Genomic DNA, 72,089 nt, shown 5'->3' on the forward strand with positions numbered 1-72,089 from the left:
ATAATATATATATATATATATAATTTTTACAGTCCATAATATATAATTGGTGACTTACCAATTAAGTGAACGTACCACTCGATGCCTTTTTTATTCTCTTTTCGAATATAATAATCGCTTCTAACGGAAATTCTAATTTAAGCACTTTTTGACCTAAACCAACCTAACCTAACCCAAATTAACCTTATTATAAATAATTTAGGCACTGATGAAACATAGTATTATTTTGTTTAAAACGACCAAGAAAACAGAGCTGAGAAAATATTGTATTATTTTGTCGAAAACGGCCGATAACTCATACTTTAATTGAAAATTCGTCATTATTAATAGCTCAAAAAGTGCAAGCTCAAAAATTTGCATAGCTCAAAAATTGGTACAAGCGATTATGATATTCTTAAAGAATATAAAAAGAGGCATAGAGTGATATTTTCACTTTATTGGTAGGTTAATTATATGAACTGCGAAAAATTTACCATACGCCGTTTTGACAGTATGATTAATTTTACGCGAGTAATGTAAAAATACAAAGAAATTATCAAAAGGCTTAAGAGATAGGAAGAAAGTTAATACATCAATTGATGCCTTGTTTAATGCTCTTTCCAAATTTTATAATCATTTCTGCGGCAAATTTCATTTTGAGCCCTTAAAAGGGTTAAAAAAGCTCAAAATAGTCCATAGTCACCAGAAAATAAAAATGTGCTTCTAATAAAACTGTCTAGTGAGAAAATTTATATTTGCAGCTGATTCAGGAATGGTCACTATTATTTTCATAGCCTTAACAGTAAAATATTATTCGGAAACAAATTTGCAAAATGAAGTCAGTTTTGATGTAACGGCACTTGCGACGCTCTTTGTAAAAGTTTTTGCAATGTTTTGTCAAAATAACATTTTAACGTTAGGTCCCTTTCTTATTAACGTTTATCAACATTTCTTACCCCCCCACCCCCCAAAAAGTGACTGTTGTCCCCAAATGTAATTGTAGTCAATACAAAATTAACAGGGTAAAATTCTAGACGAGGGGCTATTCGCTCTCTTTGAATTTAGTGGAGGCAGGGGAAGCAAACATGCAATAATGCATTCGAAATGAAAATTCCAACGATTTGACCACGATATTCATCTTAAACTTTAGGCACATTTTTCCAAGTTTTTTGAAACTTCATAAAATCAAGATCTAGTCAAGTTATAGACTTAAATGACTATGCTTGGTTCTAATTTTTGCTCTTTAGTTTTACATCCTGAAATGTAAAAGTGAACACTTTTCACTTTTGCGTTCTGTGTTTCACTTTTGTTGGCTGCTAGTGTTCTCCACTTCAAGATGCATAGCAGCCCCCGGTAAACGTATCACAGTTCATATTATTGACTTACCAATAAGCTGAACATTCCACTCGATGCCTTTTCTTACGCTCTTTACGAATATAGTAATCGTTTCTATCGCAAATTCAAATTTAAGCACTTCTTGAGCTCTTAAAAATGACAAATTTTTAACTAAAGTATGAGTTATCTGTCGTTTTCGAGAAAATAATACTACGATTTCTCAGCGCCATTTTCTCGGTTTCGATAAAATAATACCAAATGTTCTCAGTGCCAAAATTATTTACAGTTAGGTTAGGTTGGGTTAGGTTAGATCAAAAAGTGCTTAAATTTGAATTTGCGATAGAAGCGATTGTTACATTCATAAAGAGCATAAAAAAGGGCATCGAATGGTAAGTTCACTTTCTTGGTAAGTCAATAATATGAACTGTGATACGTTTACCCCAGCCTCCCTGCAGAGCATATATTCCTCTTGGCCTAGGGGATTAACGGAAAAAAGTTTCGAGCTAATTCGACCCCTATATCAAACATGCTTCTTTTTTCCACTAGAAAACCTATTTTTTTAACTGTGGACACTTCACACCAATTGTGATCTTTTTCTGACGAGTTCAGGAACCAATATCATCCAGGAAGGCACATTCATAGGTCCCTTCGAATATTTTGAGGAAAACAGCTATACGGGATCATGATGGGATATCTTGGGTAGCAAAAAGAGCAAGGGAGGGGGATTGTCACCATCAAATAACTTTCAACCCAAAAAGGAAACTAACTTTCAAACCTAATCGAAAGACTCCCAAGTTTCTAAATGGCTAGGACCCGCTGGAAATCGGAACTTCTTGAGAGGGTGTAAAGAGGGGGGCTTTGAATAGATTGGTATGCAAGAAGAGTGTGCATAGCTGTGTTTGCCTCAAGTATCTTGGTGCTGCAGTGAGTTATAAGCAGTTATTAGTAGTAGTTGTTTCTGCATATTATAAAAGTAAAAATTATGCTGTTTTGGATGTTTTCTTTTAATTTTGTGCATAGCCTAGCACTATAAACAGTTGGTCCCTGTTGAGGGGATTGGATGCAAATGTCACAATTGCCACAGTACCTTCCAAAAAAAGGTGGAATGGGGGATTCAACAATTGTACCCCTCTTTTGTTATTCAAGTGTTTCCTTCTGAGATGGAATGCTCATGCAGGATCATCAAAGTGATAATGGGAACAAAACTTGTATTTTTTGAATTTTTCCATGATTCTTCGTTAAAAAAAGCTAAATTTTCAATTCCTTTATCATTTCAGTTGTTGGCAAATTTCGCTCCTTCGTCGCTGTGTGGTATTGGCAACAATGGGCATCAGTGGGCTCTTTTCTTTTGTTGAGCGACGATTCATGATCAACCACAAATTACAATATTCTATATTGGTTGTTGATGGGCTTAATTTGGCATACAGTATTTATAAAGACAGTCCTGGAATGGGCCAAGAATTTGGCGGAAACTACGATACACTCTACCACAAATATATGAATTTCAATGCAATGCTGGAACAGTGCAATATCACGCCAATTATATTCTTTGAGGGGGGAATTGAAGCTGATAGTGGAAGAAGGAGATTAAAGAGAAACAATCGTCTTTACAAACTATCTACCTGTAGTAATTACGACCCACTGAAAGAGGACAAGTTGCAGAAATCAAATTCGTTTCCACTTTTTGCGAAGGATGTTTTTATGAGGGCATGCAAAAAGTGTAATTTCAAAATAATTCAGAGTGATCACGAGTCTCATGAAGAAATGGCCGAGTTAGCAAAAAGATTAAATTGTCCTATTTTGAGCAATGATTCAATTTTTATTATTTTTGGTACAAATTTGATACCATTTAAATATTTGGAAAGCCCGGAAAAAGTTAAGCACTTTCGTGAATCTTCACTGAGGTGCAAAATGGTCTCAATTGACAGGTTTTTAGAAGATCTCTGTATAAAGCGATCCCAGTTGCCGTTTCTGGCAATTCTTCTTAAAGATGAATATATTGACAGTACAGCTTTTAAAAAGCTGTTCAATCAGGAACAACCTTTCAATTTCCAAAAAAAGCTGTATATTATTCGAAGGTGGCTTACACACCATCATAACAATACCGCAATTGAAAAAGTAAGCTTCAGAATCACTTTTTCTTACAGTTTTATGTTACCCTCTCTTGTACCTTCTTCTTATTCTTCCTCTCTCTCTCTCTCTAACTCCTCCTTTCTCTCTCACTCTCTTTATCTATTTCTGTCTATCTGCCTATCTCTCTCTCGCTTTCCTTCTGTTTGTTCCCTTCTAAGAATTGCCTTTTCTTGCAATAGAATATAAAACGTGCTGATTTAACTTCTTTGTTCTAAATAGTTTTTCAATCTTACTTTTTGCTAATAATTTTTATTTTTCATCATAAGTGAAATTGCCTGAAACTTGTCGCATTATCAGAAACGGTTAGGAGAAATCTTGGTAATATTAACTTGGTGGTAGGGGTACATTTAGCGGTTTCCGGGTTATAGGCAAAGCTTGAAACTGATCCTAAAAATGATCAATTTAAAAAACTGTTTCCACAAAAGAAGTTTTTAAAAGAAAAGTTTTTCAGCCCTATAGAACTCCAAGGATCATGCAGATTTCCAACCGATATATTTCAATAATTTACCCGTACCCATCAATCTAAAGTATTGTAGTAATAAAAATGGGTTCATTTAAAAATAGGTTTGATTTATGTATTGATGGTGATTTATGGCAGTTTTACGCTTGAAAAATTATTTGACTTTATTTCTATTCATCTTTGGTTTAATGTATCTCTTTACTTGCCTTTGAAAAACTTCTTTTGTGGAAAAATCTTTTTTTAAATTTAGAATTTTTAGAAATATATTAAATCTTTTTGTTTTCCTTATAAGAATCAAGATCTTGGATTACTATTTAAATGTTCTACGGAATCTTGCAACAATTTTTATAATAGTTGTACTATAATGCTTTGGATTGATGGGAGGGGAAAATATTTAAATATATCGGTCAAAAATCTGCATGAGCCTCGGGGCTCTATAGGTCAGGCAGAATTTTAACCCCCAGCATCTTACAGCCCTAAGTATAGACAAATGTTCAGCAACTATTCCCCTTCACATTCCCTGAACGTTTCAACTTAAGTTCCTTAACCTTCCATGAGATATTGCAGCGTGACAATGTTAACCTAATGCCCTTAGCTGTTCTTGAGATGTCGCTCATATCGCTTCTGGGCAAACTGGAGGCACACACTATCTTTAATTTAGTTGAAGTTCCCGAAACATACTCTGAAGATCCAACGTAAGACCCAGATTTTTCCCGGGATATGACAAAGACACTCTTTTACGTCAAATCGTTCCTAAGATATTGCTGATATGTTTTTTTGACAACCTATTTGCATGTAGTATATTTAATTTAGTTCAACTTCTCCTTCAGATTTTCCTGAAGTTGTCACGTTAATACCCTTAGCCTTAGTAGTAGTCGCAATAGAAGTATTAGTAGCAGTAGCAGTAACAATAGTAGTAGTTGTAGTAGCAGTAGCATGCACACATTGCAACTTTGTCAATTTATTACCCCACTCGTTATTCCCTGGAAGTTTCAACTCGATACCCTAAGCCATTCCTGAGATACCCCCTTTCGACAGCGTGCATACATATAGTGTGTTTTGATTTAGTTCAACACTCCCCTCAACATTCCCTTACAGCTTCATCTGAATCCCTTTGGCCTTTTTGGACACCAAGGGTCAAAAACGTCCCTCTTTCTCAAAATAAAATACTGCGTAAACAATGGTCAAATTTCGTAGCTTCTTGCCCTTTTCCCAAGGGCTGTGGGGAGAGACAGGCATGGTTGCTGGACATTTACACTACGCTAAACATAATGGCTATTTCAAAATTTCGTTCGGGTGTCTTTGAGGAAAAATGGACATAAGAGGGGGCTGACTACCTTCCAATCACTTTTGACACTTAAAAAGGGCGCTAGAAAAAAAGTAGAATTTTCAGTCGAAAGAGCTCCTTTCGAATTTTATAGGACAACTCTTTCAATGCGAATTGCCCTGGTGAAAAAATAATAATACACAGAGCCCACTTTGCAGCGATATTTACTTACGTAGCATTATTGCGCTGTCTATGATTTAAAGTCATTTAAAAAAAAAAAGGTGACAACGTGTTTCCAGAGTAAATTTCGTGTTTTTGTGTGCTATTAAATAAAAAAAAACAAGTTTTTTAACGGAAAGTAAGGAGCGACATTAAAACTTAAAACGAACAGCAATTACTTCGTATATAAAAGGGGGTGCTTCCTAATCAACGCTCCGCTCTTTACGCTAAAGTTTGACTCTTTCTCTTAACTCTACTTTTTTAAACAGTAAAAAACTTTAGCGTAAAGAGCGGCGCGTTGATGAGGAAGCAGCCCCTTTCATATGCGAAGTAATTTCTGTTCGTTTAAAGTTTTAATGTCGCTCCTTACTTTCCGTTAAAAAAACTTGTTTTTTTATATGTATGTTTTTATATATATGTTTTGACTTTGGCTCTCCGCAGAGGAATAATTAAAACGAAATTTGAATCTTTATTTTTTTTGGCTAAATTGCTTTCTCATAGTTTTGATCGAATGATTTTGAGAAAAAAAGGAGCGGGAGAGGAGGTCTAGTTGCCCACCGATTTTTTGGTTACTTAAAAAGGCAACTAGAACTTTTAATTTTTTACGAATGTTTTTATTAGTAAAAGATATACGTAACTTACAAATTAGCTTACGTGACGAGCTTCTGTATTCTCATGTTTTATTACGTATATGAGGGGGTTCATTCCCTCGTCAGTACCTCGCTCTTTTCACTAAAACTTAAATTTTGTCCCAATTTCTTAAGAATGACCCTTCAATCACAAAAGCCGTAGAATAAATTGTTGAAATTACTAAAAATACTTTAGCGTAAAGAGCGAGGTATTAAGAGGAGGTGAGCCCGTCATATGCGTAATAATTTCTGTTCGTTTTAAGTTTTAATGCTGCTCCTTACTTTCAGTTGAAAAAACTTGTTCATATTTATTTTTTCATTGTTTTTTTTTAAATAATGCTAGAAAATCCTACGCTCCCTTCATAGAAATTTTCTTCCCCCCTGATAAATTCCTCCAAGGAAACTTCCCCCAACATAACCCCCTCTTCTACCCCCCCCCCCCCAACCAAAAAATTCCCCTGAAAACGTCTGTACACTTCCAAATAACCACTACTATATGTAAGCACTGGTCAAAGTTTGTAACTTGTAGCCCCTCCCACGGGGACTGTGGGGGAGTAAGTCGTCCTCAAAGACATAGTTATAAGGTTTTTCGACTACGCTGAATAAAACCGCTGTCTCAGAATTTTGATCCGATGACTTTGGGAAAATAATTAGCGTGGGAGGGGTCCTAGGTGCCCTCCAATTTTTTCGGTCACTTAAAAAAGACACTAGAACTTTTCATTTCCGTTAGAATGAGACCTCTCGCGAGATTCTAGGACCACTGGGTCGATACGATCACCCCTGTGGAAAAAAACAACAACAACAAAAAAACAACAACAAAACAAACAAACAAATAAACACACATCCGGGATCTGCCTTCCGGCAAACAATACAAAATTCCACATTTTTGTAGATAGGAGCTTGAAACTTCTACAACAGGGTTCTCTGATACGCTGAACCCAATGGTTTAATTTTCGTTAAGACTATGACTTTTAGGGGTTGTTTCCCTATTTTCTAAAATAAGGCAAATTTTCTCAGGCTCGTAACTTTTGATGGGTGGCTAAACTTGATGAAATTTGTATATTTAGAATCAGCATTAAAATGTGATTCTTTTGATGTAGCTATTCGTATCGAATTTTTTAGGGTTTTGGTTACTATTGAGCCGGGTCGCTCCTTGCTACAGTTCGTTACCACGAACTGTTCGATAACTCTATTTGCACATGTACGGTTCTTACAGAAATCAATTGGTAAACACTGCTTTAAAAGCAAACATATTGTTTAGTTAAACTAAAAACACAGTTTGCCTTGATTCATGGTGGTGAGCAATAGGGGAGGGAGTAGTAAATAAAAGTCTGTTTCCGCTAATCTAACTAAAAAGTGTAAGTAAAATTTAGCCAAAAAACAATATACAGGACATTGATAGTAACAACTGTTAGTAAAACTTTCTCCCAATTCAAAACATCGTCGTAAAAAAAACGAATGCAACCAAATATTTGCCCCCCCCCCCAAAAAAAAGGGAAGCAAGTTGCACCCAAAATATTTGACGAGCAAAGATATAACTTGCCAATTTCTCTATTAAAAAAGAATAACTGTTGATGTGTTTTCCGTTCTACAAAGTTGAAATACATTTTTATATCTGTTTTGAAGTTTCAAAAGTCGTTTTAAACCTTTGTTTTTTTTCATTTATCAATAACGCTAATTGACTACAACGGACCTTGCGTCTACACTCTGCTCACTGATCGAGCCCTGTCCAACGTAACTACAGGCAATGATCGATCGACTGGTCTATTACAGTACTCGAAATCGTTCTTTATATTTAAAGGAATACTAATTTATACACTTCCAAGAATTGCTACTAACAAAGTTGTGTTAAATTAACAATTTGGTTTTTGAAAATGAACTGAAAATATTTAGTAACAATTGGGACAACAGAAAGAGACCTTAATTTTACGCCTGACTTTAACTGCAGTTGTACTAATTATTAAATTTAAATTTTAGATAATGTATTGTGTGAAACATGAAAAGATAGACCAAGCAAGGAGGTTACTTCCGTATCCATCAAAGACCACTATGGAACTTACTTATACACAAGTTATGGAAGAGCCCGAAAGAATTTTTTGCGAATCAAGCAATGCTCTTACACTCCCTAACAAAGGTGATATTTTCCCTCCATGGTTTGTCACTGCTCTTAGACAATATCAGTTTCCATCTTGGGTGTTAAGAAATTCCTTTCTTCCATGAGATTGTGTATTTCCCTCAAGTGGAGGCTGAAGATCAAACATACAGCCTCCTAGCAGCAATGGATATTGTCAAAGCTTTCGCAGCAGTTGTTTTGAGCAATGACTACCCAAAAATATCTTTAGAAAGCACTTTGTCGAAAGTTATTGATGTGATTTTAGAGATAAGAGTTGGATCTGAACTCAAAGAAATGACAATACCATTTTCTGAAAGCGATGTGGTTTCCTTACCAAATTTGAAAGACATGCCGGATTTACCAACAGGTATTAGAAAGCAATTTTTGCATCAAGTGTTGAAGTTGAATGATAATGACTTGGAAGTTGTTGCACAATTTCCTGATGAAGTTCAGATTTTTATGTGCTCTATCATCTATTGCTACTGTAGAGCAAATCAGGCAAGTTTCAAAATTCATGGATTGGTTCTCATGGTAGTTCTGCTTAAAATTATTGAGATATCATACACAAATACCGAAGATAATATTGAAAGGAACAGGGTGGCAATATTATCAGAAGAATCCATAGAAAATAATCCAAGAAGCAATATCAAGGATTTATGGAATAACATAGATATTGAAGACTGCATTTCAGCTTTCAAAATCCTTCCAGAACTTCACCGATTCCAGTTAGATATTGTCACTAAAGGTCAAGGAAAGGGTTACATTTTAAGTGAAAGCCAAAGCCCAAGTACCTACAATATAAAGATTGTTCACAACTACTCAGAATTCCAAATGGTACTTTTCTTTACGATGTACTTAAACCGATTGCTATTATGTCCTTATGAAGACACAAATTCGATTTTATATTTTAATAGCTCTTTACTGTATAGTTTAACCAGCCATATAATGGCAAATGAACGCTGGTTGGATGGCTTACTTGGCTGCAAATCTTTGCATAAACTTTTGCAAAAAGTTGATAACTTATTTTCTCTACTGAAGCAAGATAAGCATGGGAATCCCACGCCTCAACAAGTTAAAGAAGAAAGGGCATATCCAATCATTGATGATCCAGGTTCTGATGAAATTGACGTAATAACCGATACAATTGCATATATTTAAATAATAGTGATCATTTCTTATCTGATTTTAACCAAATAAATTACTGTAATCGAAGCATTTCTTACAGCCTAGACTAAGTGCCGATTCTTCGTATTGACCAACGATAATGACGAAATTTATTATTGTAATTAAAACTTTTCTTTATGTGTAAAATGAATTATTTTTTGTACCTATTGTTGTATAGGTAAAAAATACTCGTTGTTGGAAATTCGAATTTCGAGCCATTAAAATGGACGCAAATCTGATTTGTTGTTAGGTATGAATATTAAGCCAGTAAGAGGAAAGACAGATTTTTGAGTCGAAAAGCTTTTGCAAGTAAATTCTGTTTCAAGAAGTATAAAAAAAGACACAGGTAAGAAAATAACTATCACAACTTCTCGTTAATTCGGCCAGTAAACTAGGAATATATTAACTGAGTACTTCCAAATAAAATTAAGAAATTGAAGAAAAAAATTAAATCTTTTAAAAGCCCCACTCCCAAAAAACAATATGACAATAAAAATATAAATTAGTAATTGAGAAATATCCATGTTTAAACCTCGTTAAAAACCGTCTCCTGGTAGTCCCCCTCCCCGGGAAGATGTCTGCCAGTACTTTTTAATATAGTGTACGGTATGCTTTACAAACGAAACTCTTCAGAAGAAAAGAGGTCTTTACTGAAGGGAAAAATCATAAATATGATTTTAATTAATTCAGAAGGTATTAACTGAGTGTTTCCAAATAGAAACCGGCAGTTCCCGTCTTCCCTACGATATCAGCGCTACTTGCAAATTCGTTTGGGCTATTTCTCACCGTTTATCACCATCATCAATAACTAAAACTTTTTGAACTACATTCTATAAATTACAGCTACTTGTGACAAGAAATTGAGTTTTTAAGAGAAAGGCCTATTCTTGAAGTCAGATTTTAGTCAGATGAATTAGTGATGGAAAATATGTATCCAGTGATGAGGGTGAGAAGAGTGATTCAGTAGAATTAAATCTAAATAGTAGTCCCGAACTTGAGTTTCAATCAGTGGCAGTTCAGGCCTCTCTTGTGCCCGGGGAAAAACCTTGATTAGCGACTCCTCCATCTCCCCAAAATTTTCAAGCCAAATTTTAACAAAATTTTCACTTATTAAAAATAGTTGAATACAAATACATTAATATTAATTAGGAACTAAAAGCTTCAATTTTCAGCCAAATGAGCCCCCTCTGAAGGTTATGTGAAAAACTCCTTCCATAAGAACCTTATATACCCATGGGGCATAACTGACTACACCTGCCCCGGGCTCTGAGGGATTTGTCAAACCCGGAGATTTGTTATTTAATATTGTGGCTATTAAAAAAAAATTCTATATATAATTTTTATCGGATGTGTTTGGGGAAAAAGGGTAGGGGTGGGGTGCTAGTTGCCCTCTGATCCCTTTTCCAAGTTGGTAAAGCGATTGACTGATCATTGGTTGCGATCCAATAGTTCGACTATCACTGTTACCTCGTGTAGCAGTTAATGAAGTCAATGCGATCTGGCCAATACTGTCACTGTTACCTTGCCAAAATTTTCACTGTTACCTGGCCAATATTCTCACTGTTACCTGGCCAATACTCTCACTGTTACCTCGTGCAGCATTCGATGATGTCAATATGATCTGGCCAATACTCTTTGTTACCTCGTGTGGCAGCTGATGATTTCAACACGATCCGGCCAATAGTCTAACTGTTACCTGATCAATGCTCTAACTGCTACCTGGCCAAATACTCTCTGTTACCTCATTTAGCAGCTGATTATATCAATACGATCTGGCCAATTCTCTCACTGCTACCTGGCCAAAACTCTCACTGTTACTTTGTATAGCAGTTGATGATGTCAATACGATCTGGTCAATACTCTCAATGTTACCTGGACAATATTCCCACTGTTACCTAAAGTAGCAGTCGATGATGTCAACACGATCTGGCCAATACTCTCACTGTTACATCACCAATACTCCTAGTTTTACATGACCATTACTCTCACTGTTACCTCGTGTAGCAGTTGATGCTGTCAATACGATCTGGCCAATATTCTCATTGGCCACACGACCACGCCTTCGATAAAAACTTTATTAGCCCCCAGGTAATACTTTACAACACTTGCCCCCTGGTTTTGGGGGGTTGTGCAAGCCTAGAGGTATTTTTTTATATGAACTTTGGTCTATTTTAAACAAAATGTCTATCTAAAGATTTTTGTCACATGCATTTGGGGAAAAAGGACGTTAGGGTGGGAAGGTTAGTTGCCATCTGATTACTTTTGACTCACAAAAAGTAAACTGGAGCTTTCACTTTCTAATCACTTGAGTCCCTCCAAAGCTTTATACGAACATCTCTTCCATAAAACTTTATATGGCCCTGGGCATAAGTTACAGCCCTTTCCCCGGGCTGTGGGGTTGACCCCGAAGATTTTGTTAGCTGATCTTTGGAGTATTTTGAACAAAATGACAGTCGAAAATTTTGATGGGGTGGATTTGGGGAAAAGAGAGTGGGTGGGGGTGAGGGTAGATTTCCTCTGATCGCTCTTGACTCTTAAGAAAGGAACTAGAAGCTTCAATTTTCAGCCAAATGAGTTCCCTCTGAAGTTTATGCGAAAAACCCCTTCCATAAGAACCTTATATACCCATGGAGCATAACTTACAACACCTGCCTTGGGCTCTGAGGGTTTTGTCAAACCCGGAGTTCTAATATTGAAGCTATTTAAAAAAAAAATGGCTAACTAAAATTTTTATCGGATATGTTTGGGGGAAACGGGTAGGGGAGTGTGTTATTTGCCCTCTGATCCCTTCTGGCTCTTAAACAATGAACTAGAAATTTAAATTTCCAATCAAATGAGCCCAATATGAATTTGGATTCTGGATGGCTGTGTCGACTTCGGAGTTTTTATATCGGATCTTAGCACTATTTGTAACAAAATGGCTATCTCAAAATTTTTGTCAGATGTGTTTAGTGAAAAAAGGAAATGGTGGGCTAATTGCCCTCCGATCAATTTTGACTCTTAAAAAGAGCACTAAAACTTCCAATTTCCAATAGAGTGAGCCCCCTCCAATGTTTATACAACCACCCTTCCATATGAAGTGCCTCTGGGAAAAAATAATAATAATAAACATCGGAGCCTAATGGTCTTTATTATTTTTTAAGGGAGTTTGGGTATTGCCTCCTTCTCTCAATGTAAAAGTCAAAGCCTCCTGCGTCATTGGCGCTTTATTGAAAACTATATGTGTTTTGAACAGTTTTGGAAAGTATAAATAAAATCAAGCTGAATATTTGACATATAATAATATAATATGAAATAAACTTCGTTTTCTTAAAGAGTTAAAGAGACGGCGTCCCAAAGTCGAACCTTAAAACGTACAGGAATTAGGAGAGGCAGTTGGGGGGCTGCCGCCCCCCCCCCCCCAAACCCCCCACTTTTAAAGACTCTTTTGTACAGGTTTTTTATTGTGGGGGGACTTCATTGTTACTAATTACTAGTTTCGGTGCAATGGTTCTCCTGTCCTCTTGTGTTTAACATTTTTCGAAGGTATTCCATTATTCATTCATTTCAATTTTTTGTTAATTAAAAGAGGGCCTTTCCGAAGCCAAGAGCGGGGGGTCAGGGGGGCGGCAGCCCCCTACAACAAAAAACCTGTACAAAAGAGTCTTTAAAAGCAGGGGGTTTGGGGGGCGGCAGCCCCCCAACTGCCTCTCCTAATTCCTGTACGTTTTAAGGTTCGACTTTGGGACGCAGCCTCTTTAACTCTTTAAGAAAACGAAGTTTTTTTCATATTATTTCTGTACGTTTTTCTACAATCCATGGTGGATGTAATTTAATAATAATTTTCCATGTTTATTTTCTCGCTTTCTGTATCAATAAATTTAAACTGACAAAATTATCTAATTTTGATAATTTTAATAGTTTAGCAGCTTAATTAAAAATTTAGCAGCTAGTGGTTTTTACCCACCCGCCTCCGGCTTATGGGCCCAGCGCGCTTCCGCTGCGCCAAGCTGCTGTTATGCTTGTTATCAAACATGTTATTACAATAGAAAATTTCACCAACGGCTTCAATTAGGAAATCAATTTAAATGGTTCTTTTAACTTGCTTCCATCAAGCCTTACCCCCGCTTCAGTATAAATTCTTGTGAACATTCTAGTATGTAATTCTGATCACATGTTTCCATGTTTATTTTCTCCCTTTCTGTATCAATAAATTCAAACTGACAAAATTACCTAATTTTACAAATTTTAAACAGTTAGCAGCTAGCGGTTTCGATCCACCGACCTAGAGAGATAAGAGATAAGAGATAATATTTATTTCAACAAAGCGACTATCACAAGCCCAAAAGGGCCGAATTCGCACTTCAGCGTCAGTACAACATCATAAATTGCAATCAATAAAAAGTCAAACTATAAAAACTCGTAAAGTTAAAACAGGGAAAACAAATTTAAACAAAAATGTAGCTAGCAAGAATTACAAAGTTTGCAATTGCAAAATAAACACTCAAACTATAAGATAAGAGTGGAGTGAGAAAAAAAAAGGGGGGTATTAATTTAAAATTTCAACTATTGGAGGGATTAATGTTCTTAGATAAGATAAGATATTTAATTTCAAAAAATAACTATCACAAGCCCCGAGGGACGCATTCCGGAATTCGCATTCCAGAGTCATAAAACCATAAAAATAAAAACACATCATAAAAATAGCACAACAACTAAAAAACTGGTTAAACAATGTCAAAAACAACTAAATCAGAAAGGCAAAGCCATTCATTTGTCAAAAAAAAGAAAGCCATAGACCTCTGGGTTATGGGCCCAGCACGCTTCCGCTGCGCCAAGCCGCTGTTAGTGTAAGAATTTTTCAAACAAGTGATGTTATTACAAGAGAAAATTTTACCTTCAATGGGGAGATGGGCTTTTCTAAGCTAGAAAATCGGGTGGTTAAGATTTTCCGACGAAACTTTCCAGGGCACTTACTCGGAGAATTCCGCGTCGAATTAGTCTTCATACACCCAGATCCGATGTCGGCTGTGACCTGTAAGTGTCGAGAAAAAAAAAATGAACATTAAGTGGCTATGCGTTCAGCTCGATCGGACAACGTTAAAGGGGGGCTGGGGTTGACGGGTCGAAACTTTCGGCCATATTTTCCCCATGACGGAAAAGTCGGAGGGGGATGAAATTTGGCAGGTTTCTTAGTTGGAGCTCGGGCTACGAAATGCCCCCCCCCCCCCATCCCTCTGCGACCACTGGAACCGAAGATCGTTTAGCATTGTCGTGGTTCGCCTCTTTAAAGAGGCACGAGTATGCCTCCTTGATTAATTGTTGAAAGATCACCAGTTCCAGATTTTATTTCAATGTAATTTTTATTTTCCTTTGAAGTGCAGACACAATTGAAAAAACAAGTTTGTAATGGAACTCGTTTTCAGTGAAGTGCGAAAGACGCGGTAGGGTTTAGGCTTTTACAGTTAGGGAAGATGGCAGTATCCAAACTCGTGTTTGTAGTGGGATTATATTTGTCTTGAACAGCTTTTGAAAGAACTAATCAAATTAAACTGAATATTTGATCCGTAATGATTTTAATAGCTGGAAGCTCATCAGTTCAAAATTGAATTTTACTGTAATTCTTTTGTTTATTTTCAATGTTGTAATAAGTACAAAAGAAAATATTTATAATATAATTCGTTTTCATTAAAGCGCCAATGACGCAGTAGGCTTTAGGCTTTTACAGTGAGAGATTGAGGCAAAACCCGAACTCTTGTTTGTAGTGATTTTTGTTCGTTTCCAAGTTGATTTACATGTTCAAATTAAGCTTTAGTCGTTTTAAAATTTATTGATTCATTTATATTAATATTTGTTGTATGTTTATTTGCTGTGATTGTTTATTTAATTTCCGTTCGTTTTGGGTTTCATTTATGCTTTAATAGCAACATATTTGTGTTCGTTTTAAGCTTGATTTGCATATTCAAATTAAGCTTGACTCATTATAAGGCCTAGCCAAAGTCCAATAATTTAACTCCTTTGTCAATTCTTTTTCTTAGGCGGCAAGTCGGTCAAATACAAAGGTATCAGTTTTCTTCGTCACTCCAACTAAACAAACATAAGAGGGTCGAACTTCAGGGGTTTCTCACTCAAAATTACGCTGAGGTGCAGGTTATCCTTAGCAATTCTTCTTGTAATTATTTTACACAATATAATTTTTTATATGTATTTATTAACCGGCAGTTTGATGACTACATGCTACTTATTCTCTAGACTCTATTTAAACAGGTTACAACTAACTAATACTTGACTGAATCGCTCCTGAACAATCTGAGTGGTCTATCCCTTGGTGTAACTTATACATTCTCACACGCTCCGATTACAGCTGAATCTAGTCTTTTGAAGGGAATTTTTGACTGCGGAACACAAATATGTTAAGTATTTGAAGGGACTGCAGCCAGAAAGTATATATTATAGAAATAAGTTTCTGATTGTTGAATAGAAAATTTTTTGCTCTATTTTTTTTTATACCCAACAACAACAGTGCCAAGTATAGCAATCTAGAATGCAAACCTGAAACAGGTTTTATAATTATTTTGGAATTATAAAAAAAATTGTCAGCTTTAAGATTTGATTAGATCAAAATATTCACCTAATTTTTTTTTTAATTTCTATTGACATAAAAACCGCCAAAATCACTTATTCTGGAACGTCAGGTAAACTCCAAATGTTTAACATGGGAGGTATAGGAAGATTCCTTGAGAGTGCCTCCTGCCTTAAGATTTATTGTTTCATTTATATTAAAACCTGTTGTATGTTTTATTTCTATGATTGTTTACTTAATTTCTGGTCGTTTTGGGTTTCATTTATTCTTTAATAGTAATTTCTGGTCATTTTGAGTTTGAGTTACTGTAGATTTTTATTTCTTCTGATCATAAGTTCAATATTACCTTTACTTTTCTTTGAAAACCTTCTTTTTCGGATTTTCATTTTAGTTGATTTTTGTTCGTTTTTGATTGCCAAAGTTTCAAATTTTCCAAATTCCCTATTTCGAAATATTTTTTATTCGAAAATAAATCAAGCAGTTCGTGGTAACGAACTGTAGTAAAGAGCGACCCGGCTCAATAGTAACCGAAACTCTAAAAAACGGAATTTTGACACCAATAGTTGCATAAAAAATTGCAAAGTAATGCTGATTTTAAATTTATAAGTTTCATCAAGTTTAGCCTTACCCATCAAAAGTTAACGAGCCAGAGAAAATTTGCCTTATTTTAGAATATAGGAGAAAACACCCCCTAAACATCACAGAATCTTAACAAAAGTCACACCATCAGATTCAGCGTATCAGAGAACCCTACTTTAGAAGTTTCAAGCTCCTATCTACAAAAATGTGGAATTTTGTATTTTTTGCCAGAAGTCAGACCAAGGATGCGTGTTTTGTTGTTTTTTCCCCAGGGGTGATCGTATCGACCCAGTGGTCCTAGAATGTCGCAAGAGGGTTCATTCTAACTGAAACTCAAAGTTCTAGTGCCCTTTTTAAGTGACCAAAAAATTGGATGGCACCTAGGCCCCCTCCAGTGCACACTTTTTCCCCAAAGTCACCGGATCAAAATTGTGAGATATCCACTCTCTTTAGCTTAGTTGAAAACCTAATAACTATGTATTTGGGGACGAATTAATCCCCCAAACTTCCCGGGGGAGGGGCTGCAAGTTACAAACTTTTACCATGGTTCACATATAGTAATGGTTATTATGAAGCGTACAGACGTTTTCAGGGGGACTTTTCTACGTTGAGGTGAGGGTGGATTTAGGGAAGTTACATGAGAGGATCGTTCCATGGAGGAATTTATCACGAGGGAAGAGAATTTCCATGAAGTGGGCGCAGGATCTTCTAGCATTATTTTAAAAAATGAGAAAATAAAAAAAAATTCAACTGGAAGTAATGAGCAGCATTAAAAATTAAAACGAACATAACATATTACGTATATAAGGGGATTCGTCTCCTCCACAACACCTTGCTCTTTACGTTAAAGTATTTTTAGTAATTTCAACTATTTATTGAACGGCCTTTGTGATTCAGGGGTCATTCTTAAAGATTTGGGACACAATTCAAGATTTAGTGTAAAGAGCGAGGTATTGACGAGGGGGCGAACACCCTCATATACTTAATAAAAATACACAAATATAAATAATGACGAAGACCACACTGCCTTTCCATAATACAACTACAAAAGAGAGAATAATGAGGATTTTTTTCCCAAGACAGTGAACCAACAAAACCTATTTGAATATTTCGGCCCTATATAAGGGCCGTCTTCAGCAAAGAAAATAATAAACAATAAAACACTTACAATAAAAGTTTTCGGTTAAAAATCCATTCTTTTTTTAAAATAGCCTTGGCATCACTACTTCTTAACGAAAAGCTCAGCTAAGACTGTGTGATAAAAGCTAACATTTTACAAGCTAAAAAGGTTCATTCATTGAACTAACTGTATTTATTAAAAATTGGAATAATTTCTTATTGCGATATTTGCCTTCTCTGCAGTTAATCTTGTAGTTCTTTTGGGATTGGGCTTGTTTTAATTCGTTCCTATTTTTGTTTATTTTGAATTAGATTATTTTCTATAATTAATTTTGTGTGCATAGGGTTGAGTGTGTTTTCACCCAAGTTTCTATTTAGGGATGTATTACTATTAAAGTTTCGTTTGATTTCGATTACCTCGCGGACAGTTTGTTGATTCCTAGGTCATTGCTAATTAGAATTGTTCCAATTCTAAACAAATATTCCATGCACTTCCAATTTCGAGATTCATATTACAAACAGTTAAGGGGCCTTTCTATGGGAGCACCTCTATCAGGCCTACTCGTAAATGTTTTCGTCGAGAATCTTGAAAATTGGGCCCTGGATTCGTAATTTCTTAATCATGTGTTTTGGGGACATTTCATGGACGATATAATTTCAGTTTGGAATTATGGCGAAAGTGAACTTAAAGGTTTTCTAGAACATTTAAATACTTACGATAGAAACCTGCAATTTACTCTAGACACAGAAACAGATGGAAAAATACCTTTTTTAGATATATTGTAATACGCAGTATGAATAAACTTGATTTTACGGTTTACAGAAAACCTACGCATAATAATAGATACCTTCACTTCAAATCTAACCATCGTCCACAGGTTAAAAGAGGTGTGGTAATATCTCTTGTGGATAGAGTACTCAATATCTGTTCAGAGCCGTATATTAAAAAAGAATTAAATTTTATTACAGACATACTCTTTGGCAACGGGAACCCAATTTCTCTCATAAATACTGTTATAGCTCAGAGATTAAAGATGCATTCCTCTAAAGCCTTAAATCCCACACCAGAAAACGATTCGAATAATCCCACAAGCACGATTTACCTACCTTACATTCTGAAACTTACTTGAAAACTGAAAAAAGTTTGTTTAAAAAACAATTTACGTGTTGTATTCGCAAGTAATTTAAGCATAATGAATCTTCTCAATTTTGGCAAGGAGAAAACCCCAGTTACTTGTCTAAGAGGGGTGTATCAAATACCATGTAGTTGTGGAAATTATTACATTGGTTGAACCCACCAAAATTTAGGAACAAGATTACAGCAGCACAAAGAAACTATTGAAAAAGCATTAAAATCTAGAAATAACTCCATTTCTTTCGATTCAGCTTTAAGCAATCATATTTCGAAAATCCAAACCATTATGTTCTATTTGTCGAAACAATTCTAATTAGCAATGGCCTAGGAATAAAACAAACTGTCCGCGAGGCAATCGAAACCAAACGAAACTTAAATAACAATACATCCCTAAATAGAGACATGGGTGAATACACACTCAACCCTATGTACACAAAATTAATTATTGAAAATAATCTAATTCAAAATAAAACAAAAATAGGAACGAATAAAAACAAACCCAATCCCAAAAAAACTACAAGATTAGCTGCAGAGAAGGCAAATATCGCAATAAGAAATTATTCCAATTTTTAATAAATACAGTTAGTTCAATGAATGAACCTTTTTAGCTTGTAAAATGTTAGCTTTTATCACACAGTCTTAACTGGACTTTTCGTCAGAAAGTAATGATGCCAAGGCTGTTTAAAAAAAAAGAATGGAATTTTAACCGAAAACTTTTATTGTAAGTGCTTTATTGTTTATTATTTTCTTTGCTGAAGACGGCCCTTAGATCTAGGGCCGAAATATTCAAATAGGTTTTGTTGGTTTACTGTCTTGAGAAAAAGTCCTCATTACTCTCTCTTCTGTAGTTGTAATACACAAATATAAAAGTTTGTTACGTAAATGAATTCGTAGGTCACGCATTGTTATTACTAACAACAACTTTCGTAAAAAAAATCTACTTGCATTTTAAAGTAACCAAGAATTGGAGGGCAACTAAGCCTCCTCCCCCACAGCATTTTATCAAAATCGTCGATCAAAACTATGAGAAAACCATCTAGCCAAAAAAATTATATGCAAATTTCGTTTTAATTATTCATGTGCGGTGAGCCAAAATCAAAACATCCATTAATTTAAAAACGTTCAGAAATTAAATAAAAAAAAACAAGTTTTCTTTTAACTGCAAGTAAGGAACGACATTAAAACTCAAAACGAACAGAAATTGTTCCGTCTATTAAAGGGGTTGTCCCCTCCTCTACACCTCGCTCTTTGCGATAAAGCTTTTTTATTGTTTGAAAAAGTAGAGTTGTAACAAAGAGTCAAACTTTAGGGTAAAGAGTGGGGTGTGGAGGAGGGGACAACCCCTTTAATATACGGAATAGTATCTGTTCATTTTGAGTTTTAATGTCGTTCTTTACTCGCAGTTAAAGAAACTTGTTTTTTTATTTAATTCCAAAATAAAACTACACGTGTCTGGAAACAGTCTTGGTAGGAACTTGTAAAACTGGATTTAACTTTCGATATATAATCATATTAATTGCTGAAGCCTCATCAGCTCAGGGTTTTATTTCGCTGCAATTTGAATTTTAATTTCAATGTTGTAACAAGTACAGAAGAAAGTATTTGTAATATAATTCGTTTTAGTAAAGCGTCAACTATGCAGTAAACGTTATGCTTATACCATTGGGTAAACGGACAGTACCCAAATTCTTGTTTGTAGTGATAACTATAGGTGTCTCGAAAAGTCTTGGAAAATCCAATAAAACTAAGCTGAATTCCCTGGTTTTTGGAATAAAATAGCATTAATAAGTTGTTTTTGAGGGACGGGCGTGGAGAAAGGCCAGGGGTCAGCTCTAATGATTATTGGAATAAAATCCAGTCAATAAGTTTTTCTGTGGTGGGGGGGGGTCAGGCCATGGAGGGAGGGCCAGCTGTCCACTCCAATGACTCTTGGAATAATATATTGTTCATAAACTGTATCTTGGAACGGTCGGGGCCGTGGAGGGCAGACTAGGGGTCAGCTCCCGTGGTTTTTGGTTTAAAGATTCGTTAATAAGTTTTTTGGGGAGGGGGGGGGTCAGGCAATGGAGGTAGGGCTAGAGGTCAGCTCTCAAATTTTTGGAATGAAATATCGTTAATAAGTTGTTTTTAGGGGGGTCGGGCCAGGAAGAGAGAACCAGGGATTAGCTCTCATTTTTTATAATTCATTCGAGAACTTATCAATGATAAGACTTTCCCAGGGGGAGGAGGACTGGGCCACGGATGGAGGGCCAGGGGTCAGCTCCCATGATCTTTTGTAATAAAATAAAGTTGATAAGTTGTTTTTTTTAAGGGGCAGCTTGGGCCAGGGGGTCGGCTATAATATTTTGGAATAAAGTATCGTTGGAAAGTTTTTTGGTAGGGGGTTGAGCCATGGAGGGAGGACCTTGGGTCAGCTCCCATGAATTATCTTTGATAAATTTTTAGGGGAAAGGAGGAGTATCGGGCTATGGAGGGACAGGGGTCAGCTTCCATAAGTTTCGAAATAAAATATCGTTAATAAGTTTTCTTGAGTGAGGGTGAGGATCGGGCTTGTCTGATATTTTAAATATTTTAGAAATCCTAGCATAAAAACCTCAAACACCCAAGGGTATAACTTACAACACTGGCACTCATCTCTGGGGGGATTATATCGACCCTGGAGTTTTGTTATCTGATTTTGAACTTATTTAAAAAAATGACTATCTCAAAAGTTCGATCGGATGGATTTGGAGAACAGAGGGCAGGGGGGCCAGTTAACCCCAATTACATTTGACTCTTAAAAAGGGAACTTAAACTAAAAAGGAAAAAAGTGGGTGGGAGGGTGAATTGAATGCCCTCCAATCAATTTTGAACCTTAAGAAAGGATGTACAACTGTCAATTTTCAATCAAATGAGACCCCTCTGAAGTTGACATGACTACCCCTTCCATAAAAAAATTATACACCCCCGGCGTTGTGATCTAGGGTGTTGTGTCAACCCTGGAGTTTTAGTTATCTGATATTTCAACTATTTTTAACAAAATGGCTGTCTAAAAATTTTTATGAAATGCGCTTGGGGAAAAAGGGCGGGGGAGGAGCAGTTGCTCTCCGATTTCTTTTGTCTCTTAAAAAGTGAACTAGAACTTTTAATTTCCAATCAAATGAACCCCATCTTAAGTTTATATAAGCATGTCCTTCCATAAGAACCTTATATGCCCCAGCACACGGCTAACAACGCCTATCCCTGGGCTTTGGGGGGTTTTGTCGACTTTGGAGTTTTGATATCTAATCTTTGAACTATTTTTAACAAAATGGCTATCTCAAAATTTTTATCGGATGCACTTGGTGAAGAAAGGGCGTGGAAGGGTGCTAGTTGCCCTCCGATCATTTTTGACTCTTAAAGAGGGCACTAGAATTTCCAATTTACAATCGAAAGAGCCCCCTCCGAAGTTTATACGACCACCCGTTCCATAGGAAGTACCTCTGGGAAAAAAATAATGATAAAACATTGGAGCCTTGTGGTCTTTGCTATAAGCAACGCTATAGTGTTGCCTCTGATAATGAGAGTAAGGATGAGATGATTAGGGCGCGTTCTGCGGACGAAAGGTAACGGATTGCCCTAGATTGTCCTATTTGACCAACCGCCTAGGGATAAACGGAAGGGACATGGGGACTTCATGGAAGGTTTAAAGAGGGGGGCTTTGTTTAGATTGGGATAGAGGAGGAGCGTGCGTAGCTGGGTTGGCCTCAGCCAGCTAGGTTCTTCAGCGGGTTGTTAGTAGTAGTAGTAGTAGTAGTAGTGGTAGTAGTAGTATATATAAACAACGGGGGAACTTCATGAATTAGAGACTTTTTTCCAGGGTGCGTGGGGGCTTATGTTATCCTTAAAGACATAGTTACTGGGCTTTTTAACTATGCTGAACAAAATGGCTATCTCAGAATTTTGATCTAATGACCTTTAAGAAAAGTTGGGTTGGAGAGGATCCAGTTGCCCTTCAATCTTTTTGACCGCCTAAAAAGGGTACTAGAACTTTTATCTTCCGTTCGAATGAGCCTTTTTTCGATATTCTTGGAGCACTTGTTCAACCCTGGAAAAAAAAACAAGAAAAAACTACACATAAGTCGTTTTTTCTTCTTGAAATGTATACAAAATTCCACATTTTTGCAGATGGGAGCCTGAAACTTCTACAATAGGATTTTTGGATATGTTGAATCTGATGGTTTGATTTTCATTAAGATTCCTTGCATTTTAGAGGGTTTCCCCCACTTTCTCGAAAGTCAGACATACTTTCTCAGGCTCGTGACTTTTGATGGATAACATTAAACTTAATCACTTGTACATATTTGGAATCAACATAATAAGCCGTTTTTTTATATATTTATTGGTATCAAAGCTCCATTTTTTAGATTCTTGGTTACTATTGAGCCCCATTTCTCCTTTCTTACAGTTCGTTACAACGAACTGTATGATAGTTTCAATTTTTCCAAATATTTTCCCATATCCTTAGCAGCAGCAGTAGTAGTAGTATCAGCAAAATTAATAGTAGTAGTCTTGGCTTCAGTGGCAGTAGTAGTAGTAATAGAAGTAGTAATAATAATAGCACTAGTAGAAGTATGAGTAGAAACAGTACTAACATTTTCTTTTGGTTTGGTCAACATCTCCCACAAGAAGCCCTGTTAGTTTCAAATTCACTCACCAAATTGTTCCTAAGATATTGTAGTTACCCTCTTTTGACAATCTGCATACAGACGGCGTGCTGTGATTAAGTTTACCTTCTCCTTTCAAAAAATAATTCCTTGAAAATTTCACATGTATACCCATAGGCATAGTTGTAAATGTAGTCACAGCAGTAGTCTTCGCATTACTAATATTAGTATTAAAAGTAATAGCGGTATTAATAGTAGCAGCAGTATTAACGTATTGCCTATAGAAGTAGTGGTTGAAGTTGTAGTAGTAATAATAAATGTAGCAGTGATAGAAGTATTAGTGGTAATTTACACATAATGCCTTTTGGTCAAATGATTTCTGCCTTTTAGCATTCTCTGGAATTCTCGACTTAATAACCAAATCAATTCTAGAGATACACTCTTTTGACAATGTTCATTTTTCCATTTACTCGTTTTTTTTTGTAAAGTGCAAATTATGTTCTGGTCTTGAGAAGGCATGGGGGTTTTCAACACAACTCATGTTAATTTTTGCTCGTTTTGAGTTTGACTCGGTTATTTATTGTAGTTTCTGTTCGTTTTTGGTTTCATTTTATCTATTTATTGTGGTTTCTGCTGATTTTTGGCTTAATGGAGTCCTTTACTTTTCTTTGAAAAACCTATTTTATTAAAAGATGTTTTACATTAATATCTGTTCATTTATTATTGACATAGTGATTTTTGTGGATTTTTTTTTATATCTTTAGGGCTTAGTATCCATAGTTTGGCTTGCTATTTGCATCTTTTAAAAGCTTTTTTTTTTTACCAATGTTTAATCCTGACACAAATAGTATAGTTTAATTTAATTTTACATTTCCTCAAGCTGAAGTCAAAAATGAAACATAATATAAATTCCTAAGAAATTTTATCAATGTTCTTTGACAACTTGGGTACATTTACACTCTTTTGATTTATTTAAATTGTAAGGGCAGAAGTAGTAAAAGTAGTAGCCCCGAAAGTTTCAACTCAATACCCCCAGTCGTTCTCGATATGTTGCTGAGATCCCTTATTGGTAACCATATACAAAGTGCCTTTTGATTTAGTTTTGAAACAATATTTAGTTTTAAAGCTTAATATACCGATTACATAATTGTTGGGGGCTGACATACCCAATATCCCTAGAGACATAGTTCCTGGACTGCTCTACTATGCTGAACAAAACGACTTTCTCGAAGTTTTGGCTGGATGTGTTTGAAAAATGAATAGATATGGGAGGAGGGCTGCTTGCCCTCCAATCTCTTTCATCTCTTAAAAATGGCACTAGGACATTTTGATTTAGTTCAGCATCCACCAAAATATTCCTTGAAAGCTTCACTTTACTACTCTTAGCTTGCTTAGTAGTAATAGATGTAATAGCAATGGTAGCAGTATGCACATAGCACCTTTGGTTTCTTCAACATCCCCTTCAACACACGCTGGAAGTTTAACCTTGATACATTGGAACCGTTTTGAAGTATTTCTGATACGTCATATTAACAACCTGTGTGGACATAGTGTGTTTCGATTTAGTTCCAGAGAGTTTCAGTTTTTAGCAGATTTTTCGCCTTAACACCATTAGTTTTAGTAGCAGCAATAGTAGTAGTAGTAGTAGTAGTAGTAGTAGTAGTAGTAGTAGTAGTAGTAGTAGTAGTAGCAGAATTAATAGTTGTAGCCCTTGCTTTGGTGGAAGTAATAGTACTAGAGGCAGTAATAATAGTAGCAGTAGTAGCAGCATGAACAGAAGCAGTAGCAATACGAAACAAATATTTTCTTTTAATTAGTTCAAAATCCTCCTCCCCCCAAAAAACCCTGCTATTTTCAACTTTACACACCAAACTGTTCCTAAGAAGATATTGCAGTCACGCCTTTTTTGACAACATATGAACAGATAGCATGTTATGACTAAGTTCACCCCCCCCCACCTAAAGAATCCGTTAAAATTTCATCTTCATACCCTTATGGATATTTGAAATAGTAGCCGTAGTAGTAATTTTTGTAGTACTGTTAGTAATAGTAGCAGCAGCAGTATTGGTGTATTCCCTTTACAAGTAGTTGCAATAGGAGCAGTAGTCGAAGTAGTAGTAGTAGTAGTAGTAGTATTCGTAGTGGTAATAGCAAATGTAGCAGTGATCAGGGGAGTAGCTTCTGCATTTTTATTGGGGGCATGCGTGGTCCACATCCGGAGAGTCAAGGGGATTGGGCTATGTAATGATCTTTCTCCAAATTATTGGAGGGTAGCTGCCCTCCTTGCCCCCCTCTTGAATAACACCACCGAAGTAATATAAGTATTAGTAGCAGTGTGCACATATTGCCTTTTGGTCAGATGATTTCCCTTTTAGAACTCTGAAAGTTCTAATTTAGTAATCAGATCAAGTCTTGAGATACGCCCTTCAGACAATGTGCAAAAACATAGCGTACTTTCATTTAGTTTAGGCATTCCCTCAATATTGTAAATGGAGTAGTCTGGTAGTAGTAATGGTAGAAGTAGTAGTGGTGGTAGCTGTAGTACTAGTGGTAGCGTGCAAATATTCCCTTTTTGATAACCTCCCTTATTATTTCCTGAAAGTTTAGAAGCGAAATACCAAGTCATTCATGAGTTACGCTCTTTTGACAATCCGTGTACACATAGCGTTTTTTTTTATTTAGTTGAACACTCCCTTCAACATGATTTGAAAAGATCACCTGAGTTCCCCTAGTCCTTTTAGAAAATTAAATAAAAAAAAAACTAATTTTTTTTAGCTGAAAGTAAGGAGCGACATTAAAACTTAAAACGAACAGAAATTACTCCGTATATGAAATGGGTTGTCCCCTCCGCAATCCCTCGCTCTTTACGCTAAAGCTTTTAATTGTTTTAAAAAGTAGAATTGTGAAAAAAATTCAAACTTTAGCGTGAAGAGCGAGGGATTGCAGAGGGGACAACCCATTTCATATACGGAGTAATTTCTGTTCGTTTTAAGTTTTAATGTCGCTCCTTACTTTCATCTAAAAAAATTAGTTTTTTTTATTTAATTTCTGAACGTTTTTGAATTAATGCATGTTTGGTTTCGGCTCTCCGCACATAAATTATTAAAATGAAATTTGTATATTAATTCTTTTTTTGGCTAAATGGCTTTCTCTTAGTTTTGATCAGACGCTTTTGAGGAATAAGGGGTGGAGAAGGAGGCCTAGTTGCCCTCCAATTTTTCGGTTACTTAAAAAGGCAACTAGAACTCTTAATTTTTAACGAACGTTTTTATTAGTAAAAAATATACGTAACTTAAGAGTTAACTTATAACAAACTTTCATAATCTTATATTTTTATTATGTATACGAGGGGGTTTGTACCCTCGTTAATACCTCGCTCTTTACACTAAATCGTAAGTGTTGTTCCAATTCTTTAAGAATGAACCCTGAATCAGAAAGGCCGTAGAATAAATAGTTGAAATACTTTAGCATAAAGAACGAGGCATTTATCTCCTCCTAAATACCTCGCTCTTTATGCTAAAGTATTTTTAGAACTCCTCATATGCGTAATAGTCTCTGTTCGTTTTAAGTTTCAATGCTACTCCTTCCTTTCATTTGAAAAAACGTTTTCATGTTTATTTTTCATTGTTTTCTTACAGTAATGCTAGAAAATCCTGCGCCCTTTTCATTGAATTTTTCTTCCCCCATGACAGACTCCTCCAAGGAAAGATCCTCCAACATGGCCTCCTCCCCTCAGCCCCACCCCCGAACAAAATAAAATCCACCTGAAAACGTCTGTACACTTCCCAATAACCATTACTATATGTAAACACTGGTCAAAGTTTGTAACTTGCAGCCCCTCCCCCAGGGATTGTGGGGGAGTAAGTAATCCCCAAAGACATAGTTATTATGGTTTTCGACTATTCTGAACAAAATGGCTATCTCAAAATTTTGATCCGTTGACTTTGGGAAAAAAATGAGCGTGGGAGGGGGCCTAGATGCCCTCCAATTTTTTGGTCACTTGAAAAGGGCACTAGAACTTTTCATTTTCATTAGAACGAGCCCTCTTGTGAAATTCTTGGGCCACTTGGACGATACGATGACCCTGGGAAAAAGAAAAAAAACAAACAAATAAACACGCACCCGTGATTTGTCTTCTAGCAAACAATACAAAATTCCACATTTTTGTAGATAGGAGCTTGAAGCTTCTACAGTAGGGTTCTCTGATACGCTGAATCTGATGGTGTCATTTTCGTTAAGATTCTACGACTTTTAGAGGGTGTTTCCCCCTATTTTCTTATATAAGGCAAATTTTCTCAGGCTCGTAACTTTTGATGGGTAAGACTAAACTTGATGAAACTTATATATTTGAAATCAGCATTAAAATTCGATTCTTTCGATGTAGCTATTGATATCAAAATTCAATTTTTCAGAGTTTTGGTTACTATTGAGCCGGGTCGCTCCTTACTACAGTTTACCACGAACTGTTTGATAAGGTTCAAACATGCATACCTTTCTCATTACGATATATTGTATATAAAGAATGAATGAATATTCTAACTTACAGCCCTTAGCCTGAGGACTTAGAGGTTGACATCCTCAAAGACATAATTACTAAACCTTTCAGCACTGCTTAACAAAACAGTTCTCTCAAAAATTTGATAAGATGTGTTTTGGGCAATAATACGCTTTTAGGGGAGGGGCTGGTTGCCCTCCATTCCCTTTTAAGTCATAATATCTTTCAATCATATAAGCCCCATCCGATTCGAAACTTATGCGAACATCTATTCCATAGAAATCTTATATGCCCTTGGCATATCTTGCAACCCCTGGACTCTGGAGGATTGTGTCCACCCTGCAGGCATTCTTATATGCTTTTTGTACTATTGTAAAGAAAACGGATATCTTATAATATTGATCGGTTGCTTTGGGAGAAAGAGGGTGTCAGAGAGGGGGGCTAGTTTCTCTCCATCACTTTTCAAAAGGGAACTAAAACTAAAGTTCCTTGTGCCCATGAAGCTACATAATAACATAAAGTTATTATGCCCATGGGGCATAATTTACAAACCTTACCTCCAGAGTCTCGAGAGTCGTGTCAACCCCAAAAGCCTCGTTATGTTATCGTTGGGCAGTTTTAGAACAAATGGCTGTGTCTAAATTTCTCTCGGATGCATTTGGGAGAAATAGACCATTAGGGGGCTAGTTGTCCCCCGACATTTTTGACTCTTAAAAGAGAGCCATAAGTATAAAATTCCAATCAAATAAGCCTCCTCTAAAGTTCACCCAACCAGCCCTTCTATAAAAAGCTTATATGCCCCGGGACACAACTTGAAATCCTTACCCCAAGTTTCTGGGGGGTTGTTCAGCCCAACAGGTCCTATAGCGTGGTCTTTGGACTGTTTTTGAGCAAATGGCTGTCTTAAAACTTCTATCAGATGTATTTGGGGAAAATAGACCGTAGGGGGGGGGGCTAGTTGTCCTACGACACTTTGACTCTTAAAAAGGACAATAGAACTTCTGATTTACAGTCCAATGAGCCCCCTCAATAGTTTACACACCACCTTTGCATAAGAACCTTATATGCCCCAGGGCATAACTTACAACATAAGACATAATTACTGGACCTTTCAATTGCACTGAACAAAAAGGCTGTTTCAATATTTTGATTGGATATATTTGGGAAATGATGGGTGTAAGGGGAAGGGGCTGGTTGCCTTCCAGTAACTTTCGACGGTTAAAGAAGGACCCTAGTCCTTTCAACCTCCAATCGAACGAGCCCCTTTCGAAGTTTCTAGGGTAACCCCTTCCTTATGAAGTGCCCTGGTCTAAAATGAAAAAAAAGGGAGTAGCTGCCCTTTGATCACTTTGAATCTTAAAAAGGGCCCTATAACCTCTGATTAGCAGTCCAATGATCTCCCTATGGAGTTTATATGAATACTCTTTCTATAAAAACCCTATATGCCCCAGGGTATTGCTGACAACCCTTGCCCTGAGGGCTGGGGGGGGCTATCATCTTCAAAGACATAATTTACGGAACTTTTAACTACGCTGAACAAATTGGCTATCTCAAAATTTTGACTGAATGTGTTTAGGCAAATGAGGGGCGTGGGAGGGGGCTTTTGGCCATCCAATCACTTTTGATTATTAAAAAAGGCACTAGCACATTCAATTTCCATTCAAATAAGCCCCCTTTGAAGTTTCTATGACAACTCCTTCTAGCCCTGGTGTAAAAAAAAAAATAATAAAAATAAAACATTGTGCCCACATCACGCTTTATTTAGGCTGCGCTATCGCGCAGCCTAAATTTTGATCTGTTCTTGATCTGTTTTTGATCTGTTTGATCTGTTTGATCTGTTTTTGATCTGTTAAACAGATCAAAATTTTGATCTGTTCTGTGCAGAGAGAGGATGTAAAAGAGAAGAGGGGTTGGCTGCCCTTCAATCATTCTTCAACATCCCGTCAACATAACATCCCGGCTATTCTTAGATATTACTGATTGACAACCAGATGGCGCAGGGTGTGTTTTGATTGTGTTTGGCATCCGTCTCATCCCCTAAGATTTCACCTTAATACCTTAAGCCTTTTTGGAAACGAAGGATCAAGCACGCCCCCTTTTCTTATTCTTACGTGTTAATAATGGGCAACTTGCACAACATACAGCCCTTGACCCAGGAGCTACGGGAAGTTATGTTAAACCCAGAGGCATAGTTGTCTGGCCTTTGGACTATTTTGATAGGAAATTGGCTATCTCAAAATTTTGATTCGATGTATCTGGTGAAAAGGGGCATTTGAGGGGGGTAAATTGCCCTCCGATCACTTTAGCCTTTTAAAAGGGCTGTAGGACTTTCAGTTTCCAATCAAGTAAGTCCTTTTCAAAGTTCATACTACCACCCCTTCCATATTAAGTGGCTTTTGAGAAAAGAAGAAGAATACACTGAAGCTTTGTGGCTTTTTACTAAAGGCAATGCTAGTGTGGTATCGTTGTAATGCTATCGTTGCTTATATTTGTCTTTAATATCTCCTGTCAAAGTTAAAAGAGGATTAGGTACACCATTGGTTGACAGAATGTTAAACTAACACCACAAACAAAGTAAACATGTGTGTATGCGTTCATATGTAACGTTTCAAATTTATAGGCTAGAATACCAAGAAGACTTAATTATTAAGTCTATTTGTGGGATTCCAAGATTATCTGTTTGTAATGTCTTTTTTTGCCATTTCCGTATTCTAGAGATGGTAGTAACTCTAGCTTGCAGTAGTGCAATTTGCGAGTGTTAGAGCCAAACGTTGCTTCAATCAATACTTGCTTCAATGCTTCATCAATTGTTTATATCCCATGAAAAGGAAAAGAAATCTGTAATTGGGGTTAAAAAGACGTTAATGCGGAGTGTCAAAAAATCCGGTTTGGAGACAGCTTTTATGAGAGAGCTTGTAATCAATTCTTTGTTGTTTTTGGTTAATCTAGGTTCTTCACCTCTACAACGTCATTGATAAAAATTCCCGCAGTATTTTTACTTCAAGCTAATTTGGTTTAACAATATATGATCCGTTATATATTATACTTCAAGCTCCGTTATACTTCAAGCTTATCTTCCAAACTTATAAGGATTTCTCTAGTTTACGGTGTTTGAGGAATCCTTTACTAATAATGAAATATGTAAGTGGTCCATTCTATTGCTAACATTTGTTGAAGTCTAATATTAGTTTACTACTTAAGCTAAATTCGTAGATATACATCTATTTTAACATATTTCAAACAACAATGGTATTAAAAAAACATGGTTGATCACCCTAAGTAAAGAATAAGTCATTTTTCAAGATAATAGCAACCAATTTTTTAAATCTACATTTGTCAAAGTCTTTTTCTTGCATTTTAGCAATAATTTTTTTTAACTTATCTTGCTGAAAAACATCTAAAGCTGGATATTTGTTTAAATTTTATCAAAGTAGGAATGATATCCTGGCCTAGATCTATTTTTTAAACTAAATTCTTAAATGACTCAAGGTCTGCTCATTTCTAACTTCAGTTCTCTGCTTGTGTCCAATATTTTTTTTAAAGTCATTTGAAGATTCTTTCAGTTTTTTGTACCTTGCTCTGGTACATACCCCGCTACCTCTCTCCTCCGTGTGCCGGAAAGAACAAGAACAAGGTCTTTCATTTCCTAATGGACATATTTCTGCAATAAGAGGAGAACCGTTTGCCCTCTCAACGAATGGACTGTATTCTGTATAATTACTCTTAATATTTTTCACAGAGTGGATGCACCAAACGTCTTTTAATTTCGTTTAATATTTTCAGAAAGGGGAGGGCTACTGGGTTTGAATTCCTCCCCATGAAATATTTATCTCCGAACGTGAAAAGTAACAAAAATGCATATAAACAAACTTTTGCTGCATTTTGTGAAGTATTTTTACCCCCTCCCTCCCCCAGAATATGAATACTAGAAACGCCCCTGGTTAGGGCATTAAAGTGAAACTTTAAGGAAATGCTGAGAGATGTCAAACACGATCATGCTGATTGTCAGGCTGGTTATCAAAAGGATGTATCGGCAATATCTAAGGAAAATTTGAAATTCCCAATGTATGTTGAGGTGATGTTAAAGATGGATTGAAGGCCAGCCGAATCCCCCACCCCCTTCCTTGCCCTTTTTAGGTTCCCCCTCTGTACGACACTGATCGAAATTTTGAAATTGTCATTGTTCAGACTAGTCAAAACTTCTAATAGCTATGCCTCTAGGGATACCATGCCTCCCAGAGCTTTGGAGCAAGGATCGTTAGTTTTGCAATTTGCCAATTGTTCACATGTAGGATCAAAAGGGACTATGTCAAACCACACTATAACCATCCAGGTTATCAACAGGGCGTATCCGCAATGTGTTATGAACGGTTAAAGGTATAAGCTTGAAACACGTAGGACCACTATTGGAGGAGACATACGCTCTTATACGTGAAATAATTTCAATTCGCTTCAAGTGTTAATGCCACTCTTGGTTTTCATTTGAATAAAAAACAGTTTTTTTTTCATTTTTCGAACAGTTTGTGGTAACAAACTGTAAGTAAAAAGCGACCAAGGCAAACAGTAAACTGGACTACAAAGAATGATTTCTAATAATAAGTAAATGCATCAAAAGGACTTGCTGTTTGTAATGATTCCATATATATAAAATTCATTAGATTTAGTGTCACCCATCAAAAGCTAAGAGTCAGAGAAAATTTGCCTGATTTACTAAAAGGGGTGAATCATCCTCAAAACATAAGCGATCTTAATTAAAATTTTTGCCATTGTTTACATGTAGTTTTTGCTATTGGGAAATATGCAGAAATTTAACAGGGGGGGATTTATGCACGGAGGTATTTCATAGATAAAAACTTTTGTGAAGAGCAAAGTTTCTGGGGGTGTTTTCTCAGGGGAATTTTTCCACTCTGGCATGATTTGAAAAGCAGACAGAAATTAAATAAAATCTTTTAATTAAATAAAATTGATTTTATTTTTTAATTAAATAAAATCAATTGATTATATCTTTTTAATTAAATAAAAAGTCTTCTTTTAGTCTTCAGAGTGAGAACACCTTTTTGATTTATTGGATTTTAACTTGCTGTGAACTTTAATTAATTCAGTAACCATAGCTAATTAACGCCCCAAGGGTAAATTGTATGTCGTCTGAACACCTGTTTATTGAGGAGAACAATTGCAATAACCGGCTTGGATACGGACTTAGATTCTGGAAGACAATTGAAAAAAAAATTGCCTGTGTTAATTAGGGCGAGAGGGATACGGAATGGGTTAATGTGGCAAAACTTAACTTGTATGAAATCCGCTACTGAACTTTATTACCCGGTCACTAGCATGTAGATTGAAAACACAAGTTTTCGTTAATAGTCGAGTTCTTCTCTCGTGAATCTATCGTTGATGCGAAGAAAGTATTATGGACATTTTATGAAAATTTGGGATATGATGATAGAATGAGAACAGCTAATAAGGACTCGATGTGCTAGATTTAGTGAAGGCCGTCTATCGAGGCTTCAAAGACAAGAAAGTTTTGCCTAGATTTTTTATATATGAGCCCGATGAAGTACCCGAGAGCGTCGATGCAGTTGGTATTACAACTAAAGTGAAACAGATGATTAGAAAGTTAGACAGCGTCACGGAACATCTGAAACAGGCTCCAATGTGGTGGCCCACTGCTGTTACTACGAAACAGCATTCCACCCCTCTACCATACTTGGTCGTTGTGAAAAACCCGCTAAAGTCTCTTGAATCTCCCGACGCCCATAAGGACTTCATTCTAACTACATATGGAAAGCTAAGTGACGATATAGTAGAGCTCAAGAAAAATAAGGATGAGTGGAAAGTAATAGTCAAATCAAAGGATTCCGCTGAGAAGTCTGCTAATGCCATGAAGGTAGGAAATAGTCCACTTGAAACAAGCGTTAAATCAAAGAGGTTCTTAGGAGTTCTGCGATTTGTCCCAAATGATCTTAAAGCAAAGATGTGGCTAAGTTGATTCCATCATGTGAAAAAGCTGAGCAAATCGGTCAGTCCCGCACTTTCAGACTTTATTTTCCGTCAAAAGAGGCCTTGGGGGCTAACATGAAGGAACCCCTGAAGATCGGTTTTGAACGTTTTCGCATTGATGTTTTTCAAACATTACACTGCCGTTGTTTCAAATGCCACCATGTAGGATATCTGGCGGCCGAGTGTCATAATGCCAAGTTCTGTTCTCAGTGCACAGGCTCTGACCATAAAAATATAAAGGAGTAGCCATGTATGTAGAAGAAAAGATGTGTTGTGTGCAAAGCTTCGGGTTATTCATGTTATTCAGTGTCCTGCCCGGAAAATCGGAAATTGACTGCTGAACAGTACAAATCTAACAGCTTTCAACGAATATTGATGGGTTTTTTTTCCCGTTGTGTCATGGAATATTAACGGTGGCATTCTTAATAAACTACCAGTCCTGGAGAAGTTATGCGAATCTTATAGTGTCATCTGTATGCAGGAGCACTTTTTGATGGATTTGGATTGTCAGCTTTAATGCCCTTCCTCTAACGTAACAATATGTCTCTCCACAGCAAGAAGATTTAAAGTTAAAGTAAAACCAAGTGGCGGTTTAGCCTTCCTGACAACTTGTCAATCAGAATTGTTTGAAATGTGTGATTGCTATCTTGCTGTGACGGTTGATAACTTGGTAATTGTCAATCTTTATCTTCCAACGAATTAGAGGGCCGAAGTTTCTGAAAGAAAATTTGCTATCGCTTACAGACAGGTGGCCAAACTGTTAAAAAAGATCGAGAAGATGAGCAGGAAGTGTATAATTATCGGAGACTTTAACTGTGATCTACTTGCGAATTCAAGGGCTAGAGCTGAAACGTTTCTATTTATTCTACCAACCGGTTACTCGATTGTACCGAAAGATCGAAATTATTCGTTTATTTCAACTTGTGAAAGTACTTCTAATCTTGGCCATGTAGTCTTTCTCCATCCTTCCAATGCAGATCTTATTGTTAAAGTCAGTTTGGGAGGTGAATATAGTGACCATATCCCTTTGTTCCTGTCGTTCCCTTTCCGAGATACTCCCTCTTCTAAATTTGTCAAAAGGAAATCAAAATTTTTACGTGTTAAATCTTGGGACAAGATTGATAAGGGTACCTTCCAAGGGGAGTGTGACTCAATGATATATAAAATCCAAGTTTTCGACTGCTCCAACGCCAACCTGGTAGGGACGAGTCTGATATTTGTTTTGAACTGAATTTTTATTGTGCGCAGATTGCTCACGCTCTAAAAAATGCCGAGAAATTCGCTGTCCCAGTGAGAAGGTGTAGATCTGAAACCGAAAAATTTTGATGGTCCAGTAACGAGAGCCTCAGATCCGCTTGTCAGTCTTCGAAATTTTGGTTACGTCTATGGAATGATTGTGAAAAACCTAGAAACGGAGTTGTAAATGCTTTACGGTTACTTACTAAGTGGCACTTTCAGAAGGAGCTCAAAGCTCACCGGGTTGGCCTAAGTGTTGTAATTGCGGAATCGATCGCGAATGACCCTAATAATTTATGAAAAATTCGTTCGGCAAATAATAAAACTCGGAAAAGCAAAATTACTATTAGTGAGAACCAGTGGCATTTATTTTTCAAAAGTCAGTTCACCGAACCCAACGTTAACACTCTCGAGAAATTTGAAACGGAATTAAATAATCGCTTACTTACTCCTGGACCGAATACCTTTGTAGTAAGTTCTAGTGAATTATGTGATGTTATACAAAAGCTTAACAAAAGACAGTCTATGGGTTATGATGGCATATGCACCCTTCATTTACAAAATGGGTCGTCTGGCCCGTGTGCTAAGTTAGCTGAGCTGAATGTACACATGTGTAATAAGCAAACCGGCCATGAATGGCAAAATGCTGTTTTTTGACGTGGAATTATTTTTGTTTGTATTTTAGAGTGTAATTACGACATGTTGTTTCTTTCTTATTTTTTTTCCTTTTTTTTCAATTTACTCCATCACTTCATTATTTTGTATGATGGGTTATCAATAAATACATACATACATATAGCATTTGAAAAGGAAGATGTATTGATCGCAAATTTTTTTGTTTTATTTGAATCTCCCCTTTGAATAAGCTAAATAAAATAAAAAAGTTTTTTTCAAATGAAAGTAAGGAGCAACGTTAAAACTTAAAGTGCACAGAAATTATTCTCTATGCGAGGGGGCTGCCCCTTCCTTATCCCTAACTATTTACGCTAAGCTCGTTAAAATTACTTCCCATTCAAATTCAACGGCTGTTGTGTTTCAGGAGCCGTTCTTAAGGAATTTGGACACAAAATCAAACTTTTTCTTAAAGAGAGAGGGATGAGAGAGGAGCAGTCCCCCTCATATACCGAATAATGTGTGTTCATTTTAAGCTCTAGTCGTGGCTTCTTTCAGTTAAAAAACTTGTTTTTTTTGTATGGATGTATGTATGTATGTATTTATAACCCATCATACAAAATAATTAAGTGTGGAGTACATTGGAAAAAGAAAGAAACAGCATATCGTGTTACATTCTAAAATACAAACAAAAATAATTCCACGTCAAAAAACAACATTTTAACATTCATTGCCGGTTTGCTTGTTGCAAATGTGTACATTTGACTCAGCTAACTTAGCACACGGGTTAGACAAGCTAATTTTTTTTCATCAAATTGGAGTTGCGGCTCCACGGAAAAATTCGCAACAGAAACTTAGCAAATTTGAAGAAAACGCGCTTCATCCTAAGATGGTCAGATTCACTAAATATAGGGTAAAACGGTACTAAACACAGAATATGTGGCAGGACGACACTATTGTAAATCCTCACAAGATGGGTTCTGTTCCAATGAAAACAATTGTACTATATGCACGACGGATTTTATTTTCTATACTTTCTGGCATCAATAGCTTAGTTTTCTTCGGATTTTTTCCAATAGTAAGGCCAAGATAACTCAACTTAATACGAGGCTTTACTTCTGTACCATTCAGATCTATAGATATATCATCTGATCTAGTCGCATCTAATTCATTAAAAATCAAAACATCACACTTTCCAGCATTTAAGGAAAGCTCAATATCACTGTAGTTTTTAGATATCTCTAAAAAAAATTTTTCTAGTCCACTGGTAGTCCTACTAATATTAAAAATGTCGTCAGCATAACATAATATCGACTGATCAATATCAGATCAACAGATCAATAGCACAAAGAAAGTTGGCACTGAGCTGGAAGCGTTGCATTATTGTAAACCGAAGAAGAAGTAACCGCACCCTCCTTAACCCCGATATGAATTGGTATATCATCAGTCAGCAAATTGCTTCCAGGTATACGTATTTTTGCTTTCATATGGCGGTACATGTACAAAAAAGGTCTAACTAAGTCTAGCGATACACCACGGTTCAAAAGCTCATTCATTGCTTGGGGATGCAACAACGAATCAAACGCTTTACTAACATCGTATGTTCCAAGCGCTAGAGTACCACCGAATTTATCTGCATCGATCAACAAAGTGCACAGACATTTAGAGCATGGAAGCAGCCAAGCTTAGGCTTGAAGCCAAACTGGTGAGGAGGCATGTAACAGAAAGAACGTATGTTATTAATTAAAAGTAATTCAAACACCTTCGTAAAAACGCTTGAAATAGTTATAGGCCGATACGATGAGCATTCAGACGGATCCTTCCCTTTTTTAGAATCAATGAAACAAGACCAACAGAAAAAGAATCTGGAACTATGCGGCAGCGAAAAACCATTTGGTACAACAAAGAAAGATGACATATAAGCTTATCAGACCCATTTTGTAAATGAAGGGCGCATATGCCATCATAACCCATGGACTGTCTTTTGTTAAGCTTTCGTATAACATCACGTAATTCACTACAACTTACTACAAAGGTACCTGATCCAGGAGTATGTAAGCGATTATTTAAATCCGTTTCAAATTTCTTGAGAATCAGGTTCGGTGAACTGACTTTTGAAATATGAATGCCACTGGTTCTCTCTAATTGTAATTTTGCTTTCCCGAGCTTTATTATTTGCCAAACGAGTTTTCCATAACTTATTAGGGTCATTCCCGATCGATTCCGCAATTGCAACACTTTGCCAACTCGGTGAGCTTTGAGCTCCTTCTGAAAGTGGCGCTTAGTAAGTAACCGTAAAGTATTTACAACTCTGTTTCCAGGTTTAATACAATCATTCCACAGACGTAACCAAAATTTGAAGGATTGACAAGCAGATTTGAGGCTCTTGTTACTGGACCATCCAAAATTTTCGGTTCCAGAACTACACGTTCTCACTGGGACAGAGAATTTTTCGGCATTTTTTAGAGAGTGAGCAATCTGCCCACAATAAAAATTCAGTTCAATACGACTGTCAGACTTGTCCATCCCAGGTTGCCATTGGAGCAGTTGAAACAGAACTTGGATTTTATCTAGCATGAAGTCACGCTCCCCTTGGAAGACACCCTTATCAATCTTGTTCCAAGATTTTACCCTTAAAAATTTTTATTTTCTTTTGACAAATTCAGAAGAGGGAGTATCTCGGACGGGGATCAACAGGAACAAAGGGATATGGTTCCAAACCTAGTTTCACAATAAGATCTGGATTGGAGGATGAAGAAAAACTACATGGTCAAGATTAGAAGTGTTTCCAGAAATTGCAATAAACGAATAATTTCGGTCTGTCGGTACAATCGAGTAACCGGTTGGTAGAATAGATAGAAACGTTTCAGCTCTAGCGCTTGAATTCTCAAGTAGATCACAGTTAAAGTCTCCAATAAGTATACACTTTCTGTTCATCTTCTCGATCTTTTTTAACAGTTTGGCAGCCTTTCTGCAAGCGATAGCAAACTTTCGTTCAGAAGCTTCGTCCCTGTAATTGGTTGAAAGATAAAGATTGACTATTATCAAGTTATCAACCCTCACAGCAAGATAGCAATCACACATTTCAAACAATTCTGGTTGACAAGTTGTAAGGACGGCTAAACCACCGCTTGGTCTTCATATAGCTTTAAATCTTCTTGCAGGGGAAAGATGTGCTGTTACTTTGAGGAGAGTAATTCAAGGATCCTCCTCCGCCAGTACCTGTATGTGCCTGTATTAGACGCACTAAACTACGCAGGAGGAAGGCCTCATTTCTCTCAATCCTAAGTTGCTCCAGAGTTTCTGGGAATTTCTATTCCGAATCGCCAGTAAAATCTGTTTTTTCATTGCGCCCCCCCCCCCCCATAAAAATACAAATCCTCTATGCATGTCTAAATAAACGTATATTTCACTAGTGAGGGCTTTTAGATTTAAACCGATAGATAGGGGGTATAATATTGGAACTACTAGCCATTCAAGACGTTATTACACACACCTGGGTCTTGCGCAATATTATAGTACACCTGTTTGTTATGTAATGGTATAGTACAACTGATTGTTAGGTAATAGGGGCTTGTTTCTTTACTTATGCAAATGCTTTCTTCAAGATCTACCTGGTCGATATGTTCAAAAACCCGTGAGGGCTAGGGAAAAACCCTTCAGGGCTTCGAAATTATTGCAACCCCGATTTAGTGATAATCTTCATGGAACTCTTAACTCTGAAGTTTTATTTGTTCTTAGAACCCCAGCCATGAGGTCAGATTTTAGCCATATATACGCATGTAGTAGGGTTTGGAACTACCAGCCAAAGAATATAAGAAATTGTCACTCCATCGGGGATTTCAAATGGTTAATGAAAAGTCATTTGGGTTAATTTTTCCTTTTTTTTCTCTTATCTTTTTTTCTTTTTTTTTATAAGTAATAATAGTATTATATATTTTCCAGTTCAATTGAGTATAAATAATTAAAAAAAGATTTGATATAACTATTTGCATTTAAATTTTTTCTTTTTTGTTATTTTTTCTCACCATGTTTATTTTCCTTATCTTGTATTATGAATCTTGATAGATATGTTTGTAATGTTTTTCCCTATGTTTACAGGCCATGGAGTCTTTTCTGGGGATGTTAAAAGAGATGCTTATATTGATTATTTGATACAAATAAAGTTGAAGTTTACCGTTGGAGAAGAGTATAGCATTAATCGAGCTAATTCAGTTTGAAACATATTGGGAAATTTCCCTTGGTGGCAGTGTTCTATTAGACTTGGCACCATGAACACCAATCAAATAATCAATGTATTTAATTTGGATCCCTACACATCAGAACAAAAATCTTATTGCCTACCCTTGGGTTTCTTTGACCATATTAAATGGGATAATAATGCCCTTGTTATTGTTGATAATAGCCTATTAACTGTTTAGATGGGACATAGGATGTGCTTACTTCAAACTGCGAAGAATATTGAAATTTTCGCCCGCCCCCTTGGCCTACCGTATGCATTCTATACACATCACATCAAAAAACTTTCTTGAGCAAAGTGGAAAATCTATTACTCAAAATCGGATGTGAGCACAAGATTTATCAACCAAAAGCTGGGCTTTCTTGCGCTATTACATTTTATTTTTGTATACTTCCAGTGAATTTCTTAGCATTCATCGTGATAATCGTCGATTGAACGACTTTTTAGTTGAAAATACTCTTTCCTACCTGTATAATATAAATTTCAGTGCCCTAAGAGTGAAATACTCTAAATGTTTGAAGATTTCTTCTTCCACGTATAGGTAGCCATCGGTAATGGTTACCTATACTAACCAACTCACTAGGATTCAGCTTGCACTCATCTTAGTATCCAAAGTCAGGATCGCATTTTCTAGAATATAATGTAATTTAATTTTTATTACATCTCCTTATAGGTCAGTTATATTATTTTTATTCATATTATAAAATTCACGTGTATCAATTTTCTTATTTGAAGTAACATTAACTGCGAAATTCCTTATAGGAAGAATCACTTTCTGTAACAGCCAAATAAAAATCAGTAGGTTCGTAATAATAGCCAGATACTGGCTATAGTAGCCAGTATCTTCGCAGATATGTAGTAAAAACCAGAATCTCTTATTATTCCAGCAATTTAAGCGCAGACCAAGTTCTTCCTCCCAAAACAATTTAAGAACACGCTGATACCAGTCTCTCAAAATAAACTGAAACAACGTTTAGGTTTTTTTTGCAATCATACTAGGGTAAGTGTTTTCCCCTTGATCACATTTGTCATAGTGACAATTCGAGCGTAGGAAACATCTAGTGTGAGAGTCACAAATATCTTCAAGACAGGAACTACAGTTTTTAATTTGAACCGCGTACCCTCTGTGCAATTTACACGGATCGGATAGTCTACAGTTTTCATTATAGTCATCAACAATTCTCACGGGATGACCAGCTGCCCCACGTATAAGAAAATAATGGACATGTGCAAAACATTTTTCAATGTCGTCGGTCTCGCTGCTAAAAAGAAACTGACTGATAATCGATAAAATGAAAGTCTTCTAGAAGAAAGAGTAATTGAGTGACGTGACACATCAAATCAATTTGTTTGGACGGGATTTTTTTTTAATGTCGAGTTATTTGTTGCTTCTTTGCAAAATGGTACTCAAAGCAAGTGAGTAAGTAGTGCTCAAAAGCAAATCACAATATCGTTTTTTTTGTGACGACGCAAAAGTTTAGCACAATAGCCCAAAGACGGAGAACCATTTTTATCTATATTGTTCAGCATTCTTTGACAAAATATTTTCATTTTTATAGATAACTCTTGAAAATCATCACCTAGAATCAAACATTTTACCAAAGTCACTAGATTCCGTATGTTTTTTTTGTTTCTCAAATCAAGCCATTTCTTAATCTCCAGACTCTCACTACCAATTATAGACTAACAAAAAATGAAGATTCTTTATCACTAGAAAAATATACAACAAAACATGTAACAAAATTACTCCTTCATATAGATTAAATCAGATCTTTGTCTTCAATATATTTCCCTAACGCATTTAATCTGTCTTGCAATTTTTGTATATGCATTACATTTACTTCTACTGCAAAGCATAGCTGTTCTTCCTACTTGAGTTTTCTCAATATTGGATATCGTGTAAACACCTCAATCTATTCTTTGGTTAGCTGATATTCCCTTGTAATTTCTATTGCTATTTTAAGCACTCTAGGCTTCATTTTGCCATTGCTAGCACCTTCAATATTCAATAGAATAAAAGCATCCATTCCTAAAGAATATGCCAAGAATGACATCCTCAACGTTGAAATAGTGAACTCTTTTTCAATACTGAGGCGAGTGAATAGTAAGATCTGATTTGTCACGAGCTGTTGACCTTCAAATCCAGTTTTGCTGGATTATGTTGGTCTGCTGGAACCAAAACAAGTCACGTAATATGACACCATTTTTACTTGTAAATATTGGACCAAGATCAATTTTCTCCAACCGGGACCTTCCCGCTTGAATAGCGGATCCTGAACTCTAACAATCTCCATTACGTAACAACCAAAGAAATCTTGAAGAGAACACTTACATAAGTAAACAAATAAACCCCTATTACGTACCAACTCAAGAGATCTTGATTCGACAGGCCCCCTGAAGTTTTTTTCTGGCCTTCGCAGGCCTTTAAACATATCGACCAAGGGATTCTTGTGGAAAACATTTGCTTAAGTGAACAAGCAAGCCCCTTTTACGCAACAATCAAGTGTACTATACAATTGCGTAATAAACAATTGCACTATAGTATTTCGCAAGAACCAAGTTTGCGTAATAGCGTCATGAGGGGCTAGTAGCTCCTATAGTATACCCCCTATCTTTTGGTTTAAATCCAAAAAGCCCTTACTACTTATTTCTCGAGAAAAAATTGCCTTAAGATGGTAATAAAACTTTCAGATTCTGCTCGAGCTTCAAGATATGACAGCAGGAGTTGTAGAACCTGGTGAAGAGTCAAATAGCTATGAAAAAGAAGACAATATTTCCTTTTTCGGTGTAAGGATATACTCCTTGTGGCTACAGTTACAGATGATGCTATGGGGTAAGAAAAATATTTTTCTTAAGGACTAAACTTTTGTGGCTAATCTATCTCTAAATTTCAATTTTGTATGCCTCAACAAATTTTGTTTTTACGTATATCTTTGAATTTACTTTTTGAGTACTATTTTTCTTCGAATGCCCGGACGAGAACAGGCTGGGTATAAGGAGTTGGAGCTGCTCCAGTGTTCTGAAATGACGTGGGGTCTCCGTTCCATCACAACGAGAAATTAAGCGAGAAAACGGGTTTTAATTTCAACAATTTTCCGTTAAGAAAGGCTCCCGGACGTGGGCGCAAATTTTTTGGAATATTTTTTTTTAATTAAAGTGTTGTTTTGTTTTTATTTTTTGTTCACTGCTTTGTTAAAATCCCGTTTTTCTGCTTAATTTTTGGTAAATGGAAAATTAGTGTGGTCTAAGAAATCATTTACGTCTAGCCTACGGATGGCAAAAGACTAATTCAGTTTTATTATTTTTGAATTTAGCAAAAAACGTACAACTATAATTATATAAAAAAAGAAATTTAATTGTAAAGTAAATAAAATAATCCCAAAATCGTTTTGTTTCAAGTATCATTTAACTACATATAATGAGGCTAATCACACGAAAATAAAATATTGTGATGAGGAAAGTTAAAAATGGAAAACTTATATCTGAAACTAAAACATATTTTTCATTTTTGATATTCTTAATTTGAGGAAAGATTTTCACTTTAATTTAGGAATGTGATTTTTTAAAATCCAACCTAAAGACTAATTTTTTAATTGGCTGAAACTTTTGATTGAAAATTAATATTGTCATTTACCAATATCTAGGAGTAAGTTCATTTTCTCGTTTGTTACATACGAGGGAGCGAGATTACGTCTGAGGTATTAACTTTCTCTCATTGCGAATAAATACAAGTTATGCAGATTAGCATATAAATCGACATCACTACTCCATTAAAAAAAAAAAATTAAGATTTTAGAATTTTTCTATTATTTTGTGGTGAATATGATCCCTATCTCCACTTACCTTTTTTTCTCCATTTAGCCCCCCTTTTCCGTTTCTATTTCTCTTCTTGGAAGTGTGAATTTTGCTGTTGGTTTATTTCTTGTGCTGAAGGAGACGAGTCGAGTTTTACCTCTCTGTCTGCCTTGTTTAAATTGCATTATGTTATTACAATGGAACAGTTCAGTACGTAAGAATTTCCCATTTAGATTTATTTGTAAAATTTGTTGATCCCATAAACCACATGTTGAAGCTAGTTATTATGATTTATTAGCTCAAGATAGGAAGTTTCCGATCTTTATTTACGATTTGAAATTACAAATCCGTCTCATACTTTAGTGTCATCTAGTTAAAACAATTTAAAAAATAGATGACAGTATTTGGTGTTTGCCTTTAAACAGGATGTATTTATAAGGAGATGTAAGTATATATATAGAAGAAGAAGAAGAGATGTAAGTATATTTTGTTTCAAAAGCAATTTGGCTTTAATTGATTATTGGTTCATCTATTGTCAATTAAGTACTTATAAAATTCCCTTTATAATCAAAACTGACCTTGATATTCAAGACTGCAGGAATAGTAGTTCGGAGCAATAGGAATAGAAGGATAAAAAAAAAAAATCGAGAACAATATCAGATATAATATATCGTTTACGTAAAAAAACACTGATATAAGCCTAGAATAGGGGCTGTTGAAAAGGAAGCATGTTAAGAAAACAATTCTTACTTTGTTGTTTTGTATTGTTTCGGATTAACGATGCTACTTGACTACTAAGGTCTTTGTGCCGACCCTGCACTGTATTGCTACATCCGGGTTCGATTTTTGGGTCCTGTGTTACCGAGCTGAGGTCAAACCCACTGCACCACCACAGAGCATTCTTACTTCATAATATGTACAATAATTGTAGTTAAAACATCTTGACTTCAGCTCCACTATACTCCCCCCCCCCCCTAATGTGCAAATATATAGCCCAAAGTTGGCTATGTTCAACTCTTGCGCTTTAGATAGCAAAGGATAAGTTCTAGTTGTGTCAATTCCTAATAATCTGGTGGGGCATGAATTTCCTTACATTTTTTAAAATATTAATGCAAAAGAAGCCAATTTCCAAAATCCAGGGAGAATTAAAAAAAAAACACACAACAGAAAAACAATGCATTTCTTAAAGCTAGGGTGAGGGGGGGACATTCTATCCTGAACTGGTACCCCTCTTCCAAAGACCCCAATTTTTGAAAAAAAATCATAAGGAACAAAATTTAAACAACCAAAAGTATTCTTTGATTCAGACATATGATTGTACCATTGCTGGAAGTATGGACTTATGTTTTTTTTTATGACAATAATTTTGATTATTCAATGCTGCTCCTAAAAAGCCCAAAAAAGCCCCCAAAAAAGCTCGAAGTTTCACCTGAGTCGATTCAGTTTATTGGTACATGGGTTGAAAAGAAAAGATTGTCTTACTCTAGATTGCGTGGCATGACAAAATGCATGGAAAGTATATAGTTTGAGCTATATATTTACATATGGGGGGGGGGAGAAAATATAGTGGATTTGCAGTAAAAATGTGTTAACTGCAAATATTCTGCATATTATGAAGTAAGGATTTTTCTTAATATATTTTCTTCTCAACATCCCCTATTCTAGGCTTATACCAAAACTTTTCTTATAAGAATGGTTTTAGAAATCAAATTTGCTAAAAGTTATACAATACATCCCATTTTTGCCTAAAACTGTTGTTTTTACCTCAAAAACAGCGATTTAGAATTTGTGGAGTGGGTTATTTTCTCCAATTCACCTAAGACAGGTGAAACCTCCCAAAAACCAGGACATCAAAAGTAAAAGCTTGAAATCTGCGTTTTAACTTCCACACTTGGGAAATGTATATCCACATACAAAGATTCCTTTCCACTCCTTGCCTTGATATTGCTAGGTCCTTGTGGGAAAATCCTTGCAGATTTTGATAAATCAATTCTGGACCCAACAATCCAAGCCTTAACTGTACCTTAACTCTAAAAACACCCACATTTTTTGCATCTTCTTGTTCATAAATATTCAATAATGGCTTAGGAGCAGCAATGAATGATCAAAATTGTTGTCATAAGAAAACCCATAAGTCCATACTTCCAGCGATGGTCCAATCATATGTTTGAATCGAAGAATTCTTTTGGTTGTTAACTTTTGTTCCTTATGATTTGAAAATTGCAATGCTTTTCCTTTTTTTTTTTTTTTAATTGTCCCTGGATTTAGGAAATTGGCTTGAAAAAATTCATTGAAAAAAATCTAAGGAAATTAATGCCCAAGAGATTTTTGGGAATTGACGCTACTATAACTTATCTTTTGCTATCCAAAGCGCAAGAGTTGAACATAGCCAAAAACTGATACAGCTTTGCCCAGGTCTACATCATTCTGCACAATTTCGACGCTTTAAGCAGACCGGTTTCGGTAAGTCACGCCGTATCATCACAATGTTCTGGAATTGCAAAGTATCAGTAAGAAAAAGTCAGAGTTAAGGACAAACTTAAATATTTTGATAGTAAAATTAAATATTTCTGGAAGTAATCTTTAATATTTTGAATATAAAAGTTGTCATGCGAATCATGGTTGAAGCAATATATGTAACCTAGTAAAGAACAAACCGCGGCCCTTAGTTAAAAAAATTTTAAAAATAAAAAAAAACCTAATAGTAAGAAAGGAAATGATATTTGTAGCTGATTCAGTAGCATTAGGTATTATTTTGATTAATCTCAATAGTAAAATGTTATTTTGAAAAGACAGTTATAGTGTTTGACAAACAGCATGAAACCCCTCAAAAACACCACGGGATTTAAACAAGAAGTACGTTCCTGGAATCGCCATTACTATAATTTCCAAACAGAAAACTTATAGCCTACCCCCTTAAAGAAAGTAAATTCATTTTTTTGGAAGGGTAGTACTGATGTTTCACCTTAATTTAAAATACGAGTAACGAGTGATGATGGCGAGGAAAAGATTAACTGAAAGAACTAGTCCAATATCGTGTCAGCAATGCAAAAATGTCTTTTTTTTCAGTTGTATCTATCGTATGAAATATGATACTAGTGCACAAGATTAATGGGTTCAATCTGCCTTTCTATATCTTATTTGTGCATCATGATAATTACAAGGTTCTATTGTTGTTTTTTTTGCTTTTTTTACACGTTACGTTACATTATTTTTTTCTGGCATCCTCTTTCCTTCTTTGTTTTTCTTCTTCACTCATTTTTTAGAATAAATTTGTCAATTTGGTTAATTATTGTTACCTTTATCACATTGCCCCCCCCCCAAGATTTTGCTCTAAATCTGCCATTACGAGGTTCAATTGTTTTTTGACACATTGCCTTACTTCTCTTTTTCTAAAATACACAAAATGTGGAGCCCCGAGCTTTTGATAAAAACTGTGCCCTTATCTTGAAGGGTAATTAAAACTTTTAATGTTCAATCGAAAGGTTTTCAGTAAAATTAAGGTATGTATTACCGGCACAAGCATCTTGTATATTATTTTTCAGTAATTCTACAGCTTCGATGTTTTAAACCGAGATGACAATTTTACTATCATTTAGTAGCTGAGACTAATTTTGTTTAATAAGAAAATACACTGAAAAGGATTGATAAACATAATAAAATAGTATTATTTTTTACTAGGAATAAACTAATTTTTCTGATTTCTAAGCTAATTTGGATTATTCTCTAAGAATAATGTAAGTAATATTATAGCTCTGAATCTTAACAAAGTAGAAGATTTTGAATAATAACTTTCTTATTATTATACAAATGAAATAATTTTCTTGTTTTCTAAGCTAGTTTAGATTATCCTCTAAGAAAAGTCTAAGTAAAATCATAGCTTTGAATCTGAAACAAAAGTAGATGATTTTAAGCAATAGTTTTATAATTATTATACAAATAAAATAATTTTCTTGTTTTCTAAGCTAGTTTAGATCATTCTCTAAGAAAAATCTAAATAAAATAATAGCTCTGAATCTGAACCAAAAGCAAGCGATTTTAAATTATAATTTTCTTACTATTATGCAAATAATTAAAAAATTATTTTTTTTTAAAATTTTTAAATAGTTTAGATTATTGTCTAAAAAAAAGGAAAATATTTTCAAGAAAATGATTTTTCTGTTTTTTAGACTAGTTTAGTCTAAGCAAAATTATAGCTCTGGATCTGAAAAAAATTAGTCGACTTTAAAAACTAATGTTATTATAATTATACAAATAAAATATTTTTCTTGATATCTAAACTAGTTTAAATTGTTCTCTAAGAAAAATCTAAGTAATTCCATACCTCTGAATCTCAAATAAAAGTAGACGATTTAAAAAAATAATTTTCTTATTATTATACAAATAAAATAATTTTCTTGTCTTCTAAGCTGGTTTAGGTTATTCTCAAAGAAAACTCTAAGTAAAATCATAGATCTGAATCTGAAACAAAAAATACAATTTTAAAAAATAATTTTCGTAATATTAGGCAAATAAAATGATGTTCCTGTTTTTTTTAGCTTGTTCAGATTATTCTTTAAGAAAAATCTAAATAAAATCATAGCTGTGAATCTGATACAAAAGTAGACGATTTTAAATAATAATTTTTTGATTATTATACAAATAAAATAATTTTCTTGTTTTTTAGGCTAGTTTAATCTAAGTAAAATCATTAGCTCTGAATTTGAAACAAAAATAGTCAATTTTAAATAATAATTTTCTTATAATTATACAGATAAAATAACTTTCTTGTTGTTTAGGCTAGTTTAATCTAAGTAATATCATTAGCTCTGAATTTGAAACAAAAGTAGTCGATTTTAAATAATAATTTTCTTATTATTATACAAATAAAATAATTTTCTGCTTTTTTAGGCTATTTTAATCTAAGAAAAATCATTAGCTCTGAATTTAAAACAAAAATAGTCGATTTTAAATAATAATTTTTTGATATTATACTAATAAAATAATTTTTTTTGTCTTTTAAGCTAATTAAATTAATATTCAAGAGAAATCTAAGTAATATCATAGCTCTAAATCTGGAACAAAAGTAGACGATTAAAAAAAAAAATTTTCTTATTATTATACAAATAAAATAATTTTATTATTTTCTAAGCTAGCTTAGATATTTCTATAAGAAAAATCTATGTATTATCATGGCTCTGAATCTGAAACAGAAGTAGAAGATTTTTAAATAATAATTTTCATATTATTATACAAATTAAATAATTTCTTGTTTTCTAAGCTTGTTAAGATTATAGAAAAGTAGACGATTTGAAATAATAATTTTATTATTATTATACAAATAAAATAATTTTTTGTTTTCTAAACTAGTTTAGATTATTCTCTAAGAAAAATCTAAGTAAAATCATAGCTCTGAATCTGAAACAAAAGTAGACGATTTTAAATAATAATTTTCTCATTATTATGCAAATGAAATAATATTTTTGTTTTCTAAGCTTGTTTATATTATTTCCTAAGAAAGATCTAAGAAATATCTTAGCTGTGAATTTGAAAAAAGACGAGTTTAAATAATAATTTCTTATTACGAAAGTAAAACAGTTCAAAATAGGGATGAAACCTTTTTATTGACAGTGAATAGATATAAAATTATTATACTGGATATTTCGAACACATATACAGTGTTAATCATCAGCAGTAAAACTAAAAGACATGAATAAAAATAAACAAAATTTATACTTAATAAACTAATTACATATAGTTTATTGCTCTTATTTTTTTCAATGCAACAGCGGAGGCAAATCTCTTTGACCTTTTTGGTTCCGGTTCATTAGAATTATCTGACACATTATGTGGACAGAGGTCATAGCTCTTAGGTGAGGTGATATTTACTTTATTTGACCTCAGTAAATTTTCATAAATTGAGTTCAATCCAAATTCACCTGTATCTCTGTTTATGGAATTTTTCTTGAATAATTTTTTTTAATTTCGATTGTTTCCCTGAAAATTTGCTTTAAACCTTGGTCCCTAGAAATCAAAGAAACATTTTCAAACAAAATAAAATGATTTGGAAAATTAAAGATATGTTCTGAGAGGGCCGACGTGAAATCTTCAGGTTTGGTATTTTGCTTTAAAGAGGGACTCATAAAGAGTTTGAAGGAAGAAGGGAAGATTACACCTCAACTTTTCTACAAATTCTTACCAAGAGGTTCTTTGTGCCCAAAATTATATGGACTTCCAAAGATGCATAAGCCAAATCTGCCATTACGACCAATTGTTGCGAGTACAAAGTCACCAACAAGTAAGTGGCTAGTGTCATTGTGTAAACCACTCATGTCTACACAAATTTCTTACATTAAGAATTCGTCAGAACTTGTAAAAAAAACTAAAAGAAGCGGAGATTGCTCCAAATTCTATAATTTCAAGTTTCGACATAGTGTCAATGTATACGAGTATTGATGTAAAAGCCGCAGAAAATCTGCTTGAAAGAAAGATACTAAGAAATTTGGACTTAATTAGTGGTGAAACAGTTTTGGAAGTCGGTGTAATTATGAATTTAGTTAGGTTGTGCAACATGTTCTCTTATTTTTTTTCAATTCAGAGGGTTTTTTTCGAACAAGTAAATGGTTTACCCATGGGGGCCCCTTTAAGTCCTTTATTAGCAAATTGTTTTGTAGAAAATATTGAAACAATAGCGTTAGATTCATACTTTTTAAAACATAAATTTTGGGGGAGATATATGGATGAAATAATTTCAGTATGGAATTATGGGGTGGAGGAATTGAAAAGTTTTTTAGAACATCTTAATTTTTGGGGAGGTGATTTAAAATTTACAATAGAATTAGAAGAGGATAATAAACTTCCTTTTCTGGATGTCCTTCTTTTAAAAAATGGAAATAGTCTGGATTTTAAGATTTACAGAAAACCTACTAACAATAACAGATTTTTGTCGTTTTTCTCCGGTCATGCTCGCCAAGTAAAAATTGGTTTAATCACATCCTTAACTGACCGCACTTTTAGAATTTGTTCTCCAAAATTCATTGAGGAGGAATTATTGTTGTTAAAAGAGATTTTAACAAGTAACCATTATCCGGGTTGGTTAATTGACCAGACTTTTTCGAAAAGAAGGAAAAAATTTCTAGAATTTTCTGACGATATTCTGGAAACAACAGAAAAGAAAGATATTTTTTGTTCTCTACCATGTGTTCCAGGTTTGAGTGAAAAACTTAAAAGAATTTCACAAAATAATGACTTAAAGGTAACTTTAAGAGATAATAATATTTTGGCTAGTTTTTTGAATTCTGGAAAGGATCAGACTTCCGTAGAGCAACGAAGTGGGGTTTATAAAATCCCATGTGTACTTGTGGAAGCTCTTATGTGGGAGTACTAACCAGAATTTAAAAATGAGATTGCTACAACATCATAATTCTATTTCATCGTCTTTAAAGCAAAATACCAAACCTGAAGATTTCACGTCGGCCCTCTCGGAACATATCCTTAATTTTCCAAATCATTTTATTTTGTTTGAAAATGTTTCTTTGATTTCTAGGGACCAATGTTTAAAGCAAATTTTCAAGGAAACAATCGAAACTAAAAAAAATTTATTCAAGAATAATTCCATAAACAGAGATACAGGTGAATTCGGATTGAACTCAATTTATGACAATTTACTGAGGTCAAATAAAGTAAATATCACATCACCTAAGAGCTATGATCTCTGTCCACGTAATATGTCAGATAGTTCTAATGAACCGGAACAGAAAAGGTCAAAGAGATTTGCCTCCGCTGTTGCATTGAAAAAAATCAAGAGCAATAAACTATATGTAATTAGTTTATTAAGTATAGATTTTGTTTATTTTTATTCATGTCTTTTACTGATGATGAACACTGTATTTGTGTTCGAAATATCCAGTTAAATAATTTTATATCTATTCACTGTCAATAAAAAGGTTTCATCCCTATTTTGAACTGTTTTACTTTCGTCATGGAAAGGCAGTGTCGTCTTAGAAGTTATCTAAATTTCTTATTAGTATACAAATAAAATAATTTTCTTGTACAAATCTAAGTAAGATCATAGCTCTGAATCTGAAACAAGAGAAGATCATTTTAAATAATAATTTTCCTATTATTATAAAAATAAAATAATTTTCTTGTTTTCTAAGTTAGTTTAGATTATTCTCTAAGAAAAATCTCAAAGTAAAATCATAGCTCTGAATCTGAAACAAAAGTAGACGATTTAAAAAAAAATTTTCGTATTAATATACAAATAAAATAATTTCCTTGTTTTCTAAGCTAGTTTAGATCATCCTCTAAGAAAAATCTAAGTAAAATCATAGATCTTAATGTGGAACAAAAGTAGACGATTTTAAATAATAATTTTCTTGTTGTCATACAAATAAAATAACTTTCTTGTTTTCTAAGCTAGTTTAGATTATTCTATAAGAAAAACCTGAGTAATATCATAGCTCTGATTCTGAAACAAAAGTAGTTGGTTTTAGATAATAATTTTGTTTTTATTTTACAAATAAAATAATTTTCTTGTGTTCGATGCTAGTTTGGATTATTCTCTAAAAATATTTGAATGAAATCTCTGAATCTGAAAAAAAAGTAGACGGTCTTAAATAAAAAATTTCTTATAATTATAGAAATAAAATAATTTTCTTGATTTACAAGATAGTTTAGATTATTCTCTTAGGAAAATTTAACTAGAATCATAGCTCTGAATTCGAAACAAAAGAAGACGAGTTTAAATAATAATTTTCCTGTTATTACACAAATAAAATAATTTTCTTGTTTTCTAAGCTATTTTAGATTATTCTCTAAGAAAAATATAAATAGCATCACAGCTCTGAATCTGAAACAAAAGTAGACAATTTGAAATAATAATTTTCTTGTTTTCTAAGCTAGTTTAGATTATTCTCTAAGAAAAATCTAAATAAAAGCTCTGAATCTGAACCAAAAATAAACGATTTTAAATAATAATTTTCATTTTATTATATATATAATATAACTTTCTTGTTTTATAAACTTTTTTAGATAATTCTCTAAGAAAAATTTAAGTAAAATCATAGCTCTGAATCTGAAACAAAAGTAGACGATTTTAAATAATAATTGTTCTATCGTTATACAAATAAAATAATTTTCTTGTTTTCTAAAGTAGTTTTGATTATTTTCTAATAAAAACTCAAGTAAAATCATAGCTCTGAATCTGAAGCGAAAGTAGACAATTTTAAATAATGATTGTTTTATTATTACACAAATAAAATAATTTTCTTTTTTTTTCTAGGCTAGTTTAGATTATTCTTTAAGAAAAATCTAAATAAAATAATAGCTCTTAATCTGAACCAAAAGTAAACCATTATAATTAATAATGTTCATATTATTATATAAATAATATAACTTTCTTGTTTTATAAACTAGTTTAAATTATTCTCTAAGAAAAATTTAAGTAAAATCATTGCTCTGAATCTGGAATAAAAGTAGACGATTTTGAGTAATAATTGTTTTTTTGTTATACAAATAAAATAATTTTCTTGTTTTCTCTATTAGTTTAGATTATTCTTTAAGAAAAATCTAAATAAATTAATATCTCTGAATCTGAACCGAAAGTAAAGGATTTTAAATAAAAATTTTCTTACTATTATGCAAATAATTTTTTAAGCTAGTTTAGAATATTCTCTAACAAAAATGAAAGGTAAAATAATTTTCTTGTTTTTTATACTAGTTTAGTCCATGTAATAATTAAAGCTCTGAATTTGAAAAAAAATTAGTCGATTTAAAAAATGATGTTTTTAAAATTATACAAATAAAAGATTTTTTTATATCTAAACTAGTTTAGATTATTCTCTAAGAAAAATCTAATTAATATCATAGCTCTGAATCTGAAATAGAAGTAGAAAATTTTAAATAACAATTTTCTTATTATTATAGAAATACAATAATTTTCTTGTTTTCTAAGCTATTTTAGATTATTCCCTAAGAAAAATATAAATAGAATCATAGCTTTGAATCTGAAACAAAAGTAGACAATTTGAAATAATAAATTTCCTGTTATTATACAAATAAAATAACTTTCTTGTTTTCTAAGCTGGTTTAGGTTATTCTTTAGGAAAAACCTAAGTAATATCATTGCCCTGAATCTGAAACAAAAGTAGACAATTTTAAATAATAATTTTCTTATTATTATGCAAATAAAACAAATTTTCTTGTTTTTTAAGCATGTTCAGATTATTCTCTAAGAAAAATATAAATAAAATCATAGCTCTGAATCTGAAACAAAAGTGGAAGATTTTAAATAATATTTCTTTGATTATTATACAAATAAAATAATTTTCTTGTTTTTCAGGCTAGTTTAATCTAGGTAAAATCATTAGCTCTGAATCTGAAACAAAAGTAAAACGATTTCAAATAATAATTTTCTGATTATTATGCAAATAAAATAATTTTCTTGTTTTCTAAGCTAGTTTAGATTATCCTCTAAGAAAAATCTAAGTAATATCATAGCTCTGAATTTGAAAAAAGTACATGATTTTATATAATGATTTTGTTATTATTATACAAATAAAATAATTTTCTTGTTTCCTAATCTAGTTAAGATTATTTTCGAAGAAAAATCTATGTAATATCTTGGCTTTGAATCTGGAACAAAAGTAGACGATTTTAAATAATAATTTTCATTTTATTTATATGAATAATATAACTTTCTTGTTTTATAAACTAGTTTAGATAATTCTCTAAGAAAAATTTAAGTAAAATCTTAGCTCTGAATCTGAAACAAAAGTAGACGATTTTAAATAATAATTGTTTTATTATTCTTCAAATAAAATAATTTTCTTGTTTTCTTAGCTATTTTAGATTATTCTCTTAGAAAAATATAAATAGAATCATAGCTCTGAATCTGAAACAAAAGTAGACAATTTGAAATAATAATTTTCGTATTATTCTTCAAATAAAATAATTTTCTTGTTTTCTAAGCTATTTTGGATTATTCTCTAAGAAAAATGTAAATAGAATCATAGCTCTGAATCTGAAATAAAAGTAGACAATTAGAAATAATAATTTTCCTGTTATTATTCAAATAAATAACTTTCTTGTTTTCTAAGCTAGTTTAGGTTATTCTCTAAGAAAAACCTAAGTAATATCATAGCTCTGAATCTGAAACAAAAGTAGACGATTATAAATAATAATTTTCTTATTATTATACAAATAAAATAATTTTCTTGTTTTCTAAGCTAGTTTAAATTATTCTCTAAGAAAAATCTAAGGAAAATTATAGCTCTTTTTCTGAAACAAAAACATACAATTTTAAATAATAATTTTCATATTATTGTGCAAATAAAATAATTTTCTTGTTTTTTAAGCTTGTTCAGATTATTCTCTAAGAAAAATCTAAATATAATCATAGCTCTGAATCTGAAACAAAGTAGACGATTTCAAATAATAAATTTTTGATTATTATACAAACAAAATAATTTTCTTGTTTTTTAGGCTAGTTTAATCTAGGTAAAATCATTAGCTCTGAATTTGAAGCAAAAGTAGTCGATTTTAAATAATAATCTTCTTATAATTATACAGATAAAATAACTTTCTTGTTGTTTAGGCTAGTTTAATCTAAGTAACATCATTAGCTCTGAATTTGAAACAAAATTAGTCGATTTTAAATAGTAATATTTGTATTATTATACAAATAAAATAATTTTCTGCTTTTTTAGGCTAGTTTAATCTAAGAAAAATCATTAGCTCTGAATTTAATACAAATATAGTCGATCTTAAATAACAATTTACTTATTATTATACTAATAAAATAATTTTCTTTTTTTCAAAGCTAATTTAGATTAATCTCTAAGAGAAATATAAATAATATCATAGCTTTAAATTTGAAACAAAAGTAGATGATTTTAAAAATATTTTTTTTATTATCATACAAATGAAATAATTTTATTATTTTCTAACCTAGTTTAGATTTTCCTTCAAGAAAAATCTAAGTATTATCATAGCTCTGAATCTGAAACAAAAGTAGACGATTTTTAAATAATAATTTTCTTATTATTATACAAATAAAATAATTTCTTGTTTTCTCTGCTTGTTTAGATTTTACAAAAGTAGACAATTTGAAATAATAATTTTTTTAATTATTATACAAATAAAATAATTTTTTTGTTTCCTAAACTAGTTTAGATTATTCTCTAAAAAAAAATCTAAGTAAAATCATAGCTTTGAATCTAAAACAAAAGTAGACAATTTTAAGTAATAATTTTCTTATTATTATGCAAATAAAATAATTTTTGGTTTCCTAAGCTTGTTTAGATTATTCTCTAAGAAAAATCTAAGAAATATCTTAGCTGTGAATTTGAAAGAAGACGAATTTAAAAATTTCTTATTATTCTACAAATAAAATAATTTTCTTGTTTTGTAAGCTAGTTTAGATTATTTTCTGTGAAAAATCTAAGTAAGATCATAGCTCTGAATCTGAAACAAGAGAAGATCATTTTAAATAGTAATTTTCCTATTATTATAAAAATAAAATAATTTTCTTGTTTTCCAAGTTAGTCTAGATTATTCTCTAAGAAAAATCTAAGTAAAATCATAGCTCTGAATCTGAAACAAAAGTTGACGATTTTAAATAATAATTTTCTTATTATTATTCAAATAAAATAATTTCCTTGTTTTCTAAGCTAGCTTAAGAAAGATATAAATAAAATCATATCTCTTAATCTGGAACAAAAGTAGACGATTTCAAATAATAATTTTCTTGTTGTTATACAAATAAAATAATTTTCTTGTTTTCTAAGGTAGTTTAGATTATTCTCTAAGGAAAATCTAAGAAAATTCATAGCTCTGAATCTGTAACAAAGTAGACGATTTTAGGTAATAATTTTCTTGTTATTATACAATAAAATAGTTTCCTTGTCTTCCAAGCTCGTTTAGATTATTCCGTAAGAAAAACCTGTGTAATATCAGAGCTCTGATTCTGAAAAAAAGCAGTTGATTTTAGATAATAATTTTCTTTTTATTTTACAAATAAAATAATTTTCTCTTTTTTCTTAGCTAGTTCAGATTATTCTCTAAGAAAAATTTAAGTTATAATATAGCTCTGAATCTGAAACAGAAGTAGACGATTTTAAATAATAATTTTCTTATTATTATACATATAAAATAATTTTCTGTTTTCTAAGCTAGTTTAGATTATTCTCTTGAAAAATATTAGAAACATCATAGCTCTGAATCTGAAACAAAAGTAGACGATTTTATTCGTCAATAACCAGAAATAAAACCATGATCAAAAATTCCCTCTTGTTCTCTCTTCCCAAGGGGGAAGGGGGTTCAAGGTTAAAATAGTGCCTTTTGCCTTAGTTGCTTGGATTTATCTTGTCAGTCTTAATGGTCTAGGTTGGTCATTATCACCTGTCGAACAATTATATTTCTCAGGTCGTTCCCTTGTCTCATTTAATGGTCCTGTTCGTTCATTTTGAGCTTACAGTATTATCCTCTTTTGTTCGTTTTTGTACTCATTTGCGCTAACATTAAATACGTTTGCGTCCCTAGATACTATGAAACTGCTGGAAAACCTTTTGAAATTTACATCACCGAATATGGGCACATGCACCAAATATGGGCAATTGCTTCTAAAACGGTTTCAAAATCTATTTTCCTTGTGTCTTCACTTTCAGTCAGCATGATTGCTAGACTATTTAGTCTATATTTATTGTTAGATTTATTTGATTTTTTGTTTATATCAGATTTTTTTTTATTGGTTTTAGCTTGAAAAGTAATCTCTAGCCATAAGCAACACTTACTGGAATTGTTAAGAACATTTCACAATTTCAAACACTAATTGTTCATTTTGATGGCGCTGCGGCGCACTTTCAAACCCGGGGCCTGATTGGGTCAAATCGTACCATTCGCCCTTATTCCGGCCCTGTAGACATGATTAGTAGGCCATATTAACTGTGCTTCCAAAGAAAAGGTAATACTTTCAAAGCTTCTTGTTTCTAAATTAATTAGTCCCTGATTTTCCTTTCGCAAAATGTAAATATGCTTCTTAGTCCTTTACGCTTTAGTTACACAAAAACGACGCACTTTTAACGTAAATAAAGAAATCTAGGATCACTGGTGTCAATTCATAAAACATAGAGGGGGGTGTATTTAAAAATCTAGAAAGGGATATACTTGTTACCATTCTTCAATATATATCTCTCGCTGGCGTGGGAATCCTGTGTCCAAGGGGCACGGGTTCAATCCCAGTTGTGACCAGTTATATAGTTTGGGACGGGGGTCAGTGGCGTGACTCTGTAAGCTCAGCCAGAGTCGACCCAGCTCTAAATAGGTACCTGGAGAAACCGGGGGAAGGTTAGCAGGAAGGGTGTGCGAAAGCACAGGATGGTTGGCCCCCAACCCCCCATTGCACTTCCTGGCTGAAGGGCCATGAAACGGAGATCAGCACTGCCGGTTTGGACCTTAAGGGTCTAGTGCCTTCTTACTTACTTACTTACTTACTTACTTACTTAATATATATCTCTTAAAATTATATTACTGTTCCTTCAATAAAATACCACTGCCATACATAAAGCAAAATTCAAATGCTTCCTTGCTACCTTCTCAAGAAGAACAAAAAAAAAATCCTACTTTTGTATATAGAAGATTGAAAGGTTCACTAAGGCTTTCTTACATTTTTGAATTATGATATAACTTAAAACCAACAGATTCAAGTGAGGTGGAGACATGTACCTCCTCCCTCCTAGAGCTTTTCACCCCCCCCCCCCTCCTTGGCTTCTAAAAATATTCTTTTCTTCGTTTTTTCATAAAAAATACCCTGCTTTGGATTATAATCGAAGAAAATCAACAAAAGAAAATTCCCCCTTCACCTAGATTTTGGAATATTCATTTTTTTTCTCCCCTAGCATTTTCGTGAATTTGCACCACTAATCTAGAAATAAATTTTACTTTTAGAGATTTTTTTCATTTTTTTTTAAATATCGAACTTTTCATATCGTCTAAACTTAATCGATTCTAGAAATATTCAAAATCGACATGAATTCAACCGTTACAATTTGATTTAAGAAATACATACCCAGTAAAGTTTCTTTTCATGATTTACAATAGACTGCAAACTATCCTTCCAGTAAATTAACCAGTTCAAATTATGAATATAATTTCTGAGTTTCTAAGTATGTACTCCCACACAGTGGCAAATTTGACTCCGGACATACTGTAGGTACCGTTTACACATAGTTAACCGTTACTATGTACATGAATTTACCTTTTAACAAGTTTGGTTAATTTGAGACTCTTCTTAACTCTACTTATTTATGAATAATACCAAATTTTCTAGACCCAAATCTCCAGTTGAGGTATTTCAAAAAAAGAAGAACACTGGTGGGGGAACCCCATCCCTCCACACAAGGCGTGGAATTCTCGCTGATAGTAAAGTTAATAAGTTAGTAATAAATTTCACAATAATAAAAGTAGCTTAATGTTAATCCTAAGCCACCTCAACATTTTTTAGGCTATAGTTTGTCTTTTTTTATTTTAAAAAGTTAAATAAAAATAGTTTATCATAGTTTCTCATTAATCATCGAGTATATATATACTACAGATTTTGACATGTCCCGTTGTGGCGCACTGGGCTTGACCTTAGCTTGTAATACCGGACCCTGACATCGAACGTCAATGTAACAACATACTTTAGGGCCAACGCAGGGACCTTAATATTAAAAAATCGTCGTTAATCCAGTTACTTTACTTACTTTTAATAACTGAAGTCACATTGAAACGAATTTAAAGAGCAAATTATTTCATTTTTCTGAACAGCCGAAGCTACACCAGCAGATGGAGAACGAACACCCACTGCTGAGGCAGGTGAAGCACCAGTAACTGATACCCCTCATGCCGAAGCATCATCTGCAGAAGCAAAGGATACAGAAGCAAGACCTGCTGATGCAACCCCCGTCGAAGAAGTACCTGTCGAATCAAACCGTGCAGAAACTTTACCCTAAGCTGCCGTGGAAGCCACGACTGAAAGTTTTTTTTTATGTGTTTTAATTTTTTTTTGAACGTAGTAAGCGATATCTAAGAAATAATAAAATGTTAAAGGATTTGTACTTGATTGTATGTAGATCATAGGATTCCATGTTATGTAATTACTCCAAATCTATTACTTTATAACTCCTGTAAATATTTTTCTTTCAAATAATTTAGAATAAAGTACCCAATGATTAGCTTCAGACGAACTAAAGATACGGAGATGAGAATATTGCTCATCTCAAAAATTTGTTTTCCCTATATGAATATTGCTGGTTCATGTTAGGTAGCTTCTACGTATAAGTAATATGACCTGTGGATTGTTATTTACTAGGTTGCAGCTGCCGCTGCAACTATTATTAGAATCAAATTTTTATTTAGAGATCAAAAATTGAATTTAGTTTTTTTATATTTTTGAATAAAATTCTCATTAAAAGACAAATATACATGCATATATTGATTAAAATTACAGACTTGTTCATTATAGATACAAATTAGGAAGCTTTTTAAGGCCGCGTACTTCATTGGTAGCTCAGTAGCAAAAGTCGTGTCTCAAAGCTATTCTACTGTCTACGATCCTAACTTTGTGTCGGAACTTTCGCAACAGGTAGTTATTTAGCTTATATGATTTACTGTGATTGTTAAAATGATTGAAAACTGTTGACTTTCTAATTAGTATTTATGACTAATATCATTACTTTTATTCCGTGTATTTCCTAGAAAGACCATATTAAAAGTTTTCGGCATCAGTAATTTTGGCGTTGCAGTCTCCCAAGGCCTATAGGCTGTATTCCAAAATGCTGAAAAAAAACAACAAAATTTCATTATTTTTTAACATGTTGAAACTGATATTTCCTTAATCTAAAATTTATGCTTTTTCTTTGATTTTAATAATATGCTTCGATTTATAAGTGGTTATGCACTATTTCTTTATTTTCCCTTTATTTCTTCAATAAGTCACTGTCTAGAAGTTTGCATAGCACTAGCTACAAACTCGACTTTATTCGAATAATAAGTGTCTAGACGTCCGACTTTTCGTTTTTCTAGAACTTTGTATGACAAGCACAATCACAGCCTATATGGACACACAGTTGCGAAAGCATTTTTCAAAAGCAACACATGGCTATCGTCGCGACATTAATTGGTGCTGCGTCAAAACCAGACACCACAGCCTATATAGACACACAGAAATTAGAGGTTACCACATAAATTTCTGTTTTCACTCCCAGAATAGAGCCAAGATCTTTCCGCGCTGATTGGCTGTGGGAGCGCCGGAGATTAACGCCTAGTCTAAAGATGCGTGTTGAAATCCTTTATGGGCAAGATACGACTCCGCGCAACTGTGTGTCACATGGGCTGTGTCACATGAGCACAATTTAGCAACTATATTACTAAGGAGATATAGCTCAGCGGTAGGGCGTCTGTTGTGTGTCCAGGAGGTCTGCGGTTTGACTTTGCCCGTACCTCTTTTTTATTTATTGCTCCAAGCTGTAAAGGTCTCAGACTGGAACCACATTTTTACAATAAAATACACTTTCAAAACCAATAAAAAGTGAAAAATGGATTTGCTTCAAATAACTGTCGAGGAATGCTTAGTTCAGACACAATGCCTAATTAGCTTATGAAATTTTCTTAGTTTTTTAATTACAAATTGGCATATAGTATTAAAAACATGTATATATATATATATATATATATATATATATATATATATATATATATATATATATATATATATATATATATATATATATATATATATATATATATATATATATATATATAAATTGGTTAAGTATTTGCTTCATGAAAAGTGAATTTTTCTACACCTTACTAAAAATAATATGTGAGTTTTGAGTAATGTCCTTAATTTATCACACCTACCGCTGGGTCTACTTGGGTATTGTCAAGATATACAGTATTATGAAACCTAAAAATAGTTTACTATTGTCGAACAAACAGCACGGTGGCTACAGGGGTCTTCTCCAGAGATGGAAGACTGAAGTTCGAGTTACTCAGAAGTAACGGCATAAAATTCATTTATAAATTTAAAATAAAATGAATTAAAATTTTTCAATTCATTTATTAATTCATTATAAGTTACACAGTTTCTATAAATTAATCTTTGTTCGTTTTTATTGGCATAGTGTTTTTTGTTGGAAAAGAAGAGCATATTTTAAATCTCTTCTGTTTTTGTATAAGTAATCCCTAGTTTGGCTTACTATTTATATTTTGAAAACAACCCTATTTTGGATTCTCATTTGGATTCTCGAAACAAAATCAATAAAAACAAAATCCCTCCTTCACTCATATTTTGGAATATACATCCTCCCCCCCTGATATTTTCGTGAAGTTACCCCATAGCTTTAAAAATAGATTGTTCTTTTACGGGAATTTTTTGCTTTTCTAATAGTAAAATCTAAACAATAAATTAACCATATCGAGTTATTTTTCAAAGGGGTGTCACGTCGAATTTGGTAGCTATGACGCATGACCCTAAAAGACAACGAATGACCCCTAATTTCTACCTCAAGTTTCTACTAGATTTGACAGCAAATGGAGAATAAAAACACACCATTTTACCTGATTCCCCTGATTTCACCTTATTCGGCCGTCGGATATGGGGGGAGACACCCCCCTCCTCTCCAATGTTTTTCGCCACTGGGTAAAAAATGAGTCGGTAAAATATTGGGTAATTGAAAGCTGTTCAAACTTGATCCTTTAGAGGTAGTAAAATTTGTAACAAGGTTTCCGCAGGTGAAAACGTGGAAGGACTATTAGCGTTTGATAAGCGAAAAGAAGCCTCTTGTCCCCTGCGGGAAGTAGTTTTTAATCGTTGCTATTGATACACGTCTCAGTGTTTTGTTTTTGAGGTGCACAAGCTGGTTCTCGGGTGTTATTGTCGTAGATTGCCTCAGCATTTGGTTACTGATGGAGAAACCATTGGCAGAGGATTGAAGAGGATGAAGGGTCTCTGCTCTGAGGGCTCTGAGTGAAGTAGAGCATATAAAGCTTGTAAAGCTTGCAAGCCAATGGAATCACTATGATAACATATTGAGACAAACCAATATTGTGGTGATTGTTACTGCCCTTTTTGTGACAGGGACCGCATGATGATGAGTGTGTGTTGTCTCAATGGCTGTGTTCATTGAAGAATGAAAACTTATGGAAACGCATTCATCAGCACAAATTATATTAAGCGCCTAAGAAGGGTTTAATAAAAATATTTTTCTCCGTTTAAAATACGTGGAAAATGAAAATTTCATTCTTTCCCCTCGACTATTTTAAGAGGGGAGCTGGCGAAATGGATTGTTTTCCGCTCCTAATTAGCCACTAAGTGTTATAAAAATTAGAGGTAGGCTTTACTTACATGTGGGGCATACACGGATGAGTTTGCTACATGTCACTACGTGCTGCATCGACAAAATTAAGAATAAGCTTATTTGGCCCTTACTTACTCTCTCTCAACGAGCAACTGTGCATGTATATATCTTTTTTTGAAAAGGGTTCAAGTTTCTTTTTTGTTTGTCTTTTTTATTGGTACCCTTGGATTTTCTGGCCAGAAAGAAGCGATCTAGATAGGTCATTGGTAAAATTCATATAGGTCATTGGTAAATTTGAAATTTCAGATAATAAATTAGCCTCATTTTCCCCCAAGTACAGGATGTTTAGTCTTTAGTATTTATTACACACGAAAAATTACACAAGATGACAAACTGTTCTGAACAGCTAAGGAAAAAAGGTGTAGAACAAGAGACAGCGAAAATCGGAGTGAATTGCAAACGAAAATGTTGCACAAGGACATCAAACAGTTAGAAGACAAAGCAAAGTTACAATAGAATGAAAAAGCATGTCAGTTTAGCTTGTGTGAGTGCTCCTGTGAACAATAAGGGCTTCATAGCCCTTTGCACCTTAGTCCTACAAAAAAAGAAGTGCTGTTAAAATGCTTAAGGAAATCTAGGATCAGTCACGTCAATTCATAAAAATGCTGGTGGGGGTAGGGGGAGGGTATTTTACAGATTTAGGAGGGAGTATACTTGTTGCCATTCTTCAATTGTTATCTCCCGATTCTGTAACTTTTACTCAAATACGATACCACCTCCATAAATGAAGCAAAATTCTTCCTTGCTACCTTTCTCAAGAAGAAAACAATTTTTCCAACTTTTGTGTATAGAAGACTGAAAGGCTCACTAGGGCTATCAGACATTTTAATTATGATTTAACTGAAAACCAGCAGCTCCAAGCGAGATTATATATATATATATATATATATATATATATTGGTTTAAATTATAGACTGATACATTATAGATTCAAATTAAGAAGCCTCCGGGCCATGTATATCATTGATAGCTCAGTAACAAAAGTCATACTTCGAAGCTATTCTACTATCTATGATTGTGTCGTAATTTTCTCAAAAGAAAGTGATTTAGCTTACTTACTATGACTGTTAAAAGGATGTCTCAGGAATTTCAACTTTATTTGAAGAATAAATGTTTAGGCGTTCGACTTTATTCGTTTTTCTACAAATTTTATTTTTGTAAAATAAATACAATTTTGCAACATCATTATTGAGGGGATAGAGCTCAGCGGTAGAGCGTTTGTTAAGTGTGCAGGCGGTTCATGGTTCGACTCTGCTCGTCTCCCCTTTTTAACTTATTTTTCCAAAACATAAGAGGTCTCTGACTTAAACAAATTTTCACAATAATATACCGATTGAAAACCAATTAAAAAAATATGAAGTGATAAAATGGATTTGATTAAAATGACTCTCCAAGAAAAGAAATTTTCCAAGATAAGTAAAGAGCGAGATTCAAACGAGAAGTAACAAATTTATGTAGTAATTAAACGAAAATCACTCTTTTCAGCTGAAAGTAATGAGCAATATTAAAGCTTAAAACGAACAGAAACTTTTATAATTTATTATTATATTATTTATATGAAACAAACAATCCCTATTCATTCGTTAATTGTTTTTTTTTCAGTGAAGTGCTAATTATGTTCTGATCTTGAGATCTTACCGTAAAAACATACCTTATAAACATGCCTCAAAATAAAAACATAATACGCAGAGACAGCGATGACAATGCTCGTCACTATATTGTATTCCATCTGTGATGACTACTTCAAAATATGAGTTTTTCTTTGACACTGAGGACTGCTTATCGGAAGTCTTTCGGCCTGCTTATTGGCCAAAATATCTGCTTTATCTTTGTTTTATTTACTCCCTGAAAATCACCCTCGTTTATTTTGTTCTTTCTTAAAAAGAACCAACTGTGTATTTTCTTAACATTTCAAATTAACACTTGCTTATTAACATAAAGCTTTTTGATGTTTGACGACAAATTCATATTAGTGTTAGTTCGGCATTTTCATCAAACAGTGGTAACGAATCAATAGGCAATCAATGGTAACGAATAGTAGGCAACGAGCGACTCGCCTCAATAGTGACCGAAACTCTACAAAACGAAATTTGATATCAATAGATACATTAATAAAATCAGCTTATTATACTTATTCCAAATACATAGGATTGATTAAATTCAAAATTTTGAATGATTTTTTATCTAGGGAGGAAACAGTACCTAAAAACCAAGGAATCTTAATGAAAATAACACCATCAGATTCAGAGTATCAGAAAACCTCGCTGTAGAAGTTTCAAGCTCCTATATACAAAAATTTGGAATTTTCTATTTTTTGCCAGAAAAAGGATCACAAATGTGTTTATTTGTTTTTTTTTTGTTTTTTTTTTCAGAGGTGATCATTTTGAAGTAATGGTCCTAACAGGTCGGGAAATGGTTTGTTCGAGCGGGAATTAAACGTTCTAGAGTCCTTTTGAAGTGCTGTGGGGAGAGGCCTGTAAGTTGTAAAATTAGCCCAAACAAGTTTTTTAAACTGAAAGTAGGGAGCAACATTAAAACTAAAAAAGAACAGAAATTATTCCTTATATAAAGGGGTCACCCCCTCCTAAATGCCTTTTTCTTACGCTAAAGTTTGACTTTTTGTTCCAATTTTGCAATAATAGCTACTGAAACACCGTTTAATTAGAGCAGGATTAGAGCAGGTTTAATTAGAACCGTTTAATTAGAGCAGGATTAGAGCAGGTTTAATTAGAGGTCGTTTAATTAGAGCAGGAAGCTTCAAAAGTGCTAAAAGCTTTAGCATAAAGAGCATGGTATTGAGGAGGGGCAACCCCTTCATATACAGAGTAATTCCTGCTATCTTTGAGTTTTAATGTTGCTCCTTACTTTCGGTTAAAAAAACCGAGTTTTTTTTCATTTTGAGCTAACTTCATAAATCAGTAAACATTTTTTTGTATTAAAGATGAGCGAACTACGTAAATCAGTAAATATTTCCATATTAAATCTGAGCCAAATCTACAAGAAAAAGAGGGATTTTGGAAAATCATTTCGTTGAGAAAAAGGAAATCCATCGAGGCTGCGCGATAACTCTTCCTAATAGCGAAAACATTAGGTATTGTTTTTGTTCTCCAGGCCACTTCGCACAGAAGGAGCTGTTGTAGAAACTTCGGAGGGGGCTCATTCAATTGAAAATTAAAATTTTTAGTGGCATTTTTAATAGTTAAGAGATTAGAGGGTATACAGCTCCCCCTCGTGTCCTTTTTTTCTGATTATCCCCTATCCGTCCATAAAGACATCTGACCAAATTTTGAGTCAGCCATTTTATTCAAAATTGTCAAAATGTCCAATAACTACGCCCATCAGGAAGAAATGAACCCATTAGTCCCTGGGGTAAGGGCTGTAATTTATACAAGTTGTCTATTGTTTACATAGAAGTGTTGCAATTGAGAAAAGCAATATGTTTGATCATAGGGTTTCAAAAAGTCTAAGAGTTTTAAGGTGAGACTTTCAGGCAACTATGAGGGGGATATAGAACTAAACCAAAAAATACCATGTGCAAGCAGATCGTCAAAAGAGCGTATCAGAAAATCTAATGAACGGCTGAGGATATTAAGTTGAAACTTTCAGGGCATGTTGGGATTCGAAACTGAACGAAAAGACGCTAGGAACCTAGACAACTAAAGCAAAGAAACTTTGTTGCCCTAAAGATATCTCACAAACGACTTAGGGTATCAAGTTAAAACTTTAAGGGCATGCCGAAGGGGACTTTGCACTAAATCAAAAGACATTTCACGCATCTATATTTTCAAAATGGTGTTTCAACAATATTGCACAAATGGATAAGGTATTAACAAATACCAAAAACAAGAAGAACAATAGGGAATTTCTTAAGACAGTGGGAAACAAATTAGAATGAATATTTTGGCCCTATGTCCAAGGGCCATCCTCAGCTATACAAATAAGAAAAAACAACTTACAAGAGGATAAAATCAATAAAACTAAAATGACCAGTTTTTCAAAACAGTCCCAGCATCCTTACCTCAGCGACGTTCAACCAGGACTGATAAATAAATTGTTATGAAACGAGGCAATTCATTGAAATGAAATAAAATGATTTAAAAACACGTTTTTAATGCCAGCCTAGCTTTTTTTGCTGCTGGTCTTATAGGTCTATTTGTGACAGGTTCTGTGGTAATATCTATTGGATTTTTATAATATTTCGTAAGGTCATTTTTAATAAATTTGTGCATAGAGCATTCAGTGAATATTCTCCTAAATCCCTATTTAAGGAAATATTATTAATCTTAAGTCTGATTTCAATTGCTTCTCGAACTACTTGCTTTATGCCTAGATCATTACTAATAATGGCGGATTCTTCAAAAAGTATTTTGTGGCTAGGATTTTCGAAAATATGGCTGCTTAAAGCAGAATCAAAAGAAACAGAAGCAATATACGAATTTAGAGCTATGGTAATATCATCTTTATTCTGCTGTAGGCGTTTCTCGAAATTCTGATGGGTTCTCCCTACATAGAATTTGCCACAGTCACTTGATATTTGATAGACACCTCTTTGGCGAGTAACTGGAGTCTTATCTGTACCAGAATTTAGGAGATTTATGATTTTCAAGTTATTGGTAAATACAACATACAGATTCCTTTGTGTGCGTACTTTTTTAAGATTTCTAGTGATGTTTGGGATATATGGGAGGTGAATTATGTTTTGGGACTTTTCGGGATTCTCACATGGTAAATTATCGTTGAATTTATGGGAGTGTCTTTTCACTCTACGGTTAATTGTATTATTAATAAATAAAAGAGGATACCCAGTTCCAAAAAGTTTGTCCCTGATAAAGTCTAGTTCAGCTGTGATGTAGGAATCAGAACAAAGGTCTAGGGCACGATCGACGAAAAATATTACGACACATCTTTTAACTTATGGGGGGTGGTTTGATTCAAAATGTAAATATCTATTGTTTTGTGTTGGTTTTCTGTAAATAGTAAAATTGAGTTCATCTAAGTTACGAATGATTGGAACATCTAGGAATGAGATTTTATTTGCAATTTCAATCTCTAAAGTAAACTGTAAATTCCTATCATATGTTTTAAGGTGATCTAAAAAACCCCTAAGTTCATTTTCCCCATAGTTCCAAAGTGAAATTTCGTCATCCATGTAACGTCCCCAAAAGATATGTTTAAAAAAATATGAATTTAATGCCCAATTTTCAATATGTTCTACATAAATATTCGCCAGTAACCCGGAGAGAGGCGCACCCATGGGTAACCCATTTATTCGTTGGTAGAAAGAATTACAGAATTGGAAACACATTGAATACTTGTTACAAAGTTTAACCAAGATCATTAAAACATCGCAATCTAATCTTGTTGCTAAAACTTCTAATAAGTCATAATTTTCATTTATTTTATTTTATAATAATTTCTCGGACTACATCTCTGCTACATTAATATTTGTATACATAGACACAATGTCAAAGCTACTGCTAATTGTATTTTTTGAAATATTTACGTTTTTGAGTTTTTCAACTAAATCAACCGAATTGCATATATAAGATTTTTGAGAAAAAAGCAAAGGTTTGAAGGCTGTACATAACCATTTTCCAATGTTGGAGGCGGGGGCTTTCGTAAAAGCTACAATTGGCCTTAAAGGAATGCCTTGCTTATGTAATTTTGGTACACCATAAAATTTTGGACAAAAGCTGCCTCAGGGGAAAAGTTTATTATATATTTGTGGAGTAATCTTACCATTTTATTTTAGATCTTATAATTCTCTTATAATTTTGTTAGCAAACTGATCAGTATGATCGTGGGTCATAGTTTTATATGTAGTTTTGTCATTTAGGTGTGCATAAATTTTTGTGTCGTAATCTTTCGTATCCAGGACAACCAAAGAAATGCTTTTATCTGCTTTAGTTATAATAATGGACCTATAAGATCAGCAGCGAAAAAAGCTAAGCTGACATTAAAAACGTGTTTTTAAATCATTTCATTTCATTTCAATGAATTGCCTCGTTTCATAAAAATTTATTTATCAGCCCTGGTTGAACTTCGCTGAGGAAAGGATGCTGGGACTGTTTTGAAAAATTGTTCATTTTAGTTTTATTGATTTTACCCTCTTGTAAGTTGTTTTTTTTATTTGTATTGCTGAGGACGGCCCTTGGACATAGGGCCGAAATATTCATTCTAATCTGTTTCCCACTGTCTTAAGAAATTCCCTATTATTCTTCTTGTTTTTGGTGTTTGTGATGGAAAGGCAGTGTGGTCTTCGTCGTTATTTATGGATAAGGTATTAAGTGGAAACTTTCAGGGAATGTTGAGGGGGATGTAGAACAGAAAAAAGACACCATATGCATCCAGTTTGTCAAAAGCAAATCAGTAAAATGTAAGGAATGGCTAAGGGTATTATGTTGCAAATTTAGTGCTTGTTGAGGGGATGTTGAACTAAATAGAAGGACGCTAGGTACATCCATATTTTCATCACTGCGTATCTGAAATATCGCAGAAGTAGCTAAGGCTATTAAAGGAGACTTTCAGGGTATGTTGAAGTAAGTTGAAGGACACTATGTGCATCCCGACTTTCAAAACGACATATCTGCAAATTCTAAGCAATTATTCAAGGTATTAAGTTGAAATTTTCATAGTATCTTGAAGGGGTGGGGTGTGTTGAACTACATTAAAAAACACTACGCGCATCAAGATTCTTGATAAGGCGTATCTGCAATATCTCTGGAAAGTCAAAGGGTATTACATTAGAAATTTTCAGATATGTCCTTAGAGACAATGAGTCAAAAAACACTATGTGCATCAAGGCTGTTAAAAGGGTGTACCTGCAATATCTCAGGAACGCCTAAAGATATCAAGTAGAAGTTTTCTGGGCATGTTGAGGGGGGTGCTGACCTAATAAAAAGACGCTATATGCATCCACGTGGTCAAAAGGACGTGTCTGCAATACCTCAGGAGTGGCTAAGGGTTTTAACATGACACTTTTAAGGATTGTTGGGAATGGGAGAAACTAAATCAACTGATATTTTGTGCATCCCGGTTTTCGAAAGGGCGTATCTGTAATATCTCAGAAATGGCCGAAGGTATAAATTTCTAACTTTTATGTGTTTAGGGACTATTAAACTAGATCAAAAGACACTGTGTGCATCCATGTTGTAAAAGAGACGTCTCTAAAATATTTCAGGAACGACAGAGGGCATTAAGCAGAAACTTTCAGGGAATATTGAGGGGGATTTTCAGCTAAATCAAAAGACCTGATGTGCATCCAGGTTGTAAATTTTTTTTATCAACAATATTACAGGAATAGCTTAATGTATCAAGTTGAAAGTCTCAAGGAATGCTGGGGAGGGGATGTAAAAATGAATGAAAAGACATTATGTGCATCCAAGTGGCCCAAAGAGTGCATCTGTAAAATATCAGGAATTAATAGCATTTACTTGAAACTTTCAGAGCATGTTAAGAGGATTTTGAGATAAATCAAAAAGTACTATGTGCTTCCAGTTTGTCAAAAGGTTGTATCTGCAACATTTCAGCTAATTACACTAGGTTGAAATTCTTAAGGAAGGCTAAGGAGGGTTTGAACTAAATCATGAGTCATTATGTGTAAATCAAAAGACACTAAAGGCATCATTGTTGTAAAATGCTATGTATGTACAAATTTAGGAGAAGCTAAGGATATTAAGTTGAAACTTTCAGTGAAGGTTGGGGTGGATGTCGAACTAAATCGAAAGAAACTATGTGCATCCAGGTGGTCAAAAGAACGAATTTGCAATACTTCAGGAACGGGTAAGGGTGTTGAATGCCGGGGGAATGCTGGGGAGAAATATAACTCAATCAAAAGATTTTACATGCATCAATGTCATAAAAGAGCTGCATTTACAATATCTCAGGAGTAGCTAAGGATAGTGAGATGAAAATTTCAGGGACTACCGAGGGGATATCAAACTAAATCAATAGAAATTAACTTCATGGTTGTCAAAATAGTACATATGCAATAAACCAGGAGCAGCTAAGGGTATTAAGTTGAAACTTACATTGCAAGTTAAGGGGATATTCAACTAAATAATATAAAATTAAAGGCATCCAGGTTGCAAGAAAGCTGTGTGTGCAATACTTCAGGAACGGCTAAGGGTTTAAGTCAAAAATTTCAGGGAAAGTTAAAGGGAAATTTGAACTAAATCAAATGGCACTATGCACGTTCTAGTTGTCAAAAGGGCACATCTGCAAAATGTAAGGAGTGACTGAGGGTACTTAGTCGGAGCTTTCAAGTTATGTCGTCGGAGATGATAAGCTAAGTCAAAAATCACCATATGTATTCAGCTTTTTGGAATGGCGCGCCTACAATGTTCCAGGAACTTCTGACAAAATTAAGATGAAAATTTCAGTATATATTTATGTCCTTCACAACGTAAAATGGCATAAATGCAGTATCCCAGAAACAGCATAAGACATTAGATTGAAACTTTCAAGGAAAGTTTGAGGGGATGTAAAATTAAATCACTTGACACAGTGTGTATCCAAATTGTAAAAATGGCATCGTTGCAATATCTCAGGGATAGGAAACGGTATTACGTTGCAACTTTCAGGACAAATTTGTTGGGGATGTTGAACTAGATCAGAAGACACTATTTGCATCCAGGTTTTCAAAAGGGTGTATTTGTAATATCTAAGGAACGGCAATGGATATTAAGTTTAAGTTTAATCTTTTGGTTATATATATATATATATATATATATATACTCAGGAAGTCAAAAAGATGTATCTGCAACATCTCAGGTACAACTAAGGGCATTACCTTGAAATTAACAAGGAATGTCAGGGGTAGGATATTTGTCAAAAGGGCATAACCGCTGTATCTCAGAAAATTTTAGGGATATTAAGTTGAAACTTTCGGAGATTTGTGAAGAGGACGCTGAACAAAATTAAAAAACTATATGTGTCAAGGTCAGAAGGTGCATTTCTAATTTCTCAAGAACAGCTACGGGTATTAAGTTGAAATTTTAAGGGAATGTCCATA

The 72,089-nt window shown here is 33.9% G+C and overlaps 2 protein-coding genes across 3 annotated transcripts; both read left to right on the top strand.

The window, feature by feature from the left end:
• The first annotated feature begins 2,583 nt into the window (after nt 1-2,583).
• On the top strand, nt 2,584-9,446 carry LOC136038172 (protein asteroid-like). Of its 2 annotated transcripts, none has more exons than XM_065721244.1 (2): nt 2,584-3,432; nt 8,000-9,446. In XM_065721244.1, the coding sequence occupies exons 1-2, from the start codon at nt 2,638-2,640 to the stop codon at nt 8,240-8,242; spliced, it is 1,038 nt and encodes a 345-aa protein (XP_065577316.1). In that variant the 5' UTR covers nt 2,584-2,637; the 3' UTR covers nt 8,243-9,446. The 2 variants fall into 2 exon arrangements, with proteins under 2 accessions (XP_065577316.1, XP_065577317.1); XM_065721245.1 differs by having other exon boundaries at nt 2,598-3,432.
• A 21,351-nt stretch (nt 9,447-30,797) lies between these two features.
• LOC136038175 (uncharacterized) lies at nt 30,798-59,773 on the top strand. Its single transcript, XM_065721252.1, has 3 exons — nt 30,798-30,955; nt 42,594-42,735; nt 59,484-59,773. Exons 1-3 carry the CDS (start codon nt 30,947-30,949, stop codon nt 59,666-59,668), a joined length of 336 nt encoding a protein of 111 aa, XP_065577324.1. The 5' UTR covers nt 30,798-30,946; the 3' UTR covers nt 59,669-59,773.
• Nucleotides 59,774-72,089: the final 12,316 nt, after the last annotated feature.

This window comes from Artemia franciscana, chromosome 17 (assembly GCF_032884065.1).
Source record: "Artemia franciscana chromosome 17, ASM3288406v1, whole genome shotgun sequence".
NCBI classification, from domain to species: Eukaryota; Metazoa; Arthropoda; class Branchiopoda; order Anostraca; family Artemiidae; genus Artemia; species Artemia franciscana.

Excerpts from the sequence above, each read along its gene's own strand:
- LOC136038172 (XM_065721244.1), top strand. The coding sequence starts at position 2,638 with ATGGGCATCAGTGGGCTCTTTTCTTTTGTTGAGCGACGATTCATGATC. Across the intron at positions 3,433-7,999 it reads ACAATACCGCAATTGAAAAA|ATAATGTATTGTGTGAAACA; the intron begins GTAAGCTTCAGA and ends TTTAAATTTTAG.
- LOC136038175 (XM_065721252.1), top strand. Across the intron at positions 42,736-59,483 it reads GTTACAGATGATGCTATGGG|CCGAAGCTACACCAGCAGAT; the intron begins GTAAGAAAAATA and ends TTTTCTGAACAG.